The sequence below is a fragment of the Canis lupus genome, chromosome 11 (genome assembly GCF_003254725.2).
Source record: "Canis lupus dingo isolate Sandy chromosome 11, ASM325472v2, whole genome shotgun sequence".
Taxonomy (NCBI): domain Eukaryota; kingdom Metazoa; phylum Chordata; class Mammalia; order Carnivora; family Canidae; genus Canis; species Canis lupus.
In genome coordinates this window covers 26,696,793-26,757,740 of record NC_064253.1, presented here as the reverse complement: position 1 = coordinate 26,757,740, position 60,948 = coordinate 26,696,793, and the positions used below count along the sequence as shown (strand labels likewise).

Sequence of the window (60,948 nt, the reverse complement as noted above, 5' to 3'; positions counted from 1 at the left end):
AGATTTCTGTGTTGGTTGTTTTGGCCTCACAGCCCAGCTCATACTCACTTCTTTGAGATTGTGGATTGCCATCAGCCTTAGCTAAGGGGTGAATCTAGGTAGTCATGTGGCAGTTCTCAGCACATCTGCTCTCATTTTTCAGTAGATTACCTTCTGTGCTTGGATATGTTCCAAAAACAAAAGCAGGAACAGAGTTTACATTTATATGACTGAACAGACCAGTTCCTATCTGATTGAATCTTTTTATCTCTTAGTTCTAATGTTCTAAAAAGAAAGTTGAGCTCAGCCAAGTCTATGAATTGTTCCTCTGAGGTAGGTAACCATTTCTTGTCCATTGGCTTCAAGTTACTGGGAGTAGGAGAGAGGGAAGAGGAGAGTCTTCTTGGAGAGCTGGCACTATGTTGGATGCATTGCTTTTGATGCCATGGGTCTGAGGCTGGTAGCCAGGACTGAGGTAGAGGTGATCAAAACCTTCAATTTCCAGAAGAATCCACTTCTCTTCTTGAGATGCTCAATTTTTTTTTATTTGTCTGAGAATGCCTTTATTTTACCCTTGTTCCTGAAAGATAGTTTTTTGTTAATTTATTTTTTATTGGTGTTCAATTTACCAACATAAAGAATAACCCCCAGTGCCCGTCACCCATTCACTCCCACCCCCCGCCCTCCTCCCCTTCTACCACCCCTAGTTCGTTTCCCAGAGTTAGCAGTCTTTACGTTCTGTCTCCCTTTCTGATATTTCCCACACATTTCTTCTCCCTTCCCTTATATTCCCTTTCACTATTATTTATATTCCCCAAATGAATGAGAACATATAATGTTTGTCCTTCTCCGACTGACTTACTTCACTCAGCATAATACCCTCCAGTTCCATCCACGTTGAAGCAAATGGTGGGTATTTGTCATTTCTAATAGCTGAGTAATATTCCATTGTATACATAAACCACATCTTCTTTATCCATTCATCTTTCGTTGGACACCGAGGCTCCTTCCACAGTTTGGCTATCGTGGCCATTGCTGCTATAAACATCGGGGTGCAGGTGTCCCGGCGTTTCATTGCATTTGTATCTTTGGGGTAAATCCCCAGTAGTGCAATTGCTGGGTTGTAGGGCAGGTCTATTTTTAACTCTTTGAGGAACCTCCACACAGTTTTCCAGAGTGGCTGCACCAGTTCACATTCCCACCAACAGTGTAAGAGAGTGTTCCCTTTTCTCCGCATCCTCTCCAACATTTGTTGTTTCCTCTGTTGTTAATTTTCCCCATTCTCACTGGTGTGAGGTGGTATCTCATGGTGGTTTTTATTTGTATTTCCCTGATGGCAAGTGATGCAGAGCATTTTCTCATGTGCATGTTGGCCATGTCTATGTCTTCCTCTGTGAGATTTCTCTTCATGTCTTTTGCCCATTTCATGATTGGATTGTTTGTTTCTTTGGTGTTGAGTTTAAGAAGTTCTTTATAGATCTTGGAAACTAGCCCTTTATCTGATATGTCATTTGCAAAAATCTTCTCCCATTCTGTAGGTTGTCTTTTAGTTTTGTTGACTGTATCCTTTGCTGTGCAAAAGCTTCTTATCTTGATGAAGTCCCAATAGTTATTTTTGCTTTTGTTTCTTTTGCCTTCATGGATGTATCTTGCAAGAAGTTACTGTGGCCGAGTTAAAAAAGGGTGTTGCCTGTGTTCTCCTCTAGGATTTTGATGGAATCTTGTCTCACATTTAGATCTTTCATCCATTTTGAGTTTATCTTTGTGTATGGTGCAAGAGAGTGGTCTAGTTTCATTCTTCTGCATGTGGATGTCCAATTTTCCCAGCACCATTTATTGAAGAGACTGTCTTTCTTCCAATGGATAGTCTTTCCTCCTTTATTGAATATTAGTTGACCATAAAGTTCAGGGTCCACTTCTGGGTTCTCTATTCTGTTCCATTGACTATGTGTCTGTTTTTGTGCCAGTACCACACTGTCTTGATGACCACAGCTTTGTAGTACAACCTGAAATCTGGCATTGTGATGCCCCCAGATATGGTTTTCTCTTTTAAAATTCCCCTGGCTATTCGGGGTCTTTTCTGATTCCACACAAACCTTAAAATAATTTGTTCTAACTCTCTGAAGAAAGCCCATGGTATTTTGATAGGGATTGCATTAAACGTGTAAATTGCCCTGGGTAACATTGACATTTTCACAATATTAATTCTGCCAATCCATGAGCATGGAATATTTTTCCATCTCTTTGTGTGTTCCTCAATTTCTTTCAGAAGTGTTCTATAGTTTTTAGGGTATAGATCCTTTACCTCTTTGGTTAGGTTTATTCCTAGGTATCTTATGCTTTTGGGTGCAATTGTAAATGGGATTGGCTCCTTCATTTCTCTTTCTTCAGGCTCATTGTTAGTGTATAGAAATGTCACTGACTTCTGGGCATTGATTTTGTATCCTGCAATGCTACCAAATTGCTGTATGAGTTCTAGCAATCTTGGGTGGAGGCTTTTGGGTTTTCTATGTAGAGTATCATGTCATCGGCGAAGAGGGAGAGTTTGACTTCTTCTTTGCCAATTTGAATGCCTTTAATGTCTTTTTGTTGTCTGATTGCTGAGGCTAGGACTTCCAGTACTATGTTGAACAGCAGTGGTGAGAGTGGACATCCCAGTCTTGTTCCTGATCTTAGGGGAAAGGCTCCCAGTGCTTCCCCATTGAGAATGATATTTGCTGTGGGCTTTTCGTAGATGGTTTTTAAGATGTTGAGGAATGTTCCCTCTATCCCTACACTCTGAAGAGTTTTGATCAGGAATGGATGCTGTATTTTGTCAAATGCTTTCTCTGCATCTAATGAGAGGATCATATGGTTCTTGGTTTTTCTCTTGCTGATATGATGAATCACATTCATTGTTTTACGGGTGTTGAACCAGCCTTGTGTCCCAGGGATAAATCCTACTTGGTCATGGTGAATAATTTTCTTAATGTATTGTTGGATCCTATTGGCCAGTATCTTGTTGAGAATTTTGCATCCATGTTCATCAGGGATATTGGTCTGTAATTCTCCTTTTTGGTGGGGTCTTTGTCTGGTTTTGGAATTAAGGTGATGCTGGCCTCATAGAACGAATTTGGAAGTACTCCATCTCTTTCTATCTTTCCAAACAGCTTTAGTAGAATAGGTATGGTTTCTTCTTTAAACGTTTGATAGAATTCCCCTGGGAAGCCATCTGGCCCTGGATTCTTGTGTTTTGGGAGGTTTTTGATGACTGCTTCAATTTCCTCCCTGGTTATTGGCCTGTTCAGGTTTTCTATTTCTTCCTGTTCCAGTTTTGGTAGTTTGTGGCTTTCCAGGAATGCATCCATTTCTTCTAGATGGCCTAATTTATTGGCGTATAGCTGTTCATAATATGTTTTTAAAATCATTTGTATTTCCTTGGTGTTGGTAGTGATCTCTCCTTTCTCATTCATGATTTTATTGAGTCTTCTCTCTCTTCTTTTTAATAAGGCTGGCTAATGGTTTATGTATCTTATTAATTCTTTCAAAGAACCAACTCCTGGTTCTGTTGATCTGTTCCACAGTTCTTCTGGTCTCGATTTCGTTGAGTTCTGCTCGAATCTTTATTCACTCTCGTCTTCTCCAGGGTTTAGGATCTATTTGCTGTTTTTTCTCTAGCTCCTTTATGTGTAAGGTTAGCTTTTGTATTTGAGTTCTTTCCAGTTTTTGAATGGATGCTTGTTTTGCAATGTATTTCCCCCTTAGGACTGCTTTTGCTGCATCCCAAAGATTTTGAAAGGTTGTATCTTCATTCTCATTAGTTTCCATGAAACTTTTTAATTCTTCCTTAATTTCCTGGTTGACCCTTTCATCTTTTAGCAGGATGGTCCTTAACCTCCACGTGTTTGAGGTCCTTCCAAACTTCTTGTTGTGATTTAGTTCTAATTTCAAGGCATTATGATCAGAGAATATGCAGGGGATGATCCCAATCTTTTGGTATCGGTTCAGACCCAATTTGTGACCCAGTATGTGGTCTATTCTGGAGAAAGTTCCATGTGCACTTGAGAAGAATGTGTATTCAGTTGAGTTTGGATGTAAAGTTCTGTAGATATCTGTGAAATCCATCTGGTCCAGTGTATCATTTAAAGCTCTCGTTTCTTTGGAGATGTTGTGCTTAGAAGACCTATCGAGTATAGAAAGAGCTAGATTGAAGTCACCAAGCATAACTGTATTATTATCTAAGTATTTCTTCACTTTGGTTATTAATTGATTGATATATTTGGCAGCTCCCACATTCGGGGCATATATATTGAGGATTGTTAAGTCCTCTTGTTGGATAGATCCTTTAAGTATGAGATAGTGTCCCTCTTCATCTCTCACTACAGTCTTCGGGGTAAATTCTAGTTTATCTGATATAAGGATGGCTACCCCTGCTTTCTTTTGAGGACCATTTGAATGGTAAATGGTTCTCCAACCTTTTATTTTCAGGCTGTAGGTGTCCTTCTGTCTAAAATGAGTCTCTTGTAGACAGCGAATAGATGGGTCCTGCTTTTTTATCCAGTCTGAAACCCTGCACCTTTTGATGGGGTCATTAAGCCCGTTCACGTTCAGAGTTACTATTGAGAGATATGAGTTTAGTGTCATCATGATATCTATTCAGTCCTTGTTTTTGTGGATTGTTGCACTGAACTTCTTCTTAAAGGGGAGTTTTAAGAGTCCCCCTTAAAATTTCTTGCAGAGCGGGTTTGGAGGTCACATATTCTTTCAGTTCCTGCCTGTCTTGGAAGCTCTTTATCTCTCCTTCCATTTTGAATGAGAGTCTTGCTGGATAAAGTATTCTTGGTTGCATGTTCTTCTCATTTAGGACCCTGAATATATCCTGCCAACCCTTTCTGGCCTGCCAGGTCTCTGTGGAGAGGTCTGCTGTTACCCTAATACTCCTCTCCATAAAAGTCAGGGATTTCTTGTCTCTTGCTGCTTTAAGGATCTTCTCTTTATCTTTGGAATTTGCAAGCTTCACTATTAAATGTCGAGGTGTTGAGCGGTTTTTATTGATTTTAGCGGGGGATCTCTCTATTTCCTGGATATGAATGCCTGTTTCCCTTCCCAGATTAGGAAAGTTTTCAGCTAGAATTTGTTCAAATACATATTCTGGCCCTCTGTCCCTTTCGGCGCCCTCGGGAACACCAATTAAACGTAGGTTTTTCTTCCTCAGGCTGTCGTTTATTTCCCTTAATCTATCTTCATGGTCTTTTAATTGTTTGCCTCTTTTTTCCTCAGTTTCCCTCTTTGCCATCAACTTGTCTTCTATGTCACTCACTCGTTCTTCCACCTTGTTAACCCTCGTCGTTAGGACTTCTAGTTTGGATTGCATCTCATTCAATTGATTTTTAAATTTCTGCCTGATTAGCTCTAAATTCTGCAGTCATGAAGTCTCTTGAGTCCTTTATGCTTTTTTCTAGAGCCACCAGTAGCTGTATAATAGTGCTTCTGAATTGGCTTTCTGACATTGAATTGTAATCCAGATTGTGTAACTCTGTGGGAGAGAGGACCGTTTCTGATTCTTTCTTTTGAGGTGAGGTTTTCCTTCTAGTCATTTTTCTCAGTGCAGAGTGGCCAAAAGCAAGTTGTATTGGGAAAAGGAGAAAAAGAGAGGAGAGAAAGAAGGAAAGAAAAGAGAAAGAGAAAAAAAAAGGAAGAAAAAAAGAAGAAAAAGAAAGGGAAAAAAAGGGTGGGGGAAGCAAATAAATCAAGAAGCAAAACAAAACAAAACAAAACAAAACAAAAAACCCACGGGGGAGTATCTTCTGCTTCTGTGTACTTTAAGTCCCTTGACTTCCCCTGGAACTTGTCCGTCTAGCTGGTCTTCTGGGGGAGGGGCCTGTTGTGCTGATTTTCAGGTGTTAGCACTTGGGGGAGCTGCTCTGCCCCCCGCCTGGTGCAGGGCTCAGCGGGGGTGGTTTACCCCGTGAGGCCGCAGGAGGAACAACCACAGTGGCGGGGCCAGCACTGGAGCCCTGGATTCAGCCCCCGCAGGAACTCCGGAGCTCTCCGTCTGCAGGGCCTGGAGGCTCCGGGGCGGGGCCGCTGATCTGCTCAGCTGGGGCAGGAGCGTCCTCGCTGTCCTGGGCCCTCCCGGCCTCTGCCTGTCCCGGGGGAGGCCGGATCTGGGCTGTGTCCCGGCGCCCTGTGCTCCGGGGCCTGCGCTGTTGGATTCTCGCTCCCGCCCCGCAGCCCCCTCCGCGGAGCCGCCGCCCGAGCCCCTCCGAGCTGCTCCGGGTCCCGCCGTGTGCGCTGCAGCCCTTAGGGAGCTCGGCGCACTCTCCCGGGGCGCAGGTGTCTGTTAGTGTCCCGGGGAGCCCGAGGGCATCCCCGCCCTCCTGGGTCCTGCTCCAACTCCCCGCGAGCCCCTTTCCCCCGGGAAGGTCGGTGCAGCTCCTGCGTCTCCGGGACGGGGCTCTCCTGTCCTGGGGACACTCGCCCCGGCCTCAGCCCGGCTCCTCGCGGGGCCCCTCACCCTTGGAGGCCTTTTGTTCCTTTATTTCTTTTTCCACGTCTTCCTACCTTGATAGAAGCGTGAACTCTTCTCACTGTAGCCTTCCAGGTGTTCTCTCTTTAAATCTCAGGCCGAATTCATAGATTTTCAGGATAATTTGAAGGTTTTCTAGGTAATTTGGTTGGGACAGGTGATTTGGGGACCCTACTCTTCTGCCATCTTACCCCTCCCCGAGATGCTCAATTATTTAAATAGTAATAGAAATTAACAGGGAATGAACTTTTAAATTACGGGGTGAACTCTCAGGAACTGCTAGACGTATTTTACTGTTTTAGGGACCTACTTAGTAATCTTTGAGAGGTTATCAAGAGGTATAATAATGTGCTTATAGTAGCTCACCATTATCTGTAAGGCATTCTTCCACTCTTCCCTTGGCTTATGTGAGTGAGGCTCTGAACCTGGAAGTTATGGCATCACTGAGTTTCCCACCAAGTATTTAGTTAGCAGGAATGGGGCATGGTCTCAGATGGTGACTGCATTGAGGCTCCATTTCTTTTTTTTAAAGATTTATTTGAGACAGAGAGGATGGGGAGGGGCAGAGGGAGAGAATCTTCAAGCAGACCCTCTGCTGAGCATGGAGCTCAACATGAGGCTGAATCTCACTACCTATGAGATCACAACCTGAGCAGAAACCGAGAGTTGGGTGCTTAACTGACTGAGCCACCCAGGTGCCCCAGGCCCAGTAGTTTTGATAGAATGGCACTCATTCTTTTTTCTAACACTGGAGTTCATGAGCAAGAACTATACTTTCATAGCACAGATACAACTGACCTCATACTCTAGCATAATCAACACATGGCACCATCTTCTTCATGGGTAGAACCATCAAGAACACCTACAAAGTTCTGGGCCAGTGGCTACTGCTGCCTCTCTGCAGTATATGAAAGCCGTGAGAGTAGGTATGTGATATAGTTTTTGTCAAATCTGGAGCTTAGAAGTAGCCTCCAGAAGTTGCTGGTGAATTTCTCTGGAAGTGATGCTAGCAATATGCTGGGGTATGTATGATGATAATATACAGGGGCTTGGTATTCTATTCCCATCCTTCCAATTGCATGTGGAGTATCATCTGTGAGAGTTAGAACTTTCAACCCTTGTCTCTACCTTCTACCCCAACTTCTACACTCATATAGGCAATGGAAGATCAAGAAAACTGAGAGCCTCAGGGAGTTTTATTACAATATCCCTCCCAACCAGTGGTTCTTAGGAGTTGAGCCAGACCTAGGAATGGGCATCTTTGAGGGTACACATATTCCATACACTAGTGGAAATTGCATCTCAAAAAGTGGTGAGGTTAAAGTTAAATAGACTGAAACTGGGTTACAAGATCCAAATAGGGCTAGATGAACAGAAGGATCAAATTATGAAGATAGACCACAGAATGAGAAGAATGAGAGGAAGCAATGTGTAAGAAGAGTAGAAGCAAGTAGAAAAGAGGAAGTCTGGAGGAAACCGTTAATCCAGTATCCACATGTTCATGGAGGCATTTTATTTGATGTCCATGACAGTTGTTGCAGGTAAGCTGAAATCCAATAGAAGAGCCAAAGCAAAACAAACGTGCAGCTCCAGCATTGCTAGTATTAACTCTTTAATTCTACATTCTTATCAACTTGCAAATCTATCCATCCCTCTCTTTTTTGCAGTTGTTTCCTAAGTCAGAGATTCTACCTCTTAAATACTCCTCAATCTATTTCCATAGAGACCAGAGTGGAAGATGGCAGAGGAGTAGGGTCCCCAAGTCACCTGTCTCCACCAACTTACCTAGATAACTTTCAAATCATCCTGAACACCTACGAATTCGGCCTGAGATTTAAAGAGAGAACAGCTGGAACACTACAGAGGGAAGAGTTTGTACTTCTAACAAGGTGAAGGCGGAAAAAATAAAAATAAGAAAGAATCCAGTGGGGGAGGGGCCCCGCGAGCAGCCGGGCTAAGGCTGGGGGGTGGGAGCCCCCAGGACAGGAAAGCCCAGTCCTGGAGAATCAGGAACTTTACCAATCTTCCCGGACGGAAAGGGGCTCGCAGGAACTCGGGCAGGATCTCAGGGTGGGCAGTGGGGCCTCCAGCCTCCCGGGGTCACTGGCAGGACGTGCGCCCGGGGCAGGGCGCCCCACACCCCGCGGGCCGAGCGCGGGAAAGGGCTGGAGCGCCCGGCGGGGCCTCGGGGAGCAGCCGGGCGGGCGGGCGGGCGGGGGCTCCGGGCGGAGGGGGCTGCGCCCTGCTGCCTTCGGGAGCCGCGGCCCCGGGAGCGACCCCAGCAGCGCAGGCCCCGGAGCCCAGGGCGCGGGGGACACGGCCGGGACCCTGCGCTCCCCCCGGGACGGGGAGGCGGGGAGGCGGGGAGGGCCCGGGACGGCGGGGACGCTCCTGCCGCCGCCGCCGGGCGCCCCCGAGCTGTGCGGGGCCGCGCCCCCCGCCCCGGAGCATCCAGGCCAGTGCGGACGGGGAGCTGCGGTCGGTACCGCGGGAGCTGACGCCGGGGCTGGGGACCCGGCCGCCGCCAGGGGGGTTGTCCCTCCTGGGTCACCCTGCGCCTGGGAGGGGCGGGGCCGCCAGGGGACGGGGGCCTCACGGGGTCAGCAGCAGGGGCGGAGCATCTCCCCAGGTGCACACACCTGAGAACCGGCACAGCAGGCCCCGCCCCAGAAGACCAGCTGGAAGGACGGGGAAGGGCAAGTTCTCCACGGAGCAGCGCTGGAAAGCTCCAGGGGAAGTGCAGGGATTTACAGTGTATAGAACCAGAGGGTACCCCTACTTGTTTTTTTGTGTTTGTTTGTTTTGTTTTTCGTTCTTTGTTTTTTTCTTTCCCTTTTTTCCTCTTTTTTCCCCTTCCTTTTACCAGTACAACTTGTTTTTAGCCACTCTGCACTAGTCTAGCCACTCTAGTCTAGAGCAAAACGACTAGAAAGAAGAACTCACCACAAAAGAAAGAATCAGAAAATAGTACTCTCTCCCACAGAGTTACAGAATTTGGATTACAATTTGATGTCAGAAAGTCAATTCAGAAGCACAATTATAAAGCTACTGGTGGCTCTGGAAAAAAGCATAAAGGATTCAAGAGGCTTCATGACTGCAGAATTTAGATCTAATCAGGCCGAAATTAAAAATCAATTCAATGAGATGCAATCCAAACTGGAGGTCCTAACGACGAGGGTTAACGAGGTAGAAGAAGGAGTGAGTGACCTAGAAGACAAGTTGATGTCAAGGAAGGAAGCTGAGGAAAAAGGAGAAAAACAATTAAAAGATCATGAGGAAAGGTTAAGGGAAATAAACGACAGCCTCAGAAGGAAAAATCTATGTTTAATTAGGGCTCGGGAGGGCGCTGAAAAGGACAGAGGACCAGAAAGTGTATTTGAACAAATCATAGCTGAGAACTCCTCTAACGTGGGGAGAGAAATAGGCATTCAGATCCAGGAGATAGAGATGCCCCCCCCCCCCCAAAATCAGTAAAAACCATTCAACACCTCAACATTTAATAGTGAAACTTGCAAATTCCAAAGATAGAGACCAGAGTGATCTAAAACACATTTGATTTGAGTACCTTTAATACCTTTCTATATCCTACAGAATACTTTCTGAGAGCATATCAGACTCTTATCTTGCCCATGCTATTTCTCTACCCTCATCTCTCTCTAGACCCAATGACTTATTGGTATTTCCTGAAGCATGCCATTCTATTACATTCCTACATGACTTAGTTTCTCTGGATATTGCCTGGAGTATTCTACTCTTGTCTGGTAAATTCCAGCTAGTATCCTCTGACTTTCTGCCTCTCTGAATTCCTTTCTGACCTATCAAGGCAGAGTTGAAACTACTTTCTTCATAGACTTTCTCTATTGTAGTGCCCAATGCAGAGTCATAGTGATTTGAAAATTTGTTTCTAGAGAGCATAGACTATGTCTAATTTCTGTGCCTTCAGAGCCTGACATATGGTAGTCTTAAATTATCTTTGAATAGGGAAGCAAAATGCTTTGTTTAAAAGTAGGAGGAGGGCAGCCTGGGTGGCTCAGCGGCTTAGTGCTGCCATCAGCCCAGGGCATGAACCTGGAGACTCCGGATCGAGGCCACATAAGGCTCCCTGCATGGAGCCTGCTTCTCCCTCTGCCTGTGTCTGCCTCTCTCTCAATCTGTCTCTCTCATGAATAAATAAATAAAATCTTTAAAAAAAGAAGTTGGAGGAACTTGTCAACATGTTGTTGATAACCTCTTTGATCCAAGATTTGATGTCTGAAGTAGGTGATATTAATTCCTTCATTAATTCAAGTGTTTTTTGAACATCTACCCTAAGCTAGGCATGGGAATACAATGATGAATAAAAAGAGATATGTTCTTTACTTCTCTTAGGGAGTTGAAGATTTATTGGGGGAAACTGTTCATTTGCTTGAATTATTAAATAAAATAGAACATATTTTGGGTTTGGTCCATGATGTCAGTCTGAGATTTTCCCTAACACAAAGTTTTCTGCAGTATAAGGTCAAAACCTTTGCCTGTTGGGCTACTTTAACTTTATGTATGCCGGAAGTCTGTCTTTTGTTCTTCAGCACAGAAAAACCATTTTGGCTTATGGACACTACAAAGAAACAACCATGTAGAACAGGTGAACATCTTGTTTTAATTGAAGCAAAGTTTGTGTTTGGATATCCATGGAGGGTTGAGATACACAAAAGTGCCTTTACAGTTTACCTAATGCATTTGTTGTGTTTTTGGTTTTGCTTATAGGAAAATCAAAGGAATAGGGAAGCATTCAAGAATCAACAAAACAGGATCACCTTCTTAGATTGGAGGGACTACCTTTAGGTAGTGACGTGTTATAATATATGCCCAAGCAAAGAGAAGTTTTATCCAGAAGGATAGTGTAGTGATACATTTCACCTACCAACTTTAGTGTAAAACAACTGGGTACAAGATGTTGGGTTCTCTACCCCAACAGCAGCAAATGCCTATGTACCAATGGGAATTACTTTTCTCAAAACTGGACTCTGTCCATTTCCTCAATTAACTTTACAAGGGTGGTTTAGTTGCTTGTTTTTGATGAGAAAAGGGGGTTCTTGCACTGGTTAGGTGGCCAGGCAAGGTTACCAAGGGGCTCATTCTGGCTCCAGAAAGGGCAGCAAATCATGCCCACTGCCTGCAACCAGATCATCTCCACTCCTCAGAACTTGATCAAGTCTACTTCATTGGATTGGGTCATTCCCACTCTGGGTAAGTGGGAGTGGGTCATCCCTACTGCCTGAAGCCGGGAGATCGTCCCCACTCCCAGCTGAAGAAGGCAGGCAGTCCCTGGCGAGCTCTCTTCCACCAGCAACTCTGGATTTGATCGCTCCCATCAGACCTTCAAAGGATCTGAATGTGGCTGACTTCTTCATGTCTCCAAGCTTCCTGCAAACAGCAGAGCCCATGGTGGACACGGCAGCTGGCGTCTTTTGTTTCATGTAAACATCGGACACTTGAACGTTGTGCCAGCTCTTGGACGGATTCTGCCTTAGTGCCACCAAGGCTAGGAGGCCCAGCTTCCTTTTGAGCTCCGTGCAACGCCTTTCTTTGGCTGCCAGAGTGTGGCGTAGGGTTACAATTTCCTCCTCCAATTTAGTGAGCTCGGATTTGAGCTCCTTTCGTGCAGCCCCTGGGAGATCCTCTGCTTCGGCAGTCTGGCAGGATTCAGGGGCGCTCGCTGAAGTCTCTGTCGTGGTGCCCGGCATGGACTAGGAAAGATCTTCATGAAGAGAGTCCAGGTCCAGTTCCTGGTACAGAGAGTTGAACTGGTGGCCAGCGGAGAAAGAATCTCGGCCAGCAGAGTGGAAATCCAAACCTGTAGGGTCCGACTCCCGGCTGGTGTAACAGGACTCTGGGGGGGATGGATCCATATGGTAGTGGGTGGGCGGGTCTCCTCGGTGGGCCTCAAGTCACTGACATGCAGGGGGGATGCGTCGGCTCAGTGCATCCACTTCTGGGTGGAGGGAGGGAGTGGGCGGGCAGGGGCAGGGCAGGCCCTGGGAGCTCAGGGCGCTAGGCGGGGTTTCCGGGTTGAAGGAACCCTGGACTCCCCCGAAATGACTGCACACTCCTGGTGGTGTTTCCACGTCACAATGAACATGTGAGGTGGTCAGTGCGCAGATTATTATCAGAGAAGAGAGGTATTTTTCCTTTTTCCACAGTCCAGGATAGATCTCCGCCTTCGAACAAAGTCTGGCTTCCTTTACAGACCTCTTTGCACCACCCCAGACTTGGCCAAACTCTTGAAAATCAGTTGAACCCTTTGTAAGAACAGAAATTTATTTAAAAAGCCCAATACAGAAAACAAATGAAAACTGCCCGGGAGTGGGGGCACAGAGTTTAGAACTCATAAATTCCATTTTCCCTTCCCTGGCTACCAAAGAGCCCGAGAAACTCCTAGGACTTCTCATAAAGTAGATTTGAAGGCTCCTCATAATCTTGAGTCTAGGTGATGATGAACATGCATGCTCCTGTGGCTTGAAGTATCAACGGTGCCAGAGGCTTCGGATAGTGAAACTCAGAAAGGGAGTCTGACCAGTCATAGTTGCCTGTTATTTTTAGGAGGAGAGAGAAGGAGAACAAGTAAATCCCTAATTGTTGTGGCAATTTTAAGCTTAATAAAAGCAAAGACTACTATACTCAGAATTTAGGAGAAGAGAAATAAGACATATGCACATGGACAGTGTGTGGGTTTTTAATATTGCAGTTGCTTTTTTTTTCTTCCCAATCAGCCACTTATTTCTGAAAGCATGTCTGCCCACATACATGGCTATCAGATGTGGGAAATGGTCTGCAAAGTAAAGTCATAGTTGGATAGTGTCTGTCTGGATATAAAACTGCCATATCCCTTATTTCCAGTCAGAGCTTATAATTCATACAGTGGAAAAATCAGGACTTTAATCCAGTGAGGGCAGGTGATCACCTATCACTTAGTCCATTGCTAGGCTGCCCATTCCCAGGGAATAGCCTTGAGCAAGCTTTAGGTTCTAGTGATTTTGTTGGAGATTCTGGTAGTTACTGCAAGCTTGATCTTATGGTACATGATGTGATCCTTAGCAAATTCCAGCATTTGCCATACACATGCCCTATGTAGCTACAGTGAAGCATCTAGCTGGGCATCCAAACTAACTTAAGCCTTTTGGGTTTATATTAAATAACTCTTTCACATAACTTAGTAGTGTTTATTACGTCTTGCTCTGAAGTGTGTACTTCTTTAGATTAAAAAAAATGAGGATTGTTCTTGTTGAAAGCATGAAAGTTTGGCTATGGGTATAAAGGCCTGAAAAGGGCAGCAAGGACTGCCTAAAAAGTGTTTTGTTTGGGGCACCTGGGTGGCTCAATGGTTGAGTGTCTGCCTTTGACTCAGGTTGTGATCCTGGGGTCCTGGGATGGAGTCCTGCATTAGGCTCCTGTCAGGCAGCCTGCTTCTCCCTCGCCAGTTTCTCTGCTTCTCCCCCTGTGTCCCTCATGAATAAAAAAAAAAATCTTTAAAAAAATGTTTTATTCCACAGAGTGAACTTTTCCTCCATTGCCTGCAGAAACACTAGTGGTTTCAGGAATGCTCTCTTTGAATTGGAACTCTTTCAAAACTGAGGATGAAAGTTAAAGAACACCCTGAATTAAGCTAAATAACATGAAACACACATTGTCCATTCAAAGTTAAGATTCCAAATGACCAGATTTGAGAGTGGGAAATATCAGTGAGGGTGACAGAACATGAGAGACACCTAAATCTTGGAAATGAACAAGGGGTGGTGGAAAGAGAGGTGGGCAGAGGGTTGGGGTGACTGGGTGATGGGCACTGAGGGGGGCACTTAATGGGATGACTACTGGGTGTTATGCTTTATGTTGGCAAATTGAACTCCAATAAAAAAAATATACAAAAAAACCCCCACAAAAAACCCCCAAATGACCAGATTTGAATTTGCGTTTGATTATCCTTCTTTAACTATTTCAGCTACCAGCTTCACTGCCTGTTCTTTTTCTATGCTCCATGCACTTCAGTTCAAAGAATGAAATCTCTTGTTAAACTTTGATTCTTGTAAGTAGTGTAATGATCCAAAACAAAACATGGCCTCTGGAAGGGGGCCTCCTAGCTAGCTAGCATTGTTTTGACCTCATGAATAGACCTACCTGTGCAAATAAGTAACACAATAGACAATCCATTTTATTAGGCTTATGTATAACCATATACAAAACATTTATTTTTTGAAAATGTAGATCTGTCTAATGAAATTTCATTTAATTTACAGTGATTCTAACCAATTGTTTGAATAAACTATCCTATTAAGTTGTAAAATATTGAACTATTACCCCGTGGTTTTAGAATCTTACATCTCTAGTTTAGACAGTGAAATAATTTTTTATTTTATTTTATTTTATTATTGGAGCTCAATTTGCCAACATAGAGCATAACACCCAGTGCTCATCCTATCAAGTGCTCCCCTCAGTGCCTGTCACCCAGTCACCCCCACCCCCCACCCACCTCCCTTTCCACTACCCCTGTTCGTTTCCCAGAGTTAGGAGTCTCTCATGTTCAGACAGTGAAATAATTTATATCACATAAAAAGGTTCACAAAGTTGTTAATCTGAAGCTGATAGCTTATTGATGCTATTTAGGTACTAAAAACAGCCAAAATATTTGTTTCAGTAACCTGTGAAGAAAGCGTTTGAGAATTATTTTCAATCCTATAACAGTTTGCTATCTTTTATTTCCAAGGAAAACATTATTGACCGGTTTTTATTTTATTTTTATTTATTTTTCATTTTTTATAGTTTTTTTAAATAATAAATTTATTTTTTATTGGTGTTCAATTTGCCAACTGCAGAATAACACCCAGTGCTCACCCCGTCAAGTGCCCGACTCAGTGCCCATCACCCATTCACCCCCACCCCCCTGCCCTCCTCCCCTTCCACCACCCCTAGTTCGTTTCCCAGAGTTGGAAGTCTTCATGTTCTGTCTTCCTTTCTGATATTTCCTACCCATTTCTTCTCCCTTCCCTTTTATTCCCTTTCACTATTATTTATATTCCCCAAATGAATGAGACCATATAATGTTTGTCCTTCTCCGATTGACTTACTTCACTCAGCATAATACCCTCCAGTTCCATGCACGTTGAAGCAAATGGTGGGTATTTGTCATTTCTAATGGCTGAGTAATATTCCATTGTATACATAAACCACATCTTCTTTATCCATTCATCTTTCGATGGACACCAAGGCTCCTTCCACAGTTTGGCTATTGTGGACATTGCTGCTATAAATACATCAGGGTGCAGGTGTCCCGGCGTTTCATTGCATCTGTATCTTTGGGGTACATCCCCAGCAGTGCAATTGCTGAGTCGTAGGGCAGGTCTATGTGAACTGGTGCAGCCACTCTGGAAAACTTTGTGGAGGTTCCTCAAATAGTTAAAAATAGACCTGCCCTATTGACCGGTTTTTAGTAAAGAATGAATGTTAATTATTTCTCTAGTAAGAGTGATGAATTTATATATCAGTCCTTCTTAAACATAAAGGTAAATGGTACAACAAAAATCATGTTTTTTTCACCCTACTACTGTTTAGTAGTTTGTATGTTATGATTTATAAATAAATTATTGAAACTTGAATGTAAAAGCAAAGCCATAGCCTTCACCAGGTCTGGATTGTTTGGGATAAAAGAAGTGAGATTGTACTAACTGATACTTGAGTCTAGAAATGACTAGAGACTTGTACCAATGCCAGCAGTTTTAATCATTGGAATTCTTTTGTTATAAAGGATCAATATAGAGCTTCCTGATTACACCAACTTGTAAAATAATCCACATTGGTGGTTAAGATTGCTTCTGAAGAACTGACAATTCACTCTGCTGGCCAATCAATTGCACTGTTAGATTTAACCATAGTGAGTTCTCTAGGGCTTATTTCTGATACTGCAGAACTTCCACCATGAACATTTTGTTAATTTTAGCTGAATACCAGGAAAAATGTTTAAATATTTAATTAAGCCTGAAAATAAGGCATGTAATTGAAACCCTAAGCCAGTCAGAATGTATCAAGAGTAGGAAGAGAAAATTGGTAGTTGGACCTTTCTTGTGAAAAGCCAGAATAGTATGTTTGATTTCAGTTTGGAAGTTATTTTCACTACTATCTCATATCATTACCCAGTTCCATCAATAATATATGCAGTGTGTCACCACCCCCCAACAGAGATTTTCTCCATATGAACTGGAATATTTTCTGCAGTTTACAGCTGCAAGCATTATTACTACCAATACTTATATTTCAGTTGTTGAGTTTGTCTTCATTTTGGATGACATTTCCTTTCAGCAGCCCTTCTACATGGACTAATTAGCTTTAAAAATACTAGCTATATTATAGAATAGGATTTTCCTTTCTGAAGCCCAAACATGCAGTCAGGATATTAAGTTGGAGTTACTGTTATTCACTCTCTTTGATGGTGTATAGAGTTGTGGCAGGAATCCCCACAGGAATGAAATTAAAATTTAGAATCTGTTCTCCTTCCACAGCTGCCTATTTTCATGAGATGATACGTATAGGGTGAATGGGCTTGTTAGCAATTTTGTCATACAGATCCTAGAAGAAGAGAAATGACAGGGAGATGGAGAGGTGGAGATAAGAAAAAGAAAATGATCAAAAGATGTAGAACTTTCCATAGATTAAAAACAAAAATTCTTCTGGTTGGAAACATAAAGATGTTAGGTGTATATATAAAGGCCTACAGAATGTAGCAGGTGCTCCTTAAACACTGTATTTTGTTCTAGAAAATAAAATTTTCCTTTGATGCTTGCAGAAATGCTAGTGTTTCAGGAATTCTCACAGACTTTGAACGAGAACCTGCCCTCTTGGTTTAGGATGAAGGGCAAAGAAGCCTAGGAACTAAGCTTAATAAAAGGCAGAATGGGCAAACTTTAGAGGGAATTTCACAGTGTAGGATGTTCTCATTTCCCTTTTTTTCATTTGGATGAGGAAAGTGTGGGGCTACTGATTCTCCCTTCCTAGAAGTTTGACTTTTGTTTTCTTTTTATATGTTGGAAAATAGCATGGTGGAAGATAAATACTGGGGCAACAGTGGGGAGTCGTCTAGGAAAGAAAGTGGGCAAAGCTGGTATGCGAGCCAGTGAAGATTTGGTCAGTTATGGGCTAGTAGATATAGATTGTTTGTGTTTTGTGAAGGGACTGAGGGCTTTGCGTGTTGTAGTTACAATCTAGAAGTTCAGAGGATGCCATAAAAGAGAGCAGGAGATTGTAAAAAGACAAGATTGGGACTTGCTTCTCACTATCACCCTCCTCCCCAACCAACACACTTTCTGGATTACATGCAATTCCAACATGTGTAGACTGCTGCTAGAATACCTGCAGTAGGACCAGACTACTTGACCCTTAACCAAGCAGGAAAATTTATCTGGATAATATTTAGATTTTGTATACCAGGAGATACATCTTTCCTCGTGACTCGGCACAGAGTGGACATCTACAGAGAGGACAGAGTAGAAGTACATGGAAAGGCTAGCCCTGAACATAGAGGACCCCCAGAACTGACTGGGAAGACTTGTGGTTGGGGTGCTGAAGTCCTGAAGCTTGGCACTGACGGTTTTGAACCAGCAAAATGTGGATGCTGGGGCGGGGGCGGCAATGCAGCTTGACTGACATAACTGCAGATTACAAAGGCCTGGGAATAATCAGGTTATTAATAGAAAACTCATGATTTTTTAAGGTTAGGGTCATTGTGGTGGATTTGCTGTAACATGAAAAACCTAAAGACTGTACTCTATTCCCTGGTTGCTTAGCTATTCTGGTCTTAAAATTGTCACCCCTGCTATGGCAACAGCATAATTATTTTCTTGATTCTGAGATACAATCAATTGTACATCTCCATTTTAATAAGAGGTTTCTAGGGGGAAAACCTACTCTATTAAAGCATACATTGATTTTAAGATGAAATCCCAATTTTAGAAACATTAAAATATCACAAAATGTGCATTTTAGAATTAAAGGAATACAGTAGTAATGCAACAAGCTACAAACACTAATGGCTCTGCTTGAGTCTTCTACTGGAATTCAGAATGGGCTTTCTTTTATTTGGGGAGAGAGTAGTCTTTTCTGTCTAGAATATCTTTGTTATTAAAAGTTTTTTAAATTCCAGGGGCCCCTGGGTGACACAGTTGATTGGTTGTCCCACTCTTGGTTTCAGCTCAGGTCATGATCTTAAGGTCCTGAAATCAAGCCTTGAATTGGGCTCCAAGCTCAGCAAGGAGTCTGCTAAAGTTTCTCTCTCCCTCTCCCCCTCCCTGTGAGTTCTTTCTTTCTTTCTTTCTTTCTTTCTTTCTTTCTTTCTTTCTTTCTTTCTTTCTTTCTTTCTTTCTTTCTTTCTCTCTCTCTCTCTCAAATAAATAGATCTTTTAAAATTCCAGTATAAACATATAGTGTCATATTAGTTTCAGGTGTACAATATAGTGATTCAACAATTCCATATATCACCCAGTGCTCATCATGACAAATGCACTCTTTAATCCCCATCACATATTTAACCCTTTCCCCTCCTCCATTGCCTGTCTGGTAACCATCAGTTTGTTCTCTATAGTTGGGAGTCTGTTTCAGTCTGTTTCTTGTATTGAGTGTGTGTGTGTGTGTGTGTGTGTGTGTGTGTGTGTCTTTTCCTTTGCTCATTTGTTTTGTTTCTTAAATTCATTCATATGAATGAAATCATATGGCATTTGTCTTTCTCCTTCTGGTTTATTTCATTATACTCTCTAGGTCCATCCATTGTTGTTGCAAATGGAAGGATTTCAATCTTTTTTACATGGCTGAATAAGAATGGATTTTGGTTTTCACTGGTTCCTCTCTCCTTTCTGAAAGAAAGAACAGAAGGAAATAGCATTTTTTACATATCTGCTGTAATAAATGGAAGGAAAACTTCCAAACTTTTATACTATCCAGTATCCAGTTTGGACTAGTATAGTCCAAACTTTAATACTCATGAAGATACTAGCCAGTAGGATCTAACAGTACATTAAAAGGATTGTTCATCATGACCAAATGGAATTTATTCCTGGGATACAAGGGTGGTTCAACATTTGCAAATTAATCACCATGATAGAACACATTAATAAAAGACAAGAATCATATGATCCTCTTAATTGAGACAGAAAAATCATTTGACAAAATACAGTATCCCTTTATAGCATCCCTTCTTGATTAAAACTCTTCAATGTAGGGATAGAGGGAAAATACCTCAATATTATAAAAGCCATATACAAAAATCCCACAGCGAATATTATTCTCAATGGGGAAAATTGAGAGCTTCTCCCCTAAGGTCAGGAACATGACAAGGATGTTCACTCTCACCACTGTCGTTCAACATAGTACTAGAAGTCCTAGCCTTAGCAATCAGACAACAAAAAGAAATAAAAGACTTTCCATTGGCAAAGAAGAAGTTAAACTGTCACTCTCACTCTCACCATATACATAATACTGTATATGGAAAACCCAAAAGACTCCACCCACAAAATTGCTATAACTCATATGGCAATTCAGGATTGTGGCAGGATACAAAATCAATGCATAGAAATCAGGTGCATTTTTATACACTAACAATGAGACTGAAAAAAAGAGAAATTAAGAAATTGACCCTGTATACAATTGCACCAAAAACCAGAAGATACCTAGGAATAAACCTAACTGAAGAGGTAAAGGACCTGTACTCTAAAAACTATAGAACACTTATGAAAGAAATTGAGGAAGCACAAAGAGATGGGGAAACATTTCATGCTCATGCATTGGAAGAATACATATTTTTCATTAATGTGGTGTATCATGTTGATTGACTTGTGAATGTTGAACTACCCTTGCGGTCTAGGAATAAATCCCACTTGATTATAGTGAATGACTCTTTTTTTGTTGTTGTTCTTGTTAATGACTCTTTTAGTGTACTCTTGGATTTGATTTGCTAGTATGTTGTTGAGAATTTTTGGATCCATATTCATCAGGGATATTGGTCTATAATTCTCCTTTTTGGTGGGGTCTTGTCTGGTTTTGGAATCAAGGTAATGCTGCCCTTGTAAAACGAATCTGGAAGTTTTCCTTCCATTTCTATTTTTTGGAAGAGTTTGACAAAAATAGGTTATTAATTTTTCTTTAAATCTCTGGTAAAAATTGCCCTGGAAAGTCATCTGGCCCTGGACTTTTGTTTGTTGGGAGATTTTGATTACTGATTCAATTTCTTTGCTGGTTATGGATCTGCTCAAGTTCTCTATTTCTTCCTGTATCAGTTTTGGTAGTTTGTATGTTTCTAGGATTTTATCCATTTCTTCCAGGTTGGCCAGTTGGTTGGCATGTAATTTTTCCACAATATTCTCTTATGATTGTTTATATTTCTGTGGGGTGTTTGTTGTGACCTCTCCTCTATCACTCATGACTTTATTTATGCAGGCCCTTCATCTCTTGTGATAGTCTTTGTTTTTATTTATTTATTTATTTATTTATTTATTTATTTATTTATTTATTTATAATATTTTTTATTGGAGTTTGATTTGCCAACATATAGTATAAAACCCAGTGCTCATCCTGTCAAGTGCCCTCCTCAGTGCCCATCACCCAGTCACCCCATCATCCCTCTCACCTCTCTTTCCACAACCCTTTGTTCATTTCCCAGAGTTATGAGTCTCTCATGTTCTGTCTCCCTCACTGATATTTTCATTCATTTTCTCTCCTTTCCCCTTTATTCCCTTTTACTATTTCTTAGATTCCCTGAATGAGTGAAACCATATAATGATTGTCTTTTTCCAATTCACTTCACTCAGCATAATACCCTCCAGTTCCATCCATGTCGAGGCAAATGGTGGGTATCTATCCTCTCTAATGGTTGAGTAATATTCCATTGTATATATAGACCACATCTTCTTTATCCATTCACCTTTCCATGGACACCAAGGCTCCTTCCACAGTTTAGCTATTGTGGACATTGCTGCTATAAACATCGGGGTGCAGGTGTCTCGGCTTTTCACTGTATCTGTATCTTTGGGGTAAATCCTCAGCAGTGCAATTGCTGGGTCGTAGGGCAGTTCCATTTTTAACTCTTTGAGGAACCTCCACATAGTTTTCCAGAGTGGCTGTACTAGTTCACATTCCCACCAACAGTGCAAGAGGGTTCCTCTATCCACATCTTCTCCAACATTTGTTGTTTCCTCTCTTGTTAATTTTCCCCATTCTCACTGGTGTGAGGTGGTATCTCATTGTGGTTTTGATTTGTATTTCCCTGATGGCAAGTGATGCAGAGCATTTTCTCATGTGCTTGTTGGCCATGTCTATGTCTTCCTCTGTGAGATTTCTCTTCATGTCTTTTGCCCATTTCATGATTGGATTGTTTGTTTCTTTGGTGTTGAGTTTAAGAAGTTCTTTATAGATCTTGGATACTAGCCCTTTATCTGATATGTCATTTGCAAATATCTTCTCTCATTTTGTAGATTGTCTTTTAGTTTTGCTGACTGTTTCTTTTGCTGTGCAGAAGCTTTTTATTTTGGTTCAGTCCCAATAATTCAGTTTTGCTTTGTTTTCCTTGCCTTCATAGATGTATCTTGCAAGAAGTTGCTGTGGCCAAGTTAAAAAAGGGTGTTGCCTGTGTTCTCCTCTAGGATTTTGATGGATTCATGTCTTACATTTAGGTCTTTCATCCATTTTGAGTTTATGTTTGTGTATGGTGTAAGAGAATGGTCTAGTTTCATTCTTCTGCACATGGCTGTCCAATTTTCCCAACACCATTTTTTGAAGAGGCTTTTATCATGTGGATAGTCTTTTCTGCTTTGTTGAATATTAGTTGCCAATAGAGTTGAAGGCCCATATCTGGGTTCTCTCTTCTGTTCCATTGATCTATGTATCTGTAATGTGCCAGCACACAGTCTTGATGATCACAGCTTTGTGATCTGGCATTGTGATGCCCCCAGCTCTGATTTTCTTTTTTTAATATTCCCCTGGCTATTCAGGGTCTTTTCTGATTCCACACAAATCTTAAGATGATTTGTTCCAACTCTCTGAAGAAAGTCCATGGTATTTTGATAGGGATTGCATTATATGTGCAAATTGCCCTGGGTAGCATTGACATTTTCACAATATTAATTCTTCCAATCCATGAACATGGAATATTTTTCATCTCTTTGTGTCTTCCTCAATATCTTTCAGAAGTGTCCTGTAGTCTTGAGGGCAAAGATCCTTTACCTCTTTGGTTAGGTTTATTCCTAGGTATCTTATGCTGCTTTTAGGTGCAATTGTAAATGGGATTGATTCCTGAATTTCTCTTTCTTCAGTTTCATTGTTAGTACATACAAATGCCACTGTTTTCTGGGGCATTGTTTCCTGCCCCACTGCCGAATTGCTGTATGAGTTCTAGCAATCTTGGGGTGGAGTATTTTGGGTTTTCTATGTGCAGTATCATGTCATCTGCGAAGAGGGAGAGTTTGACTACTTCTTTGCTAATTTGAATGCCTTTTTTTTTTAGAGCATGTGCCAAGTTTATTTATTTTTATTTTTTTTATTGGAGTTCAATTTGCCAACATATAGCATAACACCCAGGGCTCATCCCATCAAGCGCCTTCCTCAGTCCCCGTCACCCAGTCATCCCCACCCCCCGCCCACCTCCCTTTCCACCACCCGTTGTTTGTTTCCCAGAGTTAGGAGTCTCTCATGTTCTGTCTCCCTTTCTGATATTTCCCACTCACTTTTTCTCCTTTCCCCTTTATTTCCTTTCACTATTTATTATATTCCCCAAATGAATGAGACCATATAATGTTTGTCCTTCTCCGATTGACTTATTTCACTCAGCATAATACCCTCCAGTTCCATCCACGTCGAAGCAAATGGTGGGTATTTGTCGTTTCTAATGGCTGAGTAATATTCCATTGTATACATAGACCACATCTTTTTTATCCATTCATCTTTTGATGGACACTGAGGCTCCTTCCACAGTTTGGCTATTGTGGATATTGCTGCTATAAACAACGGGGAGCAGGTGTCCTGGAGTTTCACTTCATCTGTATCTTTGGGGTAAATACCGAGCAGTGCAATTGCTGGGTTGTAGGAAGATCTATTTTTAACCCTTTGAGGAACCTCCACACAGTTTTCCAGAGTGGCTGTACTAGTTCACATCCCCTCCAACAGTGCAAGAGAGTTCCCTTTCTCCACATCTTCTCCAACATTTGTTGTTTCCTGCTTTGTTAATTTTTCCCCATCCTCACTGGTGTGGGTGGTATCTCATTGTGGTTTTTGTTTTTGTTTTTTTAATTTATTTTTTTAATAAATTTATTTTTTATTGGTGTTCAATTTGCCAACATACAGAATAACACCCAGTGCTCATCCCGTCAAGTGCCCGTCACCCAGTCACCCCATCCCCACCCTCCTCCCCTTCCACCACCCCTAGTTCGTTTCCCAGAGTTAGGAGTCTTTATGTTCTGTCTCCCTTTCTGATATTTCCCACACATTTATTCTCCCTTACCTTCTATTCCCTTTCACTATTATTTATATTCCCCAAATGAATGAGAACATATAATGTTTGTCCTTCGCCGATTGACTTACTTCACTCAGCATAATATCCTCCAGTTCCATCCACGTTGAAGCAAATGGTGGGTATTTGTCGTTTCTAATGGCTGAGTAATATTCCATTGTATACATAAACCACATCTTCTTTATCCATTCATCTTTCGTTGGACACCGAGGCTCCTTCCACAGTTTGGCTATTGTGGACATTGCTGCTAGAAACATCGGGGTGCAGGTGTCCCAGTGTTTCATTGCATCGGTATCTTTGGGGTAAATCCCCAACAGTGCAATTGCTGGGTTGTAGGGCAGGTCTATTTTTAACTCTTTGAGGAATCTTCACACAGTTTTCCAGAGTGGCTGCACCAGTTCACATTCCCACCAACAGTGTAAGAGAGTGTTCCCTTTCCTCCGCATCCTCTCCAACATTCGTTGTTTCCTCTCTTGTTAATTTTCCCCATTCTCACTGGTGTGAGGTGGTATCTCATTGTGGTTTTGATTTGTATCTCCCTGATGGCAAGTGATGCAGAGCATTTTCTCATGTGCATGTTGGCCATGTCTATGTCTTCCTCTGTGAGATTTCTCTTCATGTCTTTTGCCCATTTCATGATTGGATTGTTTGTTTCTTTGGTGTTGAGTTTAAGAAGTTCTTTATAGATCTTGGAAACTAGCCCTTTATCTGATACGTCATTTGCAAATATCTTCTCCCATTCTGTAGGTTGTCCTTTAGTTTTGTTGACTGTATCCTTTGCTGTGCAAAAGCTTCTTATCTTGCTGAAGTCCCAATAGTTCATTTTTGCTTTTGTTTCTTTTGCCTTCGTGGATGTATCTTGCAAGAAGTTACTGTGGCTGAGTTCAAAAAGGGTGTTGCCTGTGTTCTCCTCTAGGATTTTGATGGAATCTTGTCTCACATTTAGATCTTTCATACATTTTGAGTTTATCTTTGTGTATGGTGAAAGAGAGTGGTCTAGTTTCATTCTTCTGCATGTGGATGTCCAATTTTCCCAGCACCATTTATTGAAGAGACTGTCTTTCTTCCAATGGATAGTCTTTCCTCCTTTATCGAATATTAGTTGACCATAAAGTTCAGGGTCCACTTCTGGGTTCTCTATTCTGTTCCACTGATCTATGTGTCTGTTTTTGTGCCAGTACCACACTGTCTTGATGACCACAGCTTTGTAGTACAACCTGAAATCTGGCATTGTGATGCCCCCAGATATGGTTTTCTTTTTTAAAATTCCCCTGGCTATTCGGGGTCTTTTCTGATTCCACACAAACCTTAAAATAATTTGTTCTAACTCTCTGAAGAAAGCCCATGGTATTTTGATGGGGATTGCATTAAACGTGTAAATTGCCCTGGGTAACATTGACGTTTTCACAATATTAATTCTGCCAATCCATGAGCATGGAATATTTTTCCATCTCTTTGTGTGTTCCTCAATTTCTTTCAGAAGTGTTCTATAGTTTTTAGGGTATAGATCCTTTACCTCTTTGGTTAGGTTTATTCCTAGGTATCTTATGCTTTTGGGTGCAATTGTAAATGGGATTGACTCCTTCATTTCTCTTTCTTCAGTCTCATTGTTAGTGTATAGAAATGCCATTGATTTCTGGGCATTGATTTTGTATCCTGTCACGCTACCAAATTGCTGTATGAGTTCTAGCAATCTCGGGGTGGAGGCTTTTGGATTTTCTATGTAGAGTATCATGTCATCTGAGAAGAGGGAGAGTTTGACTTTTTCTTTGCCAATTTGAATGCCTTTAATGTCTTTTTGTTGTCTGATTGCTTAGGCTAGGACTTCCAGTACTATGTTGAATAGCAGTGGTGAGAGTGGACATCCCTGTCTTGTTCCTGATCTTAGGGGAAAGGCTCCCAGTGCTTCCCCATTGAGAATGATATTTGCTGTGGGCTTTTCGTAGATGGCTTTTAAGATGTTGAGGTATGTTCCCTCTATCCCTACACTCTGAAGAGTTTTGATCAGGAATGAATGCTATATTTTGTCAAATGCTTTCTCTGCATCTAATGAGAGGATCTTATGGTTCTTGGTTTTTCTCTTGCTGATATGATGAATCACATTGATTGTTTTAAAGAGTTAATCTTTATTAACTCTCTTCTTCTGCTGGGTATAGGGTCTATTTGCTGTTTTTTCTGTAGCTCCTTTATATGTAAGGTTAGCTTTTGTATTTGAGTTCTTGAGTGTTGAACCAGCCTTGTGTCCCGGGGATAAATCCTACTTGGTCATGGTGAATAATTTTCTTAATGTATTGTTGGATCCTATTGGCTAGTATCTTGTTGAGAATTTTTGCTTCCATGTTCATCAGGGATATTGGTGGGTAATTCTCCTTTTTGGTGGGGTCTTTGGTTTTGGAATTAAGGTGATGCTGGCCTCATAGAACGAATTTGGAAGTACTCTATCTCTTTCTATCTTTCCAAACAGTTTAGTAGAATAGGTATGGTTTCTTCTTTAAACATTTGATAGAATTCCCCTGGGAAGCCATCTGGCCCTGGACTTTTGTGTCTTGGGAGGTTTTTGATGACTGCTTCAATTTCCTCCCTGGTTATTGGCCTGTTCAGGTTTTCTATTTCTTCCTGTTCCAGTTTTGGTAGTTTGTGGCTTTCCAGGAATGTGTCCATTTCTTCTAGATGGCCTAATTTATTGGCGTATAGCTGTTCATAATATGTTTTTAAAATCGTTTGTATTTCCTTGGTGTTGGTAGTGATCTCTCCTTTCTCATTCATGATTTTATTAATTTGAGTCTTCTCTCTCTTCTTTTTAAAAAGGTTGGCTAATGGTTTATGTATCTTATTAATTCTTTCAAAGAACCAACTCCTGGTTCTGTTGATCTGTTCCACAGTTCTTCTGGTCTCGATTTCGTTGAGTTCTGCTCGAATCTTTATTAACTCTCTTCCTCTGCTGGGTGTAGGGTCTATTTGCTGTTTTTTCTCTAGCTCCTTTATGTGTAAGGTTAGCTTTTGTATTTGAGTTCTTTCCAGTTTTTGAATGGATGCTTGTTTTGCGATGTATTTCCCCCTTAGGACTGCTTTTGCTGCATCCCAAAGTTTTTGAACAGTTGTATCTTCATTCTCATTAGTTTCCATGAAACTTTTTAATTCTTCCTTAATTTTCTGGTTGACCCTTTCATCTTTTAGCAGGATGGTCCTTAACCTCCACGTGTTTGAGGTCCTTCCACACTTCTTGTTGTGATTTAGTTCTAATTTCAAGGCATTACGGTCTGAGAATATGCAGGGGATGATCCCAGTCTTTTGGTTTCGGTTCAGACCCAATTTGTGACCCAGTATGTGGTCTATTCTGGAGAAAGTTCCATGTGCACTTGAGAGGAATGTGTATTCAGTTGAGTTTGGATAAAGTTCTGTAGATATCTGTGAAATCCATCTGGTCCAGTGTATCATTTAAAGCTCTCGTTTCTTTGGAGATGTTGTGCTTAGAAGACCTATCGAGTATAGAAAGAGCTAGATTGAAGTCACCAAGTATAAGTGTATTATTATCTAAGTATTTCTTCACTTTGGTTATTAATTGATTGATATATTTGGCAGCTCCCACATTTGGGGCATATATATTGAGGATTGTTAAGTCCTCTTGTTGGATAGATCCTGTAAGTATCATATAGTGTCCCTCTTCATCTCTCACTACAGTCTTCGGGGTAAATTCTAGTTTATCTGATATAAGGATGGCTACCCCTGCTTTCTTTTGAGGACCATTTGAATGGTAAATGGTTCTCCAACCTTTTATTTTCAGGCTGTAGGTGTCCTTCTGTCTAAAATGAGTCTCTTGTAGACAGCGAATAGATGGGTCCTGCTTTTTTTATCCAGCCTGAAACCCTGCGCCTTTTAATGGGGTCATTAAGCCCGTTCATGTTCAGAGTTACTATTGAAAGGTATGAGTTTAGTGTCATCATGATATCTATTCAGTCCCTGTTTTTGTGGATTGTTTCTTTGGATTTCCTCTTTCTTTTACAGAGTCCTCCTTAATATTTCTTGCAGAGCTGGTTTGGTGGTCACATATTCTTTCAGTTTCTGCCTATCTTGGAAGCTCTTTATCTCTCCTTCTATTCTGAAATAGAGCCTTGCTGGATAAAGTTTTCTTGGCTGCATGTTCTTCTCATTTGGGACCTGAATATATCCTGCCAGCCCTTTCTGGCATGCCAGGTTTCTGTGGAGAGGTCTGCTGTTAATCTAATATTTCTCCCCATGTAAGTTAGGGATCTCTTGTCTCTTGCTGCTTTAAGGATTTTCTCTTTATCTTTGGAATTTGCAAGTTTCACTATTAAATGCTGAGGTGTTGGGTTTTTATTGATTTTAGGGGGAGATCTCTCTATCTCTTGGATGTGAATGCCTGTTTCCCTCCCCAAATTAGGGAAGTTCTGAGCTTCGATTTGTTCAAATACATATTCTGGTCCTCTGTCCCTTTTGGCGCCCTCTGGAACCCCAATAAAATGTAGATTTTTCCTTCTGAGGCTGTCATTTATTTCCCTTAACCTTTCCTCATGGTTTTTTAATTGTCTTTCCCTTTTTTTTCAGCTTCCTTCCTTGCCATCAAGTTGTCTTCTAGGTCACTCACTCTTTCTTCTACCTCATTAACCCTCATCGTTAGGACCTCCAGTTTGGATTGCATCTCATTGAATTGATTTTTAATTTCAGCCTGATTATATCTAAATTCTGCAGTCATGAAGTCTCTTGAATCCTTTATGCTTTTTTCCAGAGCCACCAGTAGCTTTATAATTGTGCTTCTGATTTGGCTTTCTGACATCGAATTGTAATCCAAATTCTGTAACTCTGTGGTGGGGAGTACTGTTTCTGATTTTCTTTTGTGGTGAGTTCTTCTTTCTAGTCATTTTGCTCAGTGCAGAGTGGCTAAAAATGAGTTGTACTGGAAAAAGGAAGAAAAAAAAAAGGAGGAAGAAAAAGGACAAACAACAAACAAGCAAAGAAAAAATAAGGAGGGGGTACCCTCTGGTTCTATATACTGTAAATCCCTGCACTTTCCCTGGAGCTTCACAGCGCTGCTGGGTGGAGAACTTGCTCTTCCCCGTCCTTCCAGCTGGTCTTCTGGGGCGGGGCCTGCTGTGCCGGTTCTCAGGTGTGTGCACCTGGGGAGATGCTCCGCCCCTGCCGGTGCCGGGCTCAGCGGGAGCTGCTGACCCCGTGAGGCCCCGTCCCCTGGCGGCCCCGCCCCTCCCAGGCGCAGGGTGACCCAGGAGGGACAACCCCCCTGGCGGCGGCCGGGTCCCCAGCCCCGGCGTCAGCTCCCGCGGTACCGACCGCAGCTCCCCGTCCGCACTGGCCTGGATGCTCCGGGGCGGGGGGCGCGGCCCCGCACAGCTCGGGGGCGCCCGGCGGCGGCGGCAGGAGCGTCCCCGCCGTCCCGGGCCCTGCCCGCCTCCCCGCCTCCCCGTCCCGGGGGGAGCGCAGGGTCCCGGCCGTGTCCCCCGCGCCCTGGGCTCCGGGGCCTGCGCTGCTGGGGTCGCTCCCGGGGCCGCGGCTCCCGAAGGCAGCAGGGCGCAGCCCCCTCCGCCCGGAGCCCCCGCCCGCCCGCCCGCCCGGCTGCTCCCCGAGGCCCCGCCGGGCGCTCCAGCCCTTTCCCGCGCTCGGCCCGCGGGGTGTGGGGCGCCCTGCCCCGGGCGCACGTCCTGCCAGTGACCCCGGGAGGCTGGAGGCCCCACTGCCCACCCTGAGATCCTGCCCGAGTTCCTGCGAGCCCCTTTCCGTCCAGGAAGATTGGTAAAGTTCCTGATTCTCCAGGACTGGGCTTTCCTGTCCTGGGGGCTCCCGCCCCCCAGCCTTAGCCCGGCTCCTCGCGGGGCCCCTCCCCCACTGGATTCTTTCTTATTTTTATTTTTTCCGCCTTCACCTTGTTAGAAGTACAAACTCTTCCCTCTGTAGTGTGCCAGCTGTTCTCTCTTTAAATCTCAGGCCGAATTCGTAGGTGTTCAGGATGATTTGAAAGTTATCTAGGTAAGTTGGTGGAGACAGGTGACTTGGGGACCCTACTCCTCTGCCATCTTCCACTCTGGTCTCTATGGAAATAGATTGAGGAGTATTTAAGAGGTAGAATCTCTGACTTAGGAAACAACTGCAAAAAAGAGAGGGATGGATAGATTTGCAAGTTGATAAGAATGTAGAATTAAAGAGTTAATACTAGCAATGCTGGAGCTGCACGTTTGCTTTGCTTTGGCTCTTCTATTGGATTTCAGCTTACCTGCAACAACTGTCATGGACATCAAATAAAATGCCTCCATGAACATGTGGATACTGGATTAACGGTTTCCTCCAGACTTCCTCTTTTCTACTTGCTTCTACTCTTCTCATTTATATAACAAATCTATAAATCTTTTTAAAAGTTTTCTACCACCTTTTCTCTTTTTCTTCTGCAACCCCTATAATATGAATGTTTATTTGCTTAATGTTGCCTAAGAGATTCTTTAGCCTACCTTCATTTTTAAAAAATTCTTTTTTTTCTTTTTGTTTTGCAGGTTGGGTGCTTTCATCTATCTTGTCTTCCAGATCTTTGATCTGTTCTTCTGCATCTGCTAATCTACTCTTGTATATTTCTAGTGTGTTTTTCATTCCAGTTATTGTATTCTTCAACTCTGATTGGTTTCTCTGTTTTCTATCTTTTTATTGAAGTTCTCACTGAGTTTACTACTCTTCTCTCTAGTCTGGTGAGTATCTTTATGATCATTGCTTTAAACTCTGTCAAACATATTGCTTATCTCCATTTCATTTAGTTCTTTTTCTGAGATTTTGTCTTATTCTTTCATCTGGAGCATATTTCTCTGTCTCCTTATTTAGCTTGATTTTGTGTTGTTTCTCTGAACTGGGTGGAATAGTTACTTAACCTTGAAGGAATAGTCTTATGTATGCTTATCCCCTGTGTAGACTGTGTTTGGTGACTTTTATGGCTGGCTGGATCTGTGTCTGGTGTGCAATGCATGCTGTGGGTCAGTTTGTGCTGGGGCTACCCAGATGAGATAGCCAGAGCTCAGGTGGGTATGGGCTGGGGGCAGTTCTGAGGCTCTCTGTGCAGAAGGTGCCCTGGCAGGATAACTGAAGCTGAAGTGGGTGCAAGCTGGGGAATCCAAAGACCCTATGTACAGAGGGCACCTTGGGAGGATAGCTGAAGCTGAAGTGTGTTTAAGCTGGGTGTTCCAGGACTCTGTGTGCAGAAGGTGCCCTGGTGGAGCAGCTGGAGCTAAAGTGGGGCACAAACCAGGGTTCCAGAGTGCTCTGCACAAGGAGTGCCTTGGTAAGACAGCTGTAGCTAAAGTGGGTGCAGGCTGAGGTGGTCCTAAGGCTCTTTGTTTAAAGGGTTCCTAGGCAAGACAGCAAAAGCTGAAATGGGTGCAAGCTGGGGTGTCCTGATGTGGGACAGCTGGAAACACCCAGAGTGCTGTGCCCTGGGGGTGCCCTAGCAAGCTATCTGAAGCCAAAGTGGGGCCTAGAGTGTCCAGAGTGCTTTATGCTTGTATTACTGTGAGGTGATGGCTGGAGCTGTAGTGAGCGCTGTCCGGGGTGTTCCAGTGCACTGCCCTGCAACTGCCTTAGTGGGATGCCTGGGGCTGGTGTGGGCTAGGGGCTCATGGTTCACTGATGCAGTCGGTGGGTTAGGGTGCATAGACCTTGCTCTTATTCATGCTATCATGGTGGAAGGGGAGCATAAAATGTGGCACCTGCCAGCCTTTCTGACCTGGAGAGAGTTTTAGTAGTTCCTTAACTATTGGTAGGGCTCTAGGCTAGTTCCTTTACAGTCTAGCTGCTCTTTGAAACCAAGGCTTTTTTGCCTCAGGGCATAGGAATCTGCCACCCTGTCTCTTATACTATTCCTTCCCACTACAGTTTGCAGTATCAGCGGTGGAGGTTCCCGTTGCTACCATGTCTCTGTCTTTCTTACGGTTTTCTTTTGTGAGTAGAAGCTCTTCTTTTGTGAGACAGGTCTCAGTTCTTCAGGAGGAATTGCTCTATAAATAGGTGTAGGTTTGGTGTGTCCTTAGAGGACATGAGCTCAGAATCTTCTATGTTGCTATCTTGGACTGGAACACCTTCAGAAAAATTTTAACAATTTACCCTCTACCAGGAGAATATGAGTTTGTTTCCCTGCATTCTCTCTCTTTTTTTAATTTTTTAAAATTTTTTATTTATTCATGATAGTCACAGAGAGAGAGAGGCAGAGACACAGGCAGAGGGAGAAGCAGGCTCCATGCACCGGGAGCCCGACGTCGGATTCGATCCGGGGTCTCCAGGATCGCGCCCTGGGCCAAAGGCAGGCGCCAAACCGCTGCGCCACCCAGGGATCCCATGTTTCCCTGCATTCTCATTAACACAAGGTGTTATCATTAGTCTTTGTCAGTTTAATAGAAAAAATTTCATCTTACAGTTTAAATTTATATTTCTAGATTACTAGTTGAACTTAAAAATAAAAAAGATCTTCATTGAACATTTGTGGCTGTGCTATTTTGTTAAATTCTATGCTCTCATTTGTACCTAGTGCCCTTCAATCCATAGTCCTCTGTTTTACTCTCTCCAGAGAGTAAACTTTTAGTATTTTGTGATGATCTTTGCCATAGTTGCTTTACTAGATCTTAGGGAGAGCTATAAGAGTGTCTACCTCCTTAACTAGATTTTCAACCCATGTTAATGTTTTTAGTCTCGTTTCACACCACTACCCACCTCTTCCTACTGCCAGAGATACCTGGTGCTGCCAATTCCCAAGCCTTTTGGTGGAATACAATGTAATTTGCTTTGATTCTTGACTTTCTCCACTGCCAGTTTAAGATTTACTTTTCTCAGGTCTTCTGAATAAGTTACTGTTCTCCCTTGTGCTTCCCATCTTCTTCATTTTTGTGGTGGTTATCTCATCTCCTAATCTTTTTTGTCCTTATAGACTATGCCTTAAAAGTATATAATTCACTCTGCTGTTATTTTACTCTTTATTGGGGGACATGGAGTTTTAACAGGGAAGTCTTGAGTTGAATTTATATCTTGAAGTTGAAAGTGTTTTGCTGGGCCTTGTTAGGTTGGTAAGTACCACAAATATTTCATAGATTCAGAATGGATATAAAGGATAGCTGTTGAAACCAGAGAGCCTTGTAGATGCTCCAGATCAGTATAAGGAAGGCTCTTTTATTGATGAAAATTCTATTTATGATTTTTTAGAATATCTCTGCACTCATATTTTTAAAGGTACCAAACAGTTGGGTTGTTCATACAAGAAACTTGTGAAGTTGCTTATTTGCATGCAGTCTAATTAACCTGACAGGTACACATTTATTATATTCATAATTCAAGTTAAACCTCTCAGGGAAATTGCAAAATATTTAATAACTGATGATGCATGAGCACAGATAATCAGAATTGTCAGTGGCTGGAATAGGGTCTAGGAGGCCTTCTGCTGGGTCATTTATATGCTGGATCATACGATGATCTGGGCCATTGGGGAGGCCTAGGAAAGGGCAGAGTGAGGGAAGAGGAATAATTTGAGGCTGAGTGAAGCTCCTATTTGTCAACTGGTATAGAGGTATTTTTATATTTTATGGTAGGTAGACCACAATGGTATATATAATTAATTATCAACTTTGAGCCTTTCCCTTTCCTCCAACCATGGTGCCCTAATGTGAATTATTTACCCTTTTAAGGATGCTGTAGATGTTACTTTAACCTATTTTTTACCTATTTTGTCTGTCACTCATTATTTCCTCTACTCAATATCTTTCCCAGCTTTCTACACATGATGGATCCCATATATTAGATTCACGATCTCACTAGTTCTGAGCCAACCCTGAAGATGGTGGTAGTCTAATCAATAACATCAGCAATCTAGCACTTGCTCTCCAACAAGAGCCCTGGCTATCTAGGTAATCCCTGAGTTGTAGCTTTCCCTTCCATCTCTCAATATTGATTTTATTAGTAGGGTGGACTTCTGCCTCAGTTTCCTTCCCCAGTATGCTTGGTACCTGATAACTTTTGGTACATCCTACTTCCTTTGGTTCCCCTCTCCCCAGTCATTTTTGTTCTCTTGCTGCAAATGGACGGATATAGCCTGAAATCATGATATAGTTCCCATGGAACACAACTGACAACTGTCACCTCGGTGCTGTTCTTTACTCCTGGATTACATTGATACTTGTTCAACTCACAGCCAAGTATTTCTATGAACTCTGGATGTTATAGTATAGGCTGTCCAGCTGCCCCCACAGGACTATATTTTATACCTTGGATTGAGCAAATTTACCACCCTAAAAAAATAGATGTTATGTTATTAAGGATGGAGGGAAGAATGACTGACAGGTTAGCTATCAAATAGCTTTTGGCACACCATACTACATACTAGCATGGAATGTTCCCAACCCAACAGGCCCTCCAAGATATCTTGTGATGAAGCTTATAGTGGGCAAATGCTACTCAGATACTCAGGGCTTCCAACTGGCTTTTTAGTACTCCTCTCTTAACTATGAGAAGACAGCCAAAGATTATCATATATATGGGGAAAACTACACACGGAGGATACCAAAGCATGTAAACAAAAAATAAGTTGGAGAAGACAGACAATGTAGGGAGAAGAAAAAAGTTTTAAAATTATCAGTATTGTCAGAGAGATAAGAGAATATTATAATCATGAAACAAGAAGAGAATACTATAAAAGTAATATTTAGGGATGCCTGGTGGCTCAGTGGTTGAGCTTCTGCCTTCAGCTCAGGGCATGATCCCGGGATCTGGGATCGAGTCCCACATTGGGCTCCCTGCAAGGAGCCTGCTTCTCCTGTTGCCTGTGTCTCTGGCTCTCTCTCTGTGTGTCTCTCATGAATAAATAAATAAAACCTTTTAAAAAAACCAAAAAAAGGAATATTTGAAGAATAAAAAAAAAGAACTCATATAAACGAAAACTATCACAAAAATGGTAAACTCAATAAAAGGATCAGGCAGTGAAATTGAAGACATATTGATTGAATATAGAGAAAAAAAAAGGAAATGAAAAAAAGAGAAAATAAAAGAACATTTAGATTCTAGCAGATCTAATGGCTGAATGTTAGAGATTTCAAAAAAGAGAACTGAGAAAGTGAGGGGGAGAAATTTGTCAGTGACATCAGTCAAGAATATTCTTCAGAACCATAGGAATCAGTTTCAACATAGTTTTATAAGGCACATCATTGTGAAATTCTAGTACTCAAGAGACAAAGAGAAGATTCTATGAACAAGGAGGGGCTGAGACAGAGGAATGTCAAATACAATAGGCTAGGAATCACAGTGGCTTCAGATTTTTTAGAAGCAATACTGGAACCTAGTAGGCAATGGAGCAATGCCTTCAAGATTTATCCTAGAATTCTGTCCCAAACTGCTGATCAACTGTGAAGGTAGAATAAAAAATTTAAATATATTTTATCTACAATTCACCCTTCCCTAGAAGTTACTGGAGGATATGCTCCACCAAAATAAAGAAGAGGAAGACATAGGGCACATGAAATAGATGATACATAAGAGGTCAAAGGAATTCCTGAGATTGATGATGAAGAAATATTCCAGGATGAGAGTTATGCAACAAGGCATTGAAGGCAACTTGTCCAGAATGGAGCATTCAGAAGACTTCTTTAAGAAGAGGCAATTAATAGATTACCTGACACATATGAATGTTTCAAGTCCTGATTCACACTATTTGCAGAGTGGAGGTTAATTCAAACTAGGGAAACAAAATCAAGTCGGAAAGAAAGTCAAAACTGAAAGATAGTTTGAGCAGGATAGGAGATGCATTTATTTATATTAGATTCTTATACATCTCATTTCTACCTCACTTCTTAAGAATAAATGGCCTTGATGTCAAGGATATTATAATTATGGTGTTATTATCACTTTCCTTTTGTACCAAAAACATTGAGCCCCTAAACCTTAAGTCTTAAAAAATTGTGTTCATTCTGTCTAGGTAGTTTCCCCAAATGGACTAAACTTTTAAAAAGTATTTTGGCAGCAATCGTGGGGTTTGTATAACATGTGAACATCCTGGCAATAATCTCTGCTTTGGTGACTTTAAGTAATGGAATCTCTACTGCAATTGGCAAATGTCTTGTTCTGGCATCTAACTGGTTTATATTGGCCTTGATCTTTTTCTGTGTCTAATATTGATTTGCTCATATCCTTGTATCAATGATTTCATATTGATATTAGCTATTTCTCTGTCTCTCTATTGCAACTACTTCATTTGGTGCATAACGTTCAATAACTAAGTGGAGATGTGTGGTTCTTAAAAAAATTCTCTCTCCGACTCTGTCTCTGTCTCTCTTGTGTATTACTCTGAGCTTTCCTACATAGGCAGGATGGTATTAAGGTTCTTACTTTTTTTTTTTTAAAGAGTAGATTCTAGGTTTAAAAAGATAGTTTAGTACATTGTCTTAGCTCAGGCTACTAGAACAAAATACCATATATTAAGTGGCTCAAACAGCCAAAGTTCAGGAGGCTGAGAAGTCCAGATCAAAGTGCCAGCAGATTTGATTCTTTTTGAGAGCTATCTTCCTGGTGTGCAGATGACTGTTTTTTCACTGTATTCTCACATGATGGAGAGAAAGCTCTGGTGTCTCTTCTTAGAAGGATGCTAATCCTATCATAAGAACCACACTCATGACCTCATTTAAACCTAATTACTTTCCCAAAGACCCCCACCTCCAAATACCATCATATTGGAGGTTAGGGCTTCAATATATGATTTTGGAGTGGACATAAACATTCAGTCCATAACAATGCATAGAAGCCATTACTTTTTTTCTTCCTAATAGCATCATCAAAAATTCTGGTTGCAGTCATTTGTACATGTACTGATTGACTATTTCACATTCACTATTTGTAGTGCTTGTTAAACTTCAGTGTATATACAGTTCACCTTGGGAAATTTTGTTAAAATGCAGATGACTCAGATTCTGAAGTAGAGTTTATCCATTACCAACAATCTCTCAGGTAGCGTCGATGTTGCTGGAATAGGACAACACTTTGAATAGTAAGGATATATGTAACCATATATACTCAGAAGTATTTATTTGGAAAATTGGAAAAGAAAAGATTGGGGCTTTGCTTAAGAAGTTATCAAGCATGGGTACATGCAAACAAATAATTGCTGTGTGATTTGTATTCAGTATAGCTTAATATATTAATCATATTTGGTCTTAGGTAGTATGTTAGATATTATAGATCTTACGCCTAGAAATTACCAGTTGCTTCCATTGGCCTAATTCTCTGTAGAGAGTAGAGACCTGTCATTTGGAGATGGTGATTAGCAAGGATTACCTCCTTTTGGGAGGGATAAATGGAAGGAAGGATAGAGACAGCACAGAGGATGAACAAGTATTAACAAAAATTACTTGCTAAGAGCTCTCCTTGAAAATGTTATTGAAAATTAAACTAATATTTCTTAAAAATTTAGGGCAGATTATTGAGTTCTATGCCCTAGGGTTCTGATGCAGTAGATCTGGCAGTGAGTGGGGAGGGGAGGCAAAAATGTATATTTTAAACAACCACCTGACATAAACCCAAGGCATTTGGTTCCTGGACCATTATTTAAAAAATCACTATGTTAAAAAGATTAGTAGTAGTCTTAGGAAAAATAAAATTAAAAAAAAAAAACCACTTAAACAAAGCCAGGAAAATACTTCTCTTTTTGAGTTGCTGTAAGAGAGAAACAAAGACATCTAACTGTCAGCACACAGGTCTATCAAACATCTAACTATAAATTATACAGGCTCAAACCCTGTATCAGTACTCTGATGCAGGACTCATGACCACAATTAATAGGAACATGGAATTTGTAGCTGATAGGAAACTTAGAGGCTTTCCACCTTTTTTGATTGTGATCCATAGGAACAGATACATTTTATATTATATTCCAGAGACATTCACAGACACACTCACACAACATATATGTTATTCACTTCATCAAACAAAACTCTTACAGTCTGTGATGCACTCTCATATTTTTTTTTTGGGGGGGGGGATTACATTTAAATTAAAAAAATCCTGGCCATGACTCACTAAATTGATTGTATGACCACCGTGTTATAAGTTGTCATTTCAGAAACACCAGTCTAGTGTAGTCACTTTATTTTACAAATGAGAAACAGGCTTGGAGAGGTAAAACTTTTTCAATATCAAACAGCTGTGAATAGTAGAGCTCAGAGCTAGAACTCAAAAATCAGATTTTTAGCCAAAAAACCTGTCTATAATGGCCTGCTGTATATTGCAGTGTTTGTCTTAATGCTTTTAGCCTGTTTTCTCTCAGGAAAATAGCCTGTTATCTGTTATATTTCCTATCTAGTTGAAACATTTTGAATGGTACAAATGTCTTTTTCCTAAAGGAACCACTAGATGGTAGTATAAACTCTTCTGATGGTTCACTATTCATTGATCCTAAGGTGAATTCAGATGTTTATTTATTTATTGTATATTTTTTATTGGAGTTCGATTTGACAGCATATAGCATAACACCCAGTGCTCATCCCATCAAGTGCCCCCCTTCAGTGCCTGTCACCCAGTCACTCCATCCTCCTGTCCACCTCCCCTTCCACTACCCCTTGTTCATTTCCCAGAGTTAGGAGTCTTTCATGTTCTGTCACCCTCACTGATATTTCCCACTCATTTTCTCTCCTTTCCCCTATAATCCCTTTTGCTATTTTTCATATTCCCCATATGAGTGAAAACATATAATGTTGTCTTTCTCCGATTGACTTACTTCACTCAGCATAATACCCTCCAGTTCCATCCACGTCAAAGCAAATGGTGGGTATTCATTCTTTCTAATGGCTGAGTAATATTCCATTGTATACATAGACCACATTTTTATCCATTCATCTTTCGATGGACACCGAGGCTCCTTCCACAGTTTGGCTATTGTGGACGTTGCTGCTATAAACATTGGGGTGCAGGAGTCTCAGCTTTTCACTGAATCTGTATCTTTAGAGTAAATCCCCAGTAGTGCAATTACTTGGTCATATGGTAGCTCTATTTTTAACTCTTTGAGGAACCTCCACACAGTTTTCCAGAGTGGCTGCAGCAGTTCACATTCCCACCAACAGTGCAAGAGGGTTCCCCTTTCTCCACATCCTCTCCAACATTTGTTGTTTCCTGTCTTGTTAATTTTCACCATTCTCACTGGTGTGGGGTGGTATCTCATTGTGGTTTTGATTTGTAGTTCCCTGATAGCAGGTGATGCAGAGCATTTTCTCATGTGCTTGTTGGCCATGTGTATATCTTCTTTAGTGAAATTTCTGTTCATGTCTTTTGCCCATTTCATGATTGGATTGTTTGTTTCTTTGCTGTTGAGTTTAATAAGTTCTTTATAGATCTTGGATACTAGCCCTTTATCTGATAGGTCATTTGCAAATATCTTCTCCCATTCTGTAGGTTGTCTTTTAGTTTTGTTGACTGTTTCTTTTACTGTGCAGAAGCTTTTTATCCTGTTAAGTCACAATAGTTCATTTTTGCTTTTGTTTCCCTGGCCTTCATGGATGTATCTTGCAAGAAGTTGCTGTGGCCAAGTTCAGAAAGGGTGTTGTCTGTGTCCTCCGCCAGGTTTTTGATGGATTCTTGTCTCACATTTAGGTCTTTCATCCATTTTGAGTTTATCTTTGTGTATGGTGCAAGGGAGTGGTCTAGTTTCATTCTTCTGCATGTGGCTGTCCAATTTTCCCAGCACCATTTATTGAAGAGACTGTCCTTTTTCCAGTGGATAGTCTTTCCTGTTTCATTGAATATTAGTTGACCATAGAGTTGAGAGCCTATTTCTGGGTTCTCTCTTCTGTTCCATTGATCTATGTGTCTGTTTTTGTGCCAGTACCACACTGTCTTGATGATCACAGCTTTGTAGTATAACTTGAAATCCGGCATTGTGATGCCCCCGTCTCTGGTTTTCTTTTTCAATATTCCCCTGGCTGTTCGGGGTCTTTTCTGATTCCACACAAATCTTAAGATGATTTGTTCCAACTCTCTGAAGAAAGTCCATGGTATTTTGATAGGGATTGCATTAAATGTGTAAATTGCCCTGGGTAGCATTGACATTTTTACAATATTAATTCTTCCAATCCATGAGCATGGAATGTTTTTCCATCTCTTTGTGTCTTCCTCAATTTCTTTCAAAGTGTTCTGTAGTTTTTAGGGCAAAGATCCTTTACCTTTTTGGTTAGGTTTATTCTTAGGTATCTTATGCTGCTTTTGGGTGCAATTGTAAATGAGATTGATTCTTGAATTTCTCTTTCTTCAGTCTCATTGTTAGTGCATACAAATGCCACTGATTTCTGGGCATTGATTTTGTATCCTGCCACACTGCCGAATTGCTGTATGAGTTCTAGCAATCTTGGGGTGGAATCTTTTGGGTTTTCTATATACAGTGTCATATCATCTGTGAAGAGGGAGAGTTTGACTTCTTCTTTGCCAATTTGAATGCCTTTAATGTCTTTTTGTTGTCTGATTGCTGAGGCTAGGACTTCCAGTACTATGTTGAATAGCAGTGGTGAGAGTGGACATCCCTGTCGTGTTCCTGATTTTAGGGGAAAGGCTCCTAGTGTTTCCCCATTGAGAATGATATTCGCTGTGGGCTTTTCATATATAGCTTTTAAGGTGCTGAGGAATGTTCCCTCTATCCCTACACTCTGAAGAGTTTTGATCAGGAATGGATGCTATATTTTGTCAAATGCTTTCTCTGCATCTATTGAGAGGATCATATGGTTCTTGTTTTTTCTCTTGTTGATGTGGTCTATCATGTTGGTTGCTTGCGAGTGTTGAACCAACCTTGTATCCCGGGGTAAATCCCACTTGGTCATGGTGAATAATCTTAATGTACTGTTGGATCCTATTGGCTAGTATCTTGTTGAGAATTTTTGCATCTGTGTTCATCAGGGATATTGGTCTATAATTCTTTTTGGTGAGGTCTTTGTCTGGTTTTGGCATTAAGGTGATGTTAGCCCCATAAAATGAGTTTGAAAATATTCCATCCCTCTCTATCCTTTGGAACAGCTTTAGTAGAATAGGTATGGGTTCTTCTTTAAAAGTTTGATAGAATTCCCCAGGGAAGCCATCTGGCCCTGGACTTATGTATCTTGGTAGGTTTTTGATGACTGCTTCAATTTCCTCCCTGGTTATTGTCTTGTTCAGATTTTCTATTTCTTCCTGTTCCAGTTTTGGTAATTTGTGGGTTTCCAGAAATGCACCCATTTCTTCTAGATTGCCTTATTTATTGGCATATAGCTGCTCATAATGTTTTTAAAATCATCTGTATTTCCTTGGTATTGGTTGTGATCTCTTCTTCTTAATTCATGATGTTATTAATTTGAGTTTTTTTCTCTTTTCTTTGTATAAGACTGGCTAATGGTTTATCTACATTCTTAATTCTTTCAAAGAACCAACTCCTGGTTTTGTTGATCTGTTCTACCATTTTTCTGGTCTCTATTTCATTGAGTTCTGCTCGAATCCTTATTATCTCTCTTCTGCTGGGTGTAGGTTTTATTTGCTGTTATTCCTCCAGTTCCTTTAGGTGCAAGGTTAACTTGTGTATTTTAGTTTTTCCAATTTTTTGAGGGATGCTTGTATTGCGATGTATTTTCCTCTCAGGACTGCTTTTGCTATTCTCAAAGAATTTGAACCATTGTATCTTAATTTTCATTAGTCTCCATGAATCTTTTTAATTCTTCTCTTATCTCCTGGTTGATCCATTCATCTTTTAGCAGGATGCTCTTTAACCTCCATGTGTTGAGTTTCTTCCAAATTTCTTCTTGTGATTGAGTTTTAGTTTCAAAGCCTTGTGGTCTGAAAATATGCAGGGGAGAAACCAATCTTTTGGTATCAGTTGAGACCTGATTTGTGACCGAGTATGTGGTGTATTCTGGAGAAAGTTCCATGTACACTTCAAAAGAATGTGTATTCAGTTGTGTTTGGATGCAAAGTTCTGTATGTATCTGTAGAAACCATCTGGCCCTGTGTACCATTTAAAGCTCTTGTTTCTTTGATGTTGTGCTTAGAATATCTGTCATGTGCAGAAAGTGCCATGTTGAAGTCTCCCACTATTAGTGTATTATTATCTAAGTACCTCTTTACTTTGGTTATTAATTGATTGATATACTTGGCATGTCCCACATTAGGGGCATAAATATTCATGATTGTATTGTTAGGTCTTCTTGTTGGATAGACCTTTTAAGTATGATACAGTGTCCCTCTTCATCTCTTACTACAGTCTTTGGGATAAACTTTAATTGATATGATTGAGGATTGCTAGCCCTGCTTTCTTTTGAAGGACATTTGAATGCTAAATGTTTCTCCACCCTTTCATTTTCAGGCTAGAGGTGTCTTTAGGTCTAAAATGAATCTCTTGTAGACAGCATATGGATGGGTTTTGCCTTTTTATCCAGTCCAAAAACCTGCGTCTTTTGGTGGGATCATTTAGCCCATTCACATTCAGAATAACTATTGAAAGATATGAATTTAGTGGCACCGTATTACCTATTCAGTCCCTGTTCTTATTTCTTTGGGCTTCCTCTTTCTTTTACAGGGTCTCCCTTAATATTTCTTGCAGAGCTGGTTTGGTGGTCACATATTCTTTCAGTTTCTGCCTATCTTGGAAGCTCTTTATCTCTCCTTCTATTCTGTATGAGAGCCTTGCTGGATAAAGTATACTTGGCTGCATGTTCTTCTTGTTTAGTACCCTGAATAGATCATATCAGCCCTTTCTGGCCTGCAAGGTCTCTGTGGAGAGGTCTGCTGCTAATCTCATATTCCTCCCCATATAATTAGGGATCTCTTGTCTCTTGCTGCTTTAAGGATTTTCTCTTTATCTTTGGAATTTGCAAGTTTCACTATTAAATGTCGAGGTGTTGAATGGTTTTTATTGATTTTTTGGGGGGCCTCTCTATCCCCTTGATCTGAATGCCTGTTTCCCTCCCCAAGTTAGGGAAGTTCTCAGCTATGCTTGGTTCAAATATGCTTTCTGGCAGTCTGTCCCTCTTGGCGCTCTCTGGATCCCCAAGTATACATAGATTTTTTTTTTCTGAGGCTATCATTTATTTCCCTTAACCTTTCCTTGTGGACTTTTAATTGTTTTTCTCCTTTTTCTTCAGCTTCCTTCCTTACCATCAACTTGCTTCTATGTCACTCACTCTTTCTTCTACCTCATTAACCCTCATTTATGACCTCCAGTTTAGATTGCATCTCATTTAATTGATTTTTAATTTCGGCCTGATTAGATCTAAATTCTGCAGTCATGAAGTCTCTAGAATCCACTATACTTTTTCCCAGAGCCAACAGTAGCTTTATAATTATGCTTCTGAATTGGCTTTCTGACATTGAATTGTAATCCATATTCTATAATTTGTGGCAGAGAGTGCTGTTTCTGATTCTTTTTTTTTTTTGGTGAGTTCTTCCTTCTAGTAATTTTGCTCAGTGCAGAGTGGGCTTATCAGTGTGCTGAGTCAAGAATATCAACCACGACCTCAGTAAATTTCACCCTAGATGATTCTGCTGAGGTCAGAGACCAGAAATTGAAAACAAAGATCAGAACAAAATAAAACAAAAGGACCACTAAAGTGAAACACAAATTTTAAAACAAAGCAGTAAAAAGTAAAAGGTCAAGAATCCAAAAGAAGATGAAAAAGAAAAAAAAGAAAAAAAAGAAGAGGTTAAAAAATAAGAAAAAAGAAAGGGGGGTACTGGAAGATGGTGGTGGTGATGAAGTTGTAGTGGAGGGAGAATGTAGTCTACCTGAGGAGTCCTGGAGGGTGATCTTCTTGGTTCTGAGCATATTAAGTTCTGTATGTTAGAAGATGCTCAGTCCCAAATTATATACACCAGCAATACTTGTAGAGAGCCCCACCATTGACCACCAAAACATAAATGAGATACAAGAGTGGGGAGAATGGGAATGAAGAGAGAATATAATCTGACAGAATGAACCAGCACGGTATACCACTTGGTTCTGTGTGCAGGCTGGTCATGTTTTAGAAGGTATTAACTTCCACCATTGTAGAACAAAATGAGGCAGAAAAAAACAAAAACAAAAAAAAACACAGAAAAAAACATCTTGTATATCTCCCAAAATTAAGTTGAATATGTTGAAGGGAATCTAGAAGTGGAAAATATATCTAGGACCAGTTATTGTAGAATATGAAAGTTAAAAAGGAAGAATCTTAAAAAATGAAGAGGTGGTAAATATTGTAGTTAAGGTGGGAAAAGAAAAAAAATTGGAAATTTACAGTCTGATATAAAAACGAATTGTACTGGAAAAAGGAAGAAAAAAAATAGGAGGGGTACCCTCTGGTCCTATATACTGTAAATCTCTCGACTTCCCCTGGAGCTTTCCAGCGCTGCTTGGTCAAGAACTTGCTCTTCCCCGTCCTTCCAGCTGGTCTTCTGGGGCGGGGCCTGCTGAGCCGGTTCTCAGGTGTGTGCACCTGGGGAGATGCTCCGCCCCTGCTGCTGACCCCGTGAGGCCCCCGTCCCCTGGCGGCCCCGCCCCTCCCAGGCGCAGGGTGACCCAGGAGGGACAACCCCCCTGGCGGCGGCCGGGTCCCCAGCCCCGGCGTCAGCTCCCGCGGTACCGACCGCAGCTCCCCGTCCGCACTGGCCTGGATGCTCCGGGGCGGGGGGCGCGGCCCCGCACAGCTCGGGGGCGCCCGGCGGCGGCGGCAGGAGCGTCCCCGCCGTCCCGGGCCCTCCCCGCCTCCCCGCCTCCCCGCCTCCCCGTCCCGGGGGGAGCGCAGGGTCCCGGCCGTGTCCCCCGCGCCCTGGGCTCCGGGGCCTGCGCTGCTGGGGTCGCTCCCGGGGCCGCGGCTCCCGAAGGCAGCAGGGCGCAGCCCCCTCCGCCCGGAGCCCCCGCCCGCCCGCCCGCCCGGCTGCTCCCCGAGGCCCCGCCGGGCGCTCCAGCCCTTTCCCGCGCTCGGCCCGCGGGGTGTGGGGCGCCCTGCCCCGGGCGCACGTCCTGCCAGTGACCCCGGGAGGCTGGAGGCCCCACGGCCCCTCCGCGGCTCCGCCCGGGCTCCCCGCTCAGCGCCTTTCCCTCGGGAAGAATCCGGGGCGGATGTGAAGTTCCCGCTGCCCCGGGCGGGGCCTCCCTGTGCCGAGGCTTTCACCCCGGCCTCGGCCGGCTCCCCGGGGCCTCCCCCACTGGATTCTTTCTTATTTCATTGTGTCCACACCTCCCTACCTTGCTAGAGGCGAAAACCCTTCCCTCTGTAGCGCTCCAGCTGTTCTCTCTTTAAGTCTCAGGTCGGATTCGTAGGTGTTCAGGATGGTTTGGAAGGTATCTAGGTGAGTGGGTGGGGCCAGGCGAGGCGGGGACCCCAATCCTCTGCCGTCTTGCCCTGCCTCTCGTGGATTCAGATTTCTTTATTTGCATCCTTATTTTACAATGCTTTATGATTGTTATTTATCTGTTGGTAAATGAGCTTTATACTTATCCTGAAGAAACTATTTTATATGATATTACAAGTGAAATACATTTTGTTACTCGGTATTTCTTTTCTTTTTTTTCATCTGTGTAAAAGAGAGACTTAGAAAAACAAACACATATGTACTTCCAGTATCCCCACAAGGGCCCTCTTGTTTTGTATTTAATATATTTTATCTTCCCTATACTCTTATTTTATAGGATGTTAAATAATAATTTTTGTTATTTCTGATATTCCAGATTGAAATTTAGTTTCTTTTAGTTTGGGAAATCACTTTTGTGTCTACCATAAAAGAATAGAAATCCCAAGCGATTTTATGTTCATTGTCTCTTAATAAAGAAAATTAATACTCTGCTTTATAAGATTATTTCCCTTAACTGCAGCAAGGTTGGTAATCTATGCATGTACTAGGAGCTTCTGAGGAAGGTGATCATGAAGACATTGCTGTTTGTTGGGGTTCCAGGGTTCCACAGACTGCACAACTGAGCCATTCCTTAACTACACCTTCCTCACAGGTTCAAACTAGAAAAGAGAATAAGATGGCTATCCTTGATGCTTTTTCTCTTTATCCCTGAAATTTGCAAGTTTTACTATTATATTTGGGGTGCTGATCTATTTTTATTGATTTTGAGGAGGATTCTCTGTCCTTCCTGTTCTATGGCTCTTTCCTTACCCAGATTAGGGAAGTTATCAGCTATGATTTGCTCAAATATACCTCTGTCTCTCTCTTTTTCTTCTTCCTCTTGGACTCCAATATTTCTAATATTGTTTTGCTTTATGGTATCGCTGATTTCTTGAAGCCTCCCTTATGGTCCATTAGTTTTTCTCCCTTTCCACAGCTTCCTTCTTTTCCATCATCTTATTTTATGTCACTGACTCTGTCTTCTGCCTCATTTATGCTAGTTGTTAGAGTATCTATTTTAGAATGTATCTCAGTTAAAGCATTTTTAATTCTGGCCAGATTCGATTTTATTTCTGCACTAAGAGGTTCTCTAGTGTCTTGTTTAGTGTTTTCAAGGCCAGCTAGTAATTTTATGATCATTATCCTGAATTACAACTCTGACATTTTACTTATATACATATTGGTTAGGTCTCTGGCAGAGAGTATTATCTACTAGTCATGTTTCCTAGAGATGAAGGGATCAATAAGAGAAAAAATATATATCAAACACGGCCGGAGCAAAATACACATTAGACAAATCCAAAGAAGTCAGAAACCAAGAATGAAAAAGAAACAATGGAAAAAAGAGAATATAATCTCCCAGGTGGACAAAACAGGGTGATCCACTTGGTCCTAGGTGTACTTTAGTCTGTTTGTTATAAGACACTAAATCCCAAAATTGTAGTATGTATACAAAAATAAATTGAATACAGTGAAAGGAAGACAAAAATGGAGAATAGATCTATAAAATATAATGTAAAAATGAAAATTTAAAAAAGACTTAAAAAACAAATAGTTGACAAAATAAGAAACTATTTGAAAAGGAAAAAAGAATAAAAGAAAAGGAAAATTTTAAACTGAATGATAAAAAATCATGAGAAAAAAACCCCTTGAATTCTACACAGTATTTTCCCCTAGTGTTGGTGTTTTGTAGTTCTGTGTACTCTGTGAGCTTGGTTTTCACCTACTGTTCCAGCCAGTCTCTCGGGGAAGGGGCCTGCAGCACTTTTGCCCAGGCATCGGCCTGGGTGTTGTTGTACTGCCCCTTGCCACTGGTCTGGCTCAGTGTCAGCTGCTTCTGGTTGCTCTATGTGGCTTTTGTTCCCTGAAGGCTTTCCTCACTGCTTTAGAGGGTCAAAAGCAGAATGACCAGGCCCTGATCTCCAGCCCTGAAGCTGAAAGATCGAGGCCTCCTCTCTTCAGCAAACCCTCAGGGAAGAGCAGTCTTCACTCCTGTGTATGCCAAACTGCAGACTCCTGCGGTGTGCACCTGCTTGGATCCTCCCAGGGAAGAGCAGTTTCTGAGCTTTCAGAAATCCTGCATGGAGAGCAGTTGCCTGATTGTGCTTTGGTGCAGTTTATTTCAAACCAAGCTGAGAGCTCCCTCTCAAGCTCACTGACTGTAGTCGGTTTCCCTGCTTCAATGCTTGGAAACTGCCAGCTCAGGCACCCCCATTCTTTCTGTGACCCCAGGGATCTTGAGACCACGCTGTTCCACCCAGGGTTCTGCCCTGATTTGCTGCCTGAGCACCTTTCAGGCAGGGATGTCTCTCACTGGAGCAGATTTCTAAAACTTCTGATTTTGCACTCTAGCTGGCTTATGGAGGCTCCTTCCACCATGCAATTTATCTTCTGATATATCATCTCAGGTTCACTTCTCTGCACCTCCTGCCTTGTAAAAAGTGGTTGTTTTTCTATTTGTAGAATTGCAGCAATTCTTTTCTTACATATCAGGTTGAATTCATAGGTGTTCAGAATTATTTGATAGTTATCTGGCTAAATTCAAGAGACCAGATGAAACAAGGTCCCCTACTCTTCAGCCATCTTGCCTCCATTCCTGAATAGGTATCAATTCTTTAAATGTTGGATAAAAAAAAATGTTGGATAGAATTCCTCTGGGAAGCCATTGAGTCCTGGTCTCTTGTTTTTAGAGGAGTTTTGGTTACTGCTTCAATTTCCTTGTGGTTACGGGTGTGCTCATGTTTTCTGTTTCTTCCTGTTACAGTTTTGGTAGTTTGTATGTTTCCAAGAATGCATCTATTTCTTCCAGATTGCCTAATTTGTTGGCATATAGTTGCTCATAATATGTTCTCATAATTGTTTATATTTCTGTAGTGTTGGTTGTGATCTCCCCTCTTTCATTGATGATTTTATTTGGGTCTTTTTTCTTTTTGATAAGTCTGGGTAGGGGTAGTTTGTATATTTCTAAGAATGCATCTTGGAAAGGGGTAGGGGTTTATCAATCTTATTAATTTTTTCAAAGAACCAGCTTCTAGTTTTGTTGATCTGTTCTACTTTGTTGTTGTTTTTAAATTTCTGTATCATTGATTTCTGCTCTAATCTTTATTATTTCTCTTCTCCTGATGTTCTCTCTCCAGCTTCTTATGGTGTAACGTTAGATTGTGTATTTGAGACTCATTTCCTGAGAGAGGCTTGTATTGCTGTATACTGTTCTCTTGGACCATGTTTGCTGCATCCCAAAGGTTTTGAATTGTTATGTTTTCATTTTCATTTGTTTTATGTATTTTTATAATTCTCCTTTAATTTCTTGGTTGACCTATTCATTCTTTAGTAGGATATTCTTTAACCTCTATGTATTTGTGGTCCTTCCGAATATCTTCTTGAGGTTGGCCTCAAGTTTCACAGCATTGTTGTCTGAAAATATGCATGGTATGATCTCAGTCCTTTTGTATTGGTTGGGACCTGATTTGTGATGTGGGAGGTGATCTATTCTGGAGAATATTTGAGGTACCCTTGAAAAGAATATGTATTTTGTGCTGCTTTAGGATGAAATGTTCTGAATATATCTGTCAACTCCATCTGGTCCAGTGTGTCATTCAAAGTCCTTGTTTCCTTGTTGATTTTCTGCATAGATGATCTATCCATTGTTGTAAGTGAAGTGTTAAAGTCTCCTACTATTATTATACTATTATCAATGAGCTTCTTTAATTTTGTTATCAATTGGTTTATATATTTGGCTGCTACCAAGTTAAGGGCATAAATATTTACAATTGTTATATCTTCTTGTTGGATAGACCCCTTTATTATGGTATAGTGTCCATCTCTTTTTCCAGTCTTTAGTTTAAAAATCTACTTTGTTTGATGTAAGAGTGGGTACTCCAGCTTTCTTTTGAGGCCCATTAGCATGATAAATTGTTCTCTATACCCTCACTTTTAAGCTGAAGGTGTCTTTGGATTAAAATTCATCTCTTGTAAGCAGCATATTGATGGTTCTTGTTTTTTTTTTTTAATCCATTCTGATATCCTATGTCTTTCGATTGGAGCATTTAGCGTATTTACATTCAGAGTAATTATTGAAAGATATGAATTTAAGGCCACTGTATTACCTGTAAAGTTGCTGGTCTTGTAGATTGCCTCTGTTCCTTTCTGATCTTTGTTACTTTTGGTCTCTCTCTCTCTCTTTACTGAAAGGATTCCCTCTAATATTTCTTGCAGGACTTGGTATAGTGATCACAAATTCCTTTAGTTTTTGTTTGTCCTGGAAACTCTTTATCTCTCCGTTCTATTCTGAATGACAGCCTTGTTGGATAAAGTATTCTTGGGTGCATATTTTCCCCATTTAGTACATTGAATATATCATGGGAGTCCTTTCTGGCCTGCCAAGTCTCTGTGGACAGGTCTCTGCCAGCCTTATGTGTTTACCCTTGTAGGTAAGGACCTCTTTTTTTAAAATTAAAGATTCCATATTATTTATTCATGAGAGACACACACACACACACAGAGGCAGAGACACAGGCAGAGGGAGAAGCAGGCTCCATGCAGGGAGCCCAAAGTGGGACTCAATCCCAGGACCCTGGGATCACGTCCTGAGCTGAAGGCAGATGCTCAACCACTGAGCCACCCAGGTATCCCAGGTAAGGACCTCTTGTCCCGAGCTGCTTTCAAGACTTTTCTCTTATGTTTATAATTTGCAAGCTTCACTATAATATGTTGAAGTGTTTACTTATGTTTGTTGATTTTGAGGGGGGTTCTCTGTGCCTCCTGGACTTGAATGCCTATTTCCTTCCCCAGGTTAGGGTAGTGCTCAGCTATAATTTTTTCAGATAAGCCTGCCCTTTTTCTTTCTCCTCATCTTTTGGAATATGGATATTATTTCAGTTTATAGAATTGTTGAGTTCTCTAAGTCTCCCTTTACAATTTTTCCGTTTTCAGCTTTTTACTTTCTATCATTGTATCTTCTATATCACTTTTTCAGTCTTCTGCTTCATCTATTCTCATTTTTATGGCCTCCACTTGGGAGTGTATCTCAGTAATTACATTTTTAATTTTGGCCCAACTATATTTTAATTCTTTTATTTCTTCAGTAAGAGAGATTCTAATGTCTTCTATGCTTTTTTCAAGCCCAGATAGTATTTTTGTAATTCTTGTTTTAAATTCTGGTTCAGACATCCTACTTATATCCATATTGATTAAATTCTTGGTAGTGAGTACTACCTCCTGTTCTTTCTTTTGGAGTGAATTTCTCCATCTTGTAATTTTTGTCCAGAAAAGAAAGGAAGAAAGAAGAAGGAAAAACCCACTATCACCACCACCACCACAAAAAACTTTAGGAGCTGTTTCTTTTGTATGGTTTATCCACTCTGCTGTTGGGTTTTGGCTTCTCTTTCCCACTGGTCTTTCCTCTACAGAATTCCTCTTTGTTTGTAGTGGGAGGTGTTTGACATTTAACTAGGTGTGCCTTGATTTGTTTGTTCAGATAAGCTTGGGGAAAAAAAAGACAGAAAAAAACAAGCCTGATCCAAGACAAGAGAAAAAAAAAAAAGGAAGAAAAATGCAAACACATAAAGAAAAAACCTTAAGTGTCATTCCAAAGAATAAAAACAGAAGGGAAAAAGAATAAGCAAAAAAGAAAAGAGAAAAAAATAAGACTAATCTGAAAAATAAGAAAAGGTAGCAAACAAACTAACAAATGAACAAAAAATTATAAACCTGATACCAAGAAAAAAAAGAGAAATCAAAAAGAAAAAATATATAAAATAAAAGATGGAAAACTAAAAATAAGAAAAAGAAAAAGGAAAATATTTAAAAAGTTAAGAAAGGAAAAAAGAAGGCAGTCTGGTCCTATATTCACCAGAAGCTGATGGTTTGAAGCATTCTTTGTTCAATAGACTTGGTACATGTGGGGGCCTGTGTTATGTTGGTCTTCCCAGGGAGAGGCCTGTGGGGCTGGCTCACAAGCTGCCTTGCCCTTTCATAGATACCCCTGCCAGGTGCAGAAGGGTGGGTTTTAGGGTAGGGGAGTGCCTCCTCCACTGGAGGCACTGCCTTTGTCTCTGAAGTCTGACTCTACTGGTGAGCATGGGTGGGAATCAGTTTATCACCTATGTATGACTCAGTTTCCTACTCTGTTCTATCTCAGAAAAACAGTTGTACAGAGGCTTGAATCTATTATGGTAGAAAGCAAAAAGCAGCAGACAGATTATCTTCAGCCTGCCTGTGTCTCTTCTCTCTGTTCACTTCTTCCCAGAAAAGCAGATACAGAGGTTTAAATCTATTGTGGTCTTAACCTCTGTCTCTGCTGTTGAGCTCTGCTCAGTGGCTCCCAGCTGACCTTTGTCCCTAGGGTGGCAAAATACACTCTTCTTAATGTACTTGGGAAGAGCAGCAATCTCTCCCAGTGTGACCCAGGGGATCTTCTCATTGCTGCTTATTGTGTGATCCCTAACCCACTGCGTTGTCTCTCCCTCTCTACCTCTCCATGTCTTCACTCCACAAAAACAACTTCCTCCTCTTCGTGGCTCCGCAGTTTTCCTCTCCTCTAGTCCTTGGCTCCAAACTTCACATCTGCCACCTTCACTCCCTCCAACTGTGCAGATTGTTTTCTTAATACTCAGATCATCTTCCTAGTTGTTCAAAATAGTTGGATGTTGATCTAGCTGTGTTAGAGGGACAAGGCAAGCTCAGGGTCACCCTACTATTCTTGCATCTTAACTCTGCCTGTGGACACATTTCTTTTATCCCTCTTTTTCTTCTCCTACTCAATTCTCCTTAAAAAATTGAATTAAAAAAATGAATTCAAGGATGTGGGAAAGAAAAGAAAGTGTAGGAAATGTGACAGTTAATTTTATATGTCAATTTAGTTGGGCCATGGTGCATAGATATTTGGTCAAACCTTATTCTGGATGTTTTGTGAGATCAACATTTAAATTTTGGATGATGTTAACATTTAATTTGGTCAATTTTGGGTAAAGCAAATTGCCCTCTATAATATGAGTGGGCAGTCCTTATCTAATCAGAAGAAAGCCTTAACAGAACAAAGACTGATCCCTCTCCCCAACCCTTCCCTAAGTAAGAAGGAATTTTGCCAATAGGCTACCTTTAGACTCAAACTGCAACTGCTTCTTGAGTCTCCAGCATGCTGGTCTACCTATCATATTTTGAACTTGCCAAGCCTCCACAATCATGTACAGTTCCTCAAAATAAATTTCCCAATCTCTCTCTCTCTACATATATACATACATAAATACATATGTGTGCATTGTGTATGTGTATATACATACATGTTCACCCTTATTGTACATATATTTATATATATATGTATGTGTATACATGCACACACATTCATCCTTCTATTTTTTTTAGATTTTATTTATTCATTCATGAGAGACACAGAGGGAGAGAGACAGAGACACAGGCAGAGGGAGAAGCAGGCTCCATGCAGGGAGCCTGTCACAAGACTCGATCCCAGGACCCCAGAATCAGGCCCTGGGCTGAAGATGGCACTAAACTGTTGAGCTACCCGGGCTGCCCCATCCTTCTATTTTTTCAACAACCCTAACTAAAATAAGAAGTGAAGATAAGATAGGGGAGTTCAGAATGGTTAATCCAGCTTACAAATTAAAAACTCACTTTAAAACAAATGTAAAGACATTTAGAAGAGTACTATTCTTTTTCTTATTCCTCTGTCACAAATTCTTCTCTGAAGCTTTGACAAATGCTGACACTAATAATGTTTTCTTTACTAATGTATCTTCAGTGCTTACTGCACTTTTGGCACATTTTAGGCTCCTGGTATTTGTTGAACGAATGAATGGTTAGGAGTCATAATTATATAACAGTGGGAAGGACTAAATGTTCAGTGTCACAGAAGCATGAAAATATATAACACGGTTGGAAATGTGTAAAGTTGAAGGTATTTGGGGGATAGGATGGCTAGAAATAAATTTTGAAGGGTAGTGCTGAGAATAGAGAATTTATCCCTGTGAGTTAGCAGGGAGCCATCAAGCAATTTTAAGGAAAAATTATATTTATGTTTGCCTCTCAGAATGGTTCCTAGGCTTTTCTGAGGTTTTAGCAAAGATGTTTATTTTTACTGTGATTTAGATTGTCTTAAATCCAAAAGTATTTCTTTGCCTCTGCCTGTTTTAAGTCCCACTAGCAAATGTATTTGTTCACTGACATAAATTAATAAAAAAGAGCATGGGGCTTGGATCAATGTTGAATCCTGAGTTTATCACTTAGAGGTCTTATGATCTTGAACAGCTGCTTTACTTTTCAGCAGCATGATTTTTTTCAACTTTAAGTATTAGCATATCTGAGTGTTGAAAGGTCAAAAGCATTCCCTTAAATAACAGGAACAAGAGGAAAGTCTATCATCTGCTTTCTTTTAACCATAGTGAAGGTTCTAGCTAATGTGATATGGCAATAAAAAAGGAATAAAATGTGTAAAGATTAGAAAATTAGTCAATAAATAAACCATTAGAATTATTAAGAAAGTTTGGCAAGTCTATTAGGCAAAATATAAATCTACTAAAAAGTGATCGCATTGCTATGCAATAGCAATAGGAAGTGTAATTCAACAAAGTTTACAACAGTATTAAGATATATTAAGTTCTTGGAAGCAACCTAACAAGAAGAAACCTAACAAGTTCAAGTACTTTATGGCAGAAATTACAAAAGGGACAGATACACTGTGGATCAGGATGTATATTGGTATAACCATTTCGGAATATAAAATCATAATAAAAATACCCCATGATTCATCAGTCTCACTTCAAGAGAAATTCTTGCACATTTGCACTGGGGCACATGTGAAGAAAGTATAGGAATATTCATAGCAGTGCAGTTTTTTTTAATTTTTTAAAAATTTTTATTTATTTATGATAGTCACAGAGAGAGAGAAGCAGAGACATAGGCAGAGGGAGAAGCAGGCTCCATGCACCCGGAGCCCAACGTGGGATTCGATCCGGGGTCTCCAGGATCACGCCCCGCGCCAAAGGCAGGCGCTAAACCGCTGCACCACCCAGGGATCCCAGCAGTGCAGTTTGTGATAACAAAAGAACAAAACAACTCAATGTCCATTGACAAGTATAAGCTTCATTGTACACGAACAGGGAAGAAGCATTGTATGATTATCCCAAGTGTTATAAATTTCATGAACAGTGTCTGCCATACTATCTAACTGAATGATTAAAAATAACACAAATTATTCTTAAGCCCATGAAATGTTAATATGATCCATAGTTCTTTCATTAGGGGTAAAGAATATGGTGTCAACAATCGGCTGTAAGAGAGGAATAATTTGCTGAATTGAACCTCTGCATTCTGGAAAGTCAAGACTGAGTGAATAGAAGAAAAGACTTTAGGGGCACCTGGGTGGCTCAGTGGTTGAGGTCTGTTTTTGGCTCAGGGCACGATTGTGGGGTCTGAGATCGAGTACCCCATTGGGCTCTCTGTAAGGAGTCTGCTTCTTCCTCTGCCTATGTCTCTGTCTCTTGTGTCTCTCATGAATGAATGAATAAAATCTTAAAAAAAAAAAAAGACTTTAAAAACAAATTCAACACCAACCCTTAAATTAATTTGGCAGTCTTTAACTTGCATGCTTCCTTTCTATTAATTTCAAAGCTGACTTATACCCTAATAAAATGAGACCACAAACATAATACAGAGGGTGTGATCAGTTGGTTTTGCAATTGTAATAGACTAAATACTTGAACAGATTGCCTTTTCCTCATAGCTAAGCCTACTTGAGTAAGCTGCTCTAGGAGTATTTCACACCCCGTGCTTTAAATTATAATGGTTTTCTAGTAAAGGTAGGACAAATGTTTTCTTTCTGTAGCTCACAGTTATGAGCATATTTAACAGTAGCTTAAAAGCCTGATTTTATCAGCATCATTGGAGTATTGAATCCTCTTCATCTTTCTTTGTTCATCACTCAGATAGAACTACTTTTCTGTTTCTTTCAAAAAAAAAAAAAAAAAGATGAGACACCTGTATAGCTCCATGGTTGAGCATCTGCCTTTGGCTCAGGTTCTGATCCTGGAGGCCTGGGATCGAGTGCCACATCAGGCTCCTTGTGGGGAGCCTGCTTCTCCCTCTTCCTACGTCTTTGCCTCTCTTTCTGTGTGTCTCTCATGAATAAATAAGTAACAATCGTTAAAAAAAGAGGAGAAAAAGAAAGAAAGAAAGAAGAAAGAAAGAAAGAAAGAAAGAAAGAAAGAAAGAAAGAAAGAAAGAAGAAGGAAAGAAAGAAATAAGAAAGAAGGAAAGAAAAAAGAAAGAAAGAAAGAAAAAGAAAGAAAGAAAGAAAGAAAGAAGAAAGAAAGAAAGAAAGAAAGAAAGAAAGAAAGAAAGAAAGAAAGAAAGAAAGGGAGAAAGTAAGGAAACTGGGGAAAAGAGACACAGGGTGGAGGAGGGGAGTTGTATTTCATAATCTAGGGGAAAAAATACTGCTGACACTTTAGTTTGTCATGTTATACAAAACAATACCCCAAGAAAACACTGAAAGATTGAAGGAATCAGATACACTTGGCTTCTGGTTCTGGCTGTCAGTTACTGAATAAGCTGTGATGCTAACTAGCTGCTTAATTTTTTTTTTTAAGAGAGGGAGGGGGAAGAGGCAGAGGGACAGGAAAAGAGAATCTTAAAGCAGGCTCCTCACCTAGCACAGAGCATGATATGAGGTTCAATCTCACAACCCTGAGATCATGACCTGAGCTGAAATCAAGAGTCAGATGTGTAACTGACTGAGCCACCCTGGCACCAGCTGCTTAATCTTTTTGAGCCTTGGTTTTTTCATTTGTAAATGTGGCAGAGTAATAGAGCTGCCTTGCAGGATTGTTATGTGAATATGATAGTGCGATGTAAAGCATGTAACCTAGCACATGGTAGATGCACAATAAACCTTAAATTGGAGGACCTTGTGTCCTGAGCTCAGTGATTCATTTCATTTGTCAAAGGTCGCTCTGAAAATGGTTTTGTGACAGTCTTTAAAAAGAGACTCCATACTGTCAAGTTTATACTAGAATTTAAAGTATGGTGACCAGCTCTGGAAGATACAATGATGAAATTAGCCTCTCACTGAAAATGAAATTACGTAGTAGCAAGACAATTATGGTACAGATTTTATTCCTGAGAAAAATGCCTCTGAGCTTCAGAGTCCTATATGTATAGGAATTTATTTGGTACCTGCATGTGGACATCTCAATCTCAACTTACCTAAAATGGAGCACTTGCTCCTCCATCCGTGAATATTGGAACTATCCCATGATTCCTTCATCTCTTACTTCTTATCCAGTTCATCTCCAAGTGCTCTTTGAAGCTCCTCCAAATATATCTTCAGTCTGTCTACCCACCCCCATCCCCATGGCCATCACTCTAATCCAAATCATTTTTTGTTAAAATCTGTATTACTGCAAAAGCTTTCCAACTAGTACCTCACCATCTACTCTTATTCCCCTCCAATCCATTGGATCTTGTTATCTTCCTGTTCCAAAGTTTTGGTGGATTCCCTTTGCACATCGGATAAATCCAGAATCTTTAACATGACATATTAAGCCCTGAATGATACGTCCTATGCCTAGTTTTTCAGCTTTATCCATCACTATTCCCTCTTTTACTTGTTACATTAGGTTAATGTGGGAACTCAATTTTCCCAGTTTGAGAACTTAGCATTAGTAATGTGGTACACTTGAAAAGACTTTACCAAGACCTACAATATTAATGAAGTCATTAATAGCTGTTTGAAAATAAAATAGCATAGAATCAATCAAGAATGGAAATTTAGCATATACTCTAAAAGACATATTTGGACAAAATTTTGTCATAATCATGGAATGAAGGTACAAGTAAGAACAGGATAAAGTTAACTTTCCTAGTTGTAGATTACTATGTATCTCAGCAGGAAGATAAAAGCCAAGTAGACACATGGCCTCATGGTTTGTATACCTTGTATGGGAGATAAAGCATGCATACATACAGTGCGAGGAAGAATACCACCAACTTTGTAACGACAATTAGCTAGAGTCATCCACAAATCCTTGAAAAAATAATGGAGATAGCTGAATTTTGAAGGAAGCACAGGAATGACATTGATGGAAAAGAAGCAAGAGGATATTTCAAGCATGTCAAAGAATTGGCTGATAGTAATTGATAATTCAGTTAAAGGAAAAGTGAGGAAGTGAGAGTTCCCAGGACATCCACACTCCTGACCAACTGGCTGCAAATTTAGGATTTCCTCTACCCCCTCAGTTTCAGTAACTTGCTAGAAAAACTCACAAAGCTCAGAAAAGTGCTGTATTTTTCATAAAAACTTCATTATAGCAAAAGCCAACTAACAACAACAACAACAAAATCAGGAAACCCAACGAAGAAGTGCTTAGGGAGAAGTCTGGAAGGTTTAAAATGCAAAGCTTTCATGTCCTTTCTTGGCACATTCAGGACACATCAGCCTCCCAGGTCATTGATATGTAACAGTTTGCACTGAGTACTGTTAATCAGGGAAATTTACCTGAACTTTTTTTTTTTAAGATTTTATTTATTTATTCATGAGAGACACACAGAGAGAGGCAGAGACACAGGCAGAGGGAGAAGCAGGCTCCTCTCAGGAAGCCTGATATGAGACTCGATCCTGGGACCGGGATCACAACCTGAGCCAAAGGCAGATGCTCAACCGCTGAGCCACCCAGGCATCCCTTACCTGAACTTTGGTGTCTAAAATTTATTGGGGTTTCATTGCATAGGTATGATTGATTGAACCTTTGGCCAGGAGGTTGAACTTAATCTCTAGTTTACTACCTTTCCTGGAGGTCATGCTGGTATATGTGGCTCAAAGCCTCAATCATTTAATCACATGGCCGGTCTTTCTGGTGTGGCCAGCCCCAATCCTGAATCATTTAATTATCATAAACTATCTAGGGGCCCACCATGAGTTACCTCATCAAAATAAACTCTCAAGTTTGGTTTGAAGGACCTACCTTGAATAACAAAGACACTCCAATCACTGAGGAAATTTCCAGCGATTTGAAGTGTACCTTTCAGGAACCAGAGACAAAGGTCAGCCAAATCTCCTGTTACTTGTTTATATAAATTTATATGTACATATGCATATTCATACAAATAAATATATAAATATGTATTTTATACCTCCCATTCATATTTTAGCCATTCTGAAATAAAATCAGGTTTTAAAAATTTTAATAACTTATGAAACTGCTGCTCAGCATTTTAAAGCACAGTGGTTTTCAGAAAACCTTTACAGTTAGGTAGAACTAGCTAGTGACTCTATTTTCAAAACCGAACAGAGATAAATAGGCTAAAGGTGCAATTTCAAAAAGGCAATATCAGAGTTAGTATAAATAGCAAGAAATATAATAGAAGAGTTTCTTTGTAATAGTTGTTTGGTCAAATTGAATTAGTTGTTTGGTCAAATTGAACAATTTTCTGGAAGCCAAATATGAAATCCTATCCATTGTAGAATATTTTCATAAAACATTTTATACAGTTATCTAAGCACAATATATATTATCTGATTTGGGGCATAAAGAAAATATATAAGGTAAAATGGATTATCATTCATTTTACAAACCAGGTAAGAAAAACAAAGCTCAGAGTGACTAATGATTTGCTCATGGGACTTAGTACATCCAGTAGTGAACCTTGTTTTTCAGATCTTATGATTGCTTTTATACTATTACAGAACTTTTTGCAAATAAAGATGCTGTTACTGACTTTTCAGTAACAAGCCTTTATAAATTTTTCCAAATTTTAATGATTAATTTCTAAAATGTAATCCATTCTGTATTGTTAGATGAATCTCTAAGGTCAGGAGTTTGCATGGATGGCATAAATGAGGTAGTAATTAAGGTGCTGTCATATAATAAAAAATAAATATTTGGTCCTTATTCCCAGTTACTGGTACATAGTTCCTAAAAACCTTGTAATATCTGAAACAGTGTGTCCTTTGCAGGCTAATGAGATGACTGGAAGCTGGGGGCCCCTAACCAGCTTCAGATAGCCAGAAACACTGTGAAAAGCATTATCGGAGGGTTGGAATTTTCAGTTCCACTCCTCACCCCCCACCTCTGTGGAGAGGACAGGGACTGGAAATTGAGTTAATTACCAGTGGCCAATGATTTGCCCAATTATGCCTATGTAATGAAACTTCTATAAAAACAGCTAAATGATGGGTTTTCTAGAGTTTCTGGGTTGGTAAACACATTGAGGTACTGAGATGGTAGTGTGCCTAGAGACATGAAAACTTCTTGCCCCTTTCCCCACGCCTTGCCCTATATATCTCTTCTCTTTGACTTCCTAAGTGGTATCCTTTATAATAAACTGGTAATAGCAAATAAAGTGTTTTCTTGAGTTCTGTGATTGTTCTAGTGAATTATTGAATCTGAGGAGGGGGTTATGGGAACTTCCAGATTTATGGAAAGTCATTCAGAAGAACTAGTAATAACCTGGTCTTGTGACTAGCATCTAAAGTGGGGACAGTCTTATAGGACTGAACTCTTAAACCTGTGGAGTCTGAGACTAACTCTGGGTAGTGAGTGTCTAGAGAGTTGGTGAATTGGATAGTGTTTGAAAAAACCCACACATTTGATGTCAGAAGTGTTAATAATAACAGTTCAAGTGCAGTTTGTGCCCATGGCGTAGAGAGAAGTTGTGTGGTGTACCTGGAACCTTGGCCTCATTAGTGCCCATAGGGATGACAGGTTCCCTGCAAGGTAAGAGCCCTTAAGTTAACAATTAGAGAAAATCATGAAGTGATCTGGGATGTTAAAGTGTCATATGCTGGGGATCCCTGGGTGACTCAGTGGTTTAGCGCCTGCCTTCAGCCCAGGGCGTGATTCTGGAGTCCTGGGATCAAGTCCTACGTCAGGCTCCCTGAATGGAGCCTGCTTCTCCCTCTGCCTGTGTCTTTACCTCTCTCTCTCTCTCTCTCATGAATAAATAAATAAAATCTTTAAAAACGTATTATATGCTGAAAAAGGAGAGTCTAAAAAATGAACTAAGCATTTATCTTCTTTCAATTGAGTTTATTATGGTGCACTGAATTCTTTTAATGAAGATATTGAAAAATAGCTATATTTAGACACTTTATTTATTAGCCTAACATGCTAAAAATAGGTGAGTTGTGCCTCAGAGGAATGATTAGGATATTGTTGACAGGGACACTACTCAAAGGAGGAAAGGATAGAAGAAAATGCACAAGAACTCAGAAAGATGAGATGAGCTAGAGACTAGGGACCATTTAGGAGTATTAGTTGTCTACCTTGGATACATGTACATATCTCTTCTCTCAACCTGAGTAGGAGACTGCTTTATGTGTCTCACATGGATTCCCCTCCAGGAGAGATCCTTGATGAGACATTCAAAAGAATGTTCCAATTATAGTTATAGTACAATGGTCCCTGTTTAGGACATGAAAGACTAAGAAACCCTACAGGTAAAGAAAGAGAATATCAGTAGTGATCTGAATTTTAAACTAAGGCTAAGACATGCTTTATTGCTTGGACCAGAGCTGGATCATTCTTACAGATAAAACTCCACCAAATTGTTACTGCTTCCTTCAGATACTTTGCAAAGTAATGAAAGTATAGTT

General features: G+C 40.8%; 1 protein-coding gene across 1 annotated transcript; it reads right to left on the bottom strand.

The window, feature by feature from the left end:
* Positions 1–10,860: 10,860 nt before the first annotated feature.
* Positions 10,861–12,543, bottom strand: TPD52L3 (TPD52 like 3). Its single transcript, XM_025432687.3, is given in 1 exon segment — positions 10,861–12,543. A coding segment is annotated over 1 exon segment (690 nt). The 5' UTR covers positions 12,376–12,543; the 3' UTR covers positions 10,861–11,685.
* Positions 12,544–60,948: the final 48,405 nt, after the last annotated feature.